The following is a 67,319-nucleotide window of genomic DNA, read 5'->3' as shown; positions in this document are numbered from 1 at the left end:
TCCCCCCCCCCCCCCCCCCCCCCCTTTCCTCCTTTTCACTGTTTGAGGTTCAAGTCCTTGTATTATTTTACCCCATGCCCTAAAATATAATGATTTATTTGAAAAACTAATTTTAAAATTTGAACTTAGGGATCCATTTGACAAGAGCTATCCTTGGTCGACTTTCAAATCGTTTCCAAAAAATATTTCGAACAAGTTTTAAATTTTCAAAATCATTGTCAAGCAAGTCTTTAGATAGATCGAATTACTTATTTAAGCCTTTTAAATTTGATACCATATCGAAATGACGTCAAATTAGTCAATTCAAGTAACGAAAATGCAACCAACCCCAAACAAATAACAAAATCAATCCATGAAAATCGACAATAATATAGTATTATGCGATAAAAAGGAAACCAACAGACACCACAAACATCCATTCAACGAGAATAGCAATAGAGATTAAAAGAATATATTCTAGGAACTATAGGCTGAAAGGAAAGGGAAATATTCTCTTCAATCTTAATAACACAGATTAATCAGTTAGACACTTAACTAATAGTGAAGCCAAGTTGGCCTTTAATCAATACAAGTAAACTAATATTAGATTAATTAATATTATATTTAATAATTAATTAAAGCTCAATTTGAAGTTGGATATTGAGGAGCCAATCCCAGCCATTCTTCAGTTTTAATTGGCTTTGGAGGTGCCATTGCCTGGTAAGGCGCCTTTGATGTGATCCTGAAACATCAGAACAAATCTTAGCCATCAAAATGATAAATTAAATTTTATTTTTTAATAAATTGAGTCCACTCTATGAATTTTCGACTACTTACCTATCTTTTCTCTTCTCGAGAAACCGGGCTAGCGAATTTTTCCTTGCAATTGGTAAATCTGCAAATAGAAAAAAATTAGAGGTAAATTAGACAAATTCAAGATTCAAGAACATAAAATGAACAAAATATCGAGAAATTAAAGCAAGATTTTAAGCAGCTTAATTACCAGAAGCAAGGGATGGCTGAGGAGGGTTATGGACGAAAGTGGAAACAGGTGTAGCAACTGGGATGTTGGTGGCGGATTCAGCTGGACTTTGGACCATACTTGGCGGAGCTAAGGCGGCAGCGGCGGCGGTAGTGGAATGGTTTTGTGAACTTGACTTGCTAGCCAAAAGCATGATTTCTTTTGCCTTTTCAGCCGGAAAATCTTCGAAAACCATCACTTGGCCGCAGTAGAATATGGTCATTTGTGCAGTTTCTGGCTCAGATTTTGTCCCACTGCCACATAAAATGATATCAAAAAGTTGTAAGCTAAAAAATTAACATAATCAAGCCATAAATTCAAGGCTGATAAAAGACAACAAATTAAACCTGAGATCAGTTTTCTTCTGAGGGATAATGGACATGTTGAGTTTTTCATGGGTCGGAGTTTCAGAGTTCCCAATGACTGGGAATAAGTTCATGGTTTCAGTTGCCGTTGGAGCTCCTTTTTTGAAAAAAAGAAAAAGAAAAAGAAGAATAAGAAAATTTTAGGAAATTCATTCAATCGATCAAAAAAACCAGAAAAAGAAAGAAATAAAAACAGATCCAGCCATCTGAGAGAGATTTATTCAAACCTTTGGGTTCAAAATTCTGAGTGAGACCAAGAGTAAGATCTCCAAAGCTACCCTTCTCTTTCAAGTACTGGCTCAACAAACTACAGGTCTGTGAAAAATTGGACCTCTGGCCGGAAAACTTGCCGGAATCCATAATTTCCGATGAACCCATCTGAAAAAATAAAGACCGCAACTTGTACTTTGAAACACAATTAATGAATTCAATGGTTATTGGACACCATATGTGCGAACAAGCAGTAGAATTTAAATGAAACGAAAATGAAGGATTTAAAGATTAAAAAAAGGAAGAAAAAAAAAAGCGCACGAGGAACATATGTGGCTCTTACAAAGAATTTAGAGGCGCTACTGTTCTTTGCAATTTCCAAGGGTTGTTCTTTATTTTTGTATAGTCTTCTGTTTTTTCTTGTTGGTGGCCTCGTTTTCTCTGCAAATTTACGCCGTTTGCCCCCTTGACGTGCCGTTAACGACTTGTTTCCTGCTATTAAGTTGATAGAAATTAATTTTAATACTCTCTTAATCCCATTTATGTAGGTTAATTTTGTTTTTTTTTTGTTTTTACACAAATTAAGAAATCTTATTTAACCCCCTTTCAGTTCTGTTTTTTCAAACCAAAAAATTAAAATTTTGACCATTACTTAACATAGTCGGTCGCTATTTTTTACCGCTTCACTTATCGATGAGACTCATTTTTCTTTCTAACGGCTAAAAAAATAATTCTCATAATCAGCACCAAACAGACCCTTGATGTTATTGAAAAAATAATTTTTACCAAAAACATTTCTACTTTACCTTTATTTATATTTGTATAACTTCAAGATTAGGTGAGAAAAATTGGTTACAACTAAGCAAATTAAGTAAATGTATATTAGTAAATGAACAAAACAAAACATTTTCAATAAAAAAATATTTTTATATAGTTGGGACAAAAAAATAAGGAGAGTAAGCCTATATAAATAGGACGGATGGAGTAATATATTTTATGAGATTCGTAACTTTTATCAACTTTTCTATGATACAATTCATGATTTTTTTATAAAAATCTATTAAAATTTAATTTTTAACTACATCAACCACCTCACTTGATGTCAAACTTGATACAAATATAGCACAATTGGAAACTTTTTTTTTATTGTGAAAATTCCATTTTTAATGGATTTTTTATATATCAGTTCAATATAAAGAAAAAAAAATCGGCCCTTGTGACCCTCCCCCTTGCTCGTATAGTTAAGCTCTAAAGAAAAATCGAGCAGCATGATATTTCTCACGAAACAAGATCATAAGAGACTACCTCTTTACGTTGTTTTTATTGTGTAGGGATGGTCTCCAAAATTAGTCCCAAATCTTCTAATTTTTCTGATTTTGGAACTTTCGATTCAGGTGTACATTAATCACTTTTTTACGTAATTATTCAAATTTGTGTTAAATAATCATATACAACCATGTCCTTTTTAGATCAGGGTATTCTTGTCTACACATTATATTTCTTTTAAGAAATAAATAAATAAAAGTAAAATAGAAAAGGAAAAGTGAAAGGAAAAAAAAGGAAATTTTAAAGTAACAAAGTGAAACCATAAATATCATGTGAACATTACATGACGAAGAGTACACTTTTTGAAACGGTCATAAAAATTTTTTTGTAAATAATAATAATAATAATCAGATTGAAAATTCTGCCATAAACTTATTTGAAGTCCAATTGCTTTGATTTCTAAAGTAAAAGCTAAACATGATTAAGGGCTGTTTGCGTTGATTTTTAAAAAGTCAATAATTATTTATCAGACTAATAAGTTGCTCTTAATAATAATAGTTTGAATAATTTTCTGAGAGTATTTTATACGATTAGAAGAATTTCTTTAAAAAACTTATTTTGGTGAGCTTCCTAATAATTAAGAAAAATTCTTGCACAATAAGAAAATGCAAATATAAAAATCATGTCAAACAGACTCTCGTTATATAATTTATAATAGTCCAATCAACACCTTACACTAATATAACTATAGACGTGTCTTTGTCTTCATTAATCACTGACTTGATTCTTTTATAATTCAATTAATTAGTCAATGAACAAAATAATCTATAATCTATAATATGTTAAATAGCACATCAAGTGGGAAAAAAAATTGGGATAATTTTAACCGTATTACAATTCAATTATTTTAATGATACCTTACTTTTCGTTTTTCAATATGTAAAAAATACTACAAAATCCTTGTTGTATATAAATTTTGTATTATTAATTATCAATTAATCAGTATTTACATTAATCTATATTCAATGAATTTTGACTTAATAAATTATAATCTTTATGAATCTAGAGTTATTATAAATGAACTTATTTATATTCATGTATTTAGAAATCTTAATGGGTGTTTAAATTTATGTATTAGCAATTAATTATTATGTACCAAATGTAGTATAAAAAGTTGCCCATTTTTAGTATTTCATTCTTACAACAAATTTGAATTATAGAAATTGAATTTTAAGAGTACAATTTTCTTCTCTTGAATTTCTATCCTAAATTTTATTTTCTTTGATTCGTTTCAAACTTATCAAATCCTTTCAACAAATTGATATCAAATATTATTTTTACAGTGCTCATAAAGTATTTTAAAATAATGTGCAATATATATTTCGACCAGATGAATAATATATAGGACCCACCCAATTTATTTCATGGTTGATTACTCCACACACACAACCTTATCAATTACTAAAATGAAGAGATTCCTCACATAAATCAATAATATGTAGGTCAATATTGTGTAGCCATATTATCATTAATATATTTTGTCACTTATCCTATTCCAAACGTGTTAAATTTTGGGTGGAGATTTATATTTAGAATCCGGTTTGAACTAACCTATTAGGTTAAGTTCAAAATAAATTTTAACAAGTTTTATTTTTTAATATCAAGAATTGGATAGTTCCAACCTAGTTGTTGATTATCATTATAGAATCGAATTTTAATTTTTTTCCTTACAATCTCGATATTAGGCCCCGTTTGTTAGCTATTTTTTTCAAAATACATTTTTCTCTCTCTTCTTTTCAACCACACATTTTTTATTAAAATAATATTACACGCAAATAAAAAAAATTTCCTTATTTTTCAACCACACATTTCACATCAATTTACTATTTTAAAATACATTTTTTTTATAAAAATGACTATCAAACACCCCCTTAATATCAAGATCTTTTAATTCTTATAAATAATACATAATTTTTTTTTTTTTAATAATCAAAGTAATAATAGTATAATGGCCTAATATGTCATTTTCAGCTTTTGGGGGGCAAGCGAGAGGATTTAACGGCGTTAGAATTAACGCCACATCTTGCGCAATACTAATGCAAGTCAACAGTAGGGTCAAAGTGGGACACACGACCACTGTTTATTATAAACTTCCCGATGAAGCAAACGGCAATTGCTCGTTCCATTAGCCAATCACAAATTAACACGTGGTACAGCGCTTACAGTGCAGTTGGTGGCAGTTGGGACGCACATGGTCTTGGAACAGCAGATAACTCGTACCTAAACGTGGCTGAATATTATTGGCTCGGTCGTAATGGCATTTCCCTCGTGATGTTTTTTTAGTTATGTAAGACTAATTTATTAGGGCTAAATTTTCGTGTTATTTATTAATTACGAAAATAATATGATTTTTTTGAAAAAAAAAAGAAAAAAAAGAGAGAAAGCAGAGGGACGGCAATGGCATGTTGACAAAATAATAAACTAGCAAATAATCACGTGCAAATAATATAAACATTAATACAATTACTTATATTATTAATTGTAGCCAATAATTTAATAGTAATTATGTGTCTAGAAATTTCATAGGTCACATGCCTTTGAATTAGTCAAGCTTTTGTACTAACTTTCTTAGGCATGTATCACGTTTCATAAGCTTGATCCCTAGCTCCAGAGTAGGTTAAGAAAAGTTAATAAGAGGACAACAAACTTTATTTGTAGCATGATAGAAGATTAACGAAATTTTCGGGATCTTCTTGACTTTAGTTGAAAAGAAGATCGAGTCTTTAAATTTGGAAAGTCTAAAACCTTTCAAATGTTATTGGTTAAATATATGTAAATTACATGGAAGTACGTTGGCGGATTCACGTGAACCCACATGAACCCACAAATTTTATTTATTTATTTATTTTCAATCAATGATAGAAATGAGCAAATATTTGGTGTTTCTGAATTCCAAAAAATCGTGTTCTTTGCTCTTATTCATAATATCCAACGTACACTCTAAAACCAAAAATCACATCAACAAACCAGAATGTAGCAACCTCCTCCAATTTTCTGGCCTTCAGATTGTTTTTCTTCAGAGTTTCATCCCAGACATCCGTTCTATTAAGCTCACATACGACTAATTTTCATCGAATTCTACATATTCCAGTCCAAATTGTTCAACCAATATCTTCTCACATATGCTTCCACCGGAAAAGGTCACCATTGCTACACTTAAAATCTTCGTTTTTTAGATGAAAGTGAATTTTGAAATAGTGATTTTTCGGATAACGTGTGGTTAAAAAATAAAAAGTTTTGGATTTAGGTATAAAATTATTTTATAAGAGAATGTATCTTTTTATCGCATGTTTAATGAATAGTGGTTCTAAACAATCAGTTTAGGACTTTTAGGCTATCACACTTAATAGGTATAATTAAACGAATCATATGATTTTTTTTAAGTAAATCTATTATTCAATATTATGCAATTGTCATCTAAATAGACGCTGACACCACTGTTGCTAAATAACATTACTTATAATTAACATATTTGGCCATTTTTATCCAACTATTCCAATAANGTGTCTAGAAATTTCATAGGTCACATGCCTTTGAATTAGTCAAGCTTTTGTACTAACTTTCTTAGGCATGTATCACGTTTCATGAGCTTGATCCCTAGCTCCAGAGTAGGTTAAGAAAAGTTAATAAGAGGACAACGAACTTTATTTGTAGCATGATAGAAGATTATCGAAATTTTCGGGATCTTCTTGACTTTAGTTGAAAAGAAGATCGAGTCTTTATATTTAGAAAGTCTAAAACCTTTCAAATGTTATTGGTTAAATATATGTAAATTACATGGAGGTACGTTGGCGGATTCACGTGAACCCACATGAACCCACAAATTTTATTTATTTATTTATTTTCAATCAATGATAGAAATGAGCAAATATTTGGTGTTTTTGAATTCCAAAAAATCGTGTTCTTTGCTCTTATTCATAATATCCAACGTACACTCTAAAACCAAAAATCACATCAACAAACCAGAATGTAGCAACCTCCTCCAATTTTCTAGCCTTGAGATTGTTTTTCTTCACAGTTTCATCCCAGACATCCGTTCTATTAAGCTCACATACGACTAATTTTCATCGAATTCTACATATTCCAGTCCAAATTGTTCAACCAATATCTTCTCACATATGCTTCCACCGGAAAAGGTCACCATTGCTACACTTAAAATCTTCGTTTTTTAGATGAAAGTGAATTTTGAAATAGTGATTTTTCGGATAACGTGTGGTTAAAAAATAAAAAGTTTTGGATTTAGGTATAAAATTATTTTATAAGAGAATGTATCTTTTTTATCGCATGTTTAATGAATAGTGGTTCTAAACAATCAGTTTAGGACTTTTAGGCTATCACACTTAATAGGTATAATTAAACGAATCATATGATTTTTTTTAAGTAAATCTATTATTCAATATTATGCAATTGTCATCGAAATAGACGCTGACACCACTGTTGCTAAATAACATTACTTATAATTAACATATTTGGCCATTTTTATCCAACTATTCCAATAAGAGCGAGTAAAAAGATTAATTTTTTCCTCGATTTTAATTAAGCAAAAAATAATATCAAAAAAATTACAACTAACTATTTATCCTTTAAGCGTTAATGAATTATTATTATTATTATTATTATTTTATATGAAAACTATCACCAAGAACACGATTTGCTAGCTGCAAGGGAAAGTTGAAAATATAACGGCGGCACAAATAACGCCGTCGTCTGTATGCAGGTCAACAGACGACATTACGGCCGAATGGTGGGCCAAATTAACATACTCGGTAATTTTTTAACTTTCAAATTAAGCAAAACCACAAGTGCACGCTTCTTCGCGAACGATGACTTTACACGTGGCACCAATAAGGTGTGTGGTCCAGTTATTAGATGCACATGGCTTTGAAACGTGGCGGAATATTATTGATTCGTGAGTGATGATATTCCACCGATCCTAGGGTCCTAGACTCATGGGCTTCAAAGGACAATTAGGCCCATGGTCCACCTCGTATATGGGCCAAGCCTTTTATCCGCACGACTAGCCCAACTTTGTTGAAAGATGCTTTTGTAGCTTTTAACAGGCTGCCAAGTGCCAGCTGCGGCTGCTTATTTTCGTATTATAGTATTTAATTTTGACGAGAGTATTTTACTATATTAATCCTTCTTTTTCTAGAAATGTACACATAATAGTTTATTTTAGTACAATTTTAACTCTGGTTACGTTAATGGCCGATCTCAAGCTGGTTAAACACAAAATATTAATTACCGCGTCACTATATTTTATGGATCTAGAAAAAAAGTTACCTGATCGAAACAAAATTAGAAATTGAACTATGCAATCGTAATAGAATGAGGCTCAACAAACCATTCTTTGCCGCATCACTATTTTTAATGGATTTAGAAAAAAAATTATTTGATTGAAACAAAATTATAAATTGAACTTTGCAATCTTAACAAAATGAGGTTCAACAAATCATTAGAAAATTGTAAGCTAAATTGTTCTATAAATTATCATATTAATATAGCATTAAAATAACTGAAAGAGTAGAACTGCCGGTTGAGAGGTGTATTGGCCGAGGCCGAAGCCTTGCCCGAACCACAGAAAATGAGGGATGAGTCGCCTTGTGGCAGTTGGCTGCCCCGATTGACAAACCTAGGCATTGCAAACAAATTTCTTAGAGTGCAAGTTCATTGGATCTTCGTGTCAATACAATTTTGAGATAATTATAAAGACACCTCGAGATAACTAACTATAACAAGACATTCTATTATCTAGAAGCAATATTGGGATGATGGAGGAGTATTTTGTCCTCGTATTTGTTAAATCACCTCAACCGCAATCTTCCACCGTTAGAGAATGAAAGAATACGCACCATGCTCGAACGTAAGTTTCAATTCAAGAATTTCTTACTTAAAAAATATGAATTTTCAAAATTTTCATGGTTTAAAAACCTTACTTTTTGATGCTTCAGAACTTCATTTTATTGCACTTTCACGTTCTCGATCTCGATCACAATTAAAGGACATCAATATATCACAATTAAAGCACATCAATATCCACAAAGTATGTGTGTTCTCTAGCAAAAAATATGGTTCTAAGACCTTTCTATTTTTATATGCAGTTTCCTATATAGGTTTCTCCATTTCAGGCCATTCATTTCTCTTCTATCTCAATACAACACATGTAGAGAGGCTATAGGAAGTTGAGGGTTTGAATATGAGTTCAAACTATTGCCTCCAAACCATCTTTAGTATCTTGCTGGTCGGGTCAATCCACATGGACGACCAATGGCATATATTTTAAATAAGTTAAAAGATCAACCATATATATATTTTATCTTTATTTGATATAAGATTTATCTCTTAAACAATCAGGATTTTTAGAGGTGATGAAAATCTAAAGTCGAGTCCTTTATGTTGTTCACTTTTAATCAATGATCAACTCCCAACAACTTTCAGCGACGATACTAAATGCAGGAAATTGGAAGAGATCAAGGAAGATAAGATGGCAAACTAGGACCGTAGACTTGTTTAATTGAGGGCCCTCAAAATCATAGGTAATAATCCTCAACGGAGGTTTTTGAAATTTATCCTTATTTTTAAGTTGCTTATTTTGTTAAACATGATTTCTGAAATTATTCTTTTAACTACGATATTTACTTTTAAAAAGTAATTTCTAAATAGAATCAAACAAGTCAGTTGTTGTAATACAAAATTGAGGATTTGTTTGATACGTTTTAGGTGTTCTTGGTCTCATTGAAGACTTTCCTTTATATCGTCATTATCTTTTGTTCTGATATCTTCTCCTCAATTTCTTGATGTCCATCGTCAATAAATTAATGATCTCATTATAGTCAAGAATGCGATAAATAAAGTATAGTTTATTCCAAACTAATTGAAAAAATTCACGTTTTGTAGTCGCCAAAATTTTCCGACACGAAGTGATATGTGGACATCATTAGACATTGATGGTGAGGACAAATGTCAATGTGCAGTCATTGTTACATTTTTTTTCTTCTAAGGAGGGCTTATCGTTTGGGTCGTTCCAGTTGTCATTCACATTGATGTTACACGAACCATTTGGGATTGCAATAATGTAGGAAAAGGAAAGGTCCGAATTAATAATTTACATTTATTTTGAGAGGAAGAGATTTGAATTTTACAAAATTTAAATCTATGCATTTATTGATTATGTCTTTTTAATTAAAAAAGAACTTTTGATTAAATTGTTATGTTTCCCGTTTTAAAAGTTGCTCCCTTTCTTCACATTTTCATGAAATAACTCGGACATTTTTCTTAAAAATTTCAATCTTTATGAAAGGCCTTGACTTTGGATGAAAGGTCACGTTCCATAAAGTATTTTTTCGAACAATATGATTCCCCCCATCCCTCAACCCCCCTATTTTTATTAGTAAAATTTTTTTCCAAAGTTTGTGTCAAAGTTCGATGATAAAACTAGAAGTTTTATTCACTATTTTCTGTGTGATTGAGATGCCCCTCCCGTAGGAATGAAATTCCCACTATTATGGAAAAAAATTGCTTGAGAGAGAGAGAGAGAGAGAGAGAGAGATTATTTTGAGGAGAAATAGTGAATTCAATTGGCTCCAATTATTTTCACTTTACTTATCGATAACGTATAAAACTTAAAATCTTTCAATTGATCAGTTCAATGATTATGCTTGAATATATATTATATGATTATTTATATAGTGAAACAATAATAATAATAATAAAAAAAAAGTCGAACTACCTGTTAAGAGGTGTGTTGACCGTGGCTGAAGCCCTACTCGAACCACCGGAAAATGAGGGATGTGATTACCGCAAAAGGAATGAAAATTCATACAAACAAAACTAATAGATATAACTATAAAGATATCTCTTGAGATGACTAACTTTTAAAAAGACATTCTATTCTTCCCTAGAAGCAATATTGGGGTGAAGGACGATGTTTCGTTCTTGTATTTGTTACATTACCTCATTCTAAAGCTTCCACAGTTAGAATGTAAGAATATACGTCGTGTCGGATGTTGACCTCAACTTCCGTAGGGATAATGTGGCCAGCAGGTATATATTCTACGTAGATAACTTCCTGCTCATGGGAGCAAACCATTAGTCACTCGTGGCCTTTTCCGGTGGTGGTTGAGGTGATTGCAAGTACTTTTCGACGGTCAAGTTAGTTTGTATTGGAGAAGAAAGGAAACAACATACTTTAACTTCAAGATAATAAAATAAAGCATATGTTTTAAAGTGTATAGGATTGCATTAACCATGAAATAGAAATAAGTGTGAGTATTTATTGGGGAAGAGGCAGATTTGAGTGTGTGAATGGAGGGACACGTGGCTGCATCCGCTAGTCGAGGCATCCCCTCCTAGGTTCATTCAATCAGTCCTTAGGTGAGCGGGCATTTAATGCTCCCTGATGAGTGGATTTTGTGACTTATCCTTTTGAAGTCTGCTGCACAAACATTATATCAATCAATCGTGTGGATCATATTTTTACTAGATCTTTGTATAAAAGATCCCCCTTTTAATATACAGGAGGCGACCTGATATTTCTCTAGCAACACTATTCCACCTTTTACTACTTCGACGTATATCATTCCGAGGTGTATCACTTCGGGGCCTCAATCTAGCCCACAGATGTGCAAGTAGTCTATCTCACCTCGACACTTCGATGGTGCGAGGTGACATGGATTGCTGACTTGCTCAGTTAGCTGCATGTTAGTAACAATCTGAAGGCTCTTCATAAGAGGTGTAACACTAAACATAAGATTCAAATCAAGAATTCTTACATGACAAATAATAAATTTTCAAAATTTTCATGTTGAATCACCATACTTTTTCATGCTCCAAAATGTACATTTTATTGCACTCAAGTACTTTTCGACGGTCAAGTTAGTTTGTATTGGAGAAGAAAGGAAACAACATACTTTAACTTCAAGATAATAAAATAAAGCGTATGTTTTAAGTGTATAGGATTGCATTAACCATGAAATAGAAATAAGTGTGAGTATTTATTGGGGAAGAGGCAGATTTGAGTGTGTGAATGGAGGGACACGTGGCTGCATCCGCTAGTCGAGGCATCCCCTCCTAGGTTCATTCAATCAGTTCTTAGGTGAGCGGGCATTTAATGCTCCCTGATGAGTGGATTTTGTGACTTATCCTTTTGACGTCTGCTGCACAAACATTATATCAATCAATCGTGTGGATCATATTTTTACTAGATCTTTGTATAAAAGATCCCCCTTTTAATATACATGAGGCGACCTGATATTTCTCTAGCAACACTATTCCACCTTTTACTACTTCTACGTATATCATTCCGAGGTGTATCACTTCGGGGCCTCAATCTAGCCCACAGATGTGCAAGTAGTCTATCTCACCTCGACACTTCGGTGGTGCGAGGTGACATGGATTGCTGACTTGCTCAGTTAGCTGCATGTTAGTAACAATCTGAAGGCTCTTCATAAGAGGTGTAACACTAAACATAAGATTCAAATCAAGAATTCTTACATGAAAAATAATAAATTTTCAAAATTTTCATGTTGAATCACCATACTTTTTCATGCTCCAAAATGTACATTTTATTGCACTATTACGTTCTCAATCTCGATAACAATTTAAGGAGATCATTATCCACAATATAAGTTCCAAGATTTGTGAGTTTTCCAGCAAAAAATATGGCTTCAAGCGCTTTCTAGTTTAGATTCAGTTTCTTATACAAGTTTCCCCATTTCGGGACATTCATATCTATCCTATCTCAATAGAGTCAATACTACATTTTTAGTATCTTGCCGGGTCAGTCCACATGAATGATCCACGACATGTTTTTAAGATAAGTTAAACGATCAACCATGTATTTATTATCATACTTATATCTTCTATTCATCGAACCTGTCTTGATTTGGGAGGATTCGAATTCTCTGGGGTACAACATGAACATAGTCATGTTACATGGCCTCACATAACTAAAGCTTCTTTGCAAAATTTGGTAACACAAATGTTAAAATGTTGTTTTAATTTGCATATTCATCAAGTACAGAAGTCATAAAATAGAACGTGAATGAGATACAGACTATAATTTAGGGACCTTCCACTAGTTTCCCCCTTTTCTCATTTCTAATCACCTAACTGGAGAAAAATAGCCTATGTTTTAGTATCAAAAATTTTATTCTATGAAGTATTTTTGAGTTTGGAACGCAATTTCTATCACGTAATCTATCACCTGAATATTTCATTGAACGGGGTCGGAAATGTTTCATATCAGTCGTTAGCTTTGCTTAACTATAGTTGGGCGAACAGAATCTCATTCCAGGTATCAGGTAAACCTGGTAAACACCAATGCAAGCAATCCTGCACTCCAGGTGTGGCTTTAATGCTGTAACGAGATATGTGACCCTCGTCCCTAAGCTCAGATAACGCTGTTACGTCCAACAGCTTAACACCCGTTCCATTCACTGCCCCTGAAGCAAGATGATCGGTAGACTCGTCTTGTAAAACTTCCTTCCCACCAGATAGAGGGGTAGTATTGTCACAAGTACCTCCCGTGTTCCAATCTCCATGGAAGAAATGCCTTGGTGATATTGACCTGAAAAACGCTTTCAGACCTGGATATTTTGGAAGCTGTGAGTTCACCCATCTTACAATACTGTAAACTGTAAAATTTTTTGCACCCGCAATACTTGCAATCTTCCTATTGGTATTAGGCAAACCCCCAACGTACATGACCCACCGGTTGGCATTAAGTTTCCCTCTATTCCAGTGGTGTCCCGTGTTCAGAACAAGAACATCAAATTTGTGAAGGAAACGGTGTAAAAATGCTGGAGGACGATCCAAGTGCATAGCGAAATTAGTGGCAGGATTAGAGGGGTCGATGGGCTCCAAGTCACAGAGACTTGCAGACCAGTAGTAAAGGATGGTAGTGTTGGAACTTGGGAATCGATAAGCCCATCCATCAGGCCGTACAGAACCATGGGCTTTGACAAGGCCATACTCCTTTCCCACGTCAAGAACATCATGTCTCTCTTTACCGCCTGTTACCATACACATCAGTGACTGGAACTGCTGTCTGCCCAATGAATCGCCAATAAATGCCAGAGTTTTGTCCTGCATCCTGCAATTGTTATTTAAAAATAAATAAAAAATCAATATTCTAAGGAATGGGCATGAAAAAAATATTCAGTTACAGGGAATAAACATGGTTGGTGCCACAACAATGCAAACTCTCCAGATATTTTAAGTTCCCCAAAACAAATATTGTACATTGTAAGAAAATCTAATATATACCTCTTCAGGAACTTAGATCCCATGAATTCTTCCATTCTACATTCTTTGGGTTGCCAACGTAGTTTCTCGTATTCAAAATCTGTACGTTGTGTCAGGCGGCAAGCCCACATTGAAGACAACCATTGCTTACAACCAAGGCCAGAATATAGGGGTCGACTATCATCTATGACCCATTTACCTTTGGCATAATTACACCCTGAAAGACTCGTCTTGTAAAACTTCCTTCCCACCAGATAGAGGGGTAGTATTGTCACAAGTACCTCCCGTGTTCCAATCTCCATGGAAGAAATGCCTTGGTGATATTGACCTGAAAAACGCTTTCAGACCTGGATATTTTGGAAGCTGTGAGTTCACCCATCTTACAATACTGTAAACTGTAAAATTTTTTGCACCCGCAATACTTGCAATCTTCCTATTGGTATTAGGCAAACCCCCAACGTACATGACCCACCGGTTGGCATTAAGTTTCCCTCTATTCCAGTGGTGTCCCGTGTTCAGAACAAGAACATCAAATTTGTGAAGGAAACGGTGTAAAAATGCTGGAGGACGATCCAAGTGCATAGCGAAATTAGTGGCAGGATTAGAGGGGTCGATGGGCTCCAAGTCACAGAGACTTGCAGACCAGTAGTAAAGGATGGTAGTGTTGGAACTTGGGAATCGATAAGCCCATCCATCAGGCCTTACAGAACCTCGAGATTTGACAAGGCCATACTCCTTTCCCACGTCAAGAACATCATGTCTCTCTTTACCGCCTGTTACCATACACATCAGTGACTGGAACTGCTGTCTGCCCAATGAATCGCCAATAAATGCCAGAGTTTTGTCCTGCATCCTGCAATTGTTATTTAAAAATAAATAAAAAATCAATATTCTAAGGAATGGGCATGAAAAAAATATTCAGTTACAGGGAATAAACATGGTTGGTGCCACAACAATGCAAACTCTCCAGATATTTTAAGTTCCCCAAAACAAATATTGTACATTGTAAGAAAATCTAATATATACCTCTTCAGGAACTTAGATCCCATGAATTCTTCCATTCTACATTCTTTGGGTTGCCAACGTAGTTTCTCGTATTCAAAATCTGTACGTTGTGTCAGGCGGCAAGCCCACATTGAAGACAACCATTGCTTACAACCAAGGCCAGAATATAGGGGTCGACTATCATCTATGACCCATTTACCTTTGGCATAATTACACCCTGAAAAATGTAATGATGACAATAAAATATGAAAATATAAGTTCTATTATACAATATGTGCACAACATCAAGTGAAATGTATCCATTACAAATCATAGATCCATATCGAAGAGTATATATGAGAATAATTGCAGATAAGAAAACCAAATGATAGGCTATCAAGGATAATACCAACCAAAGACAATTTTCCAAATGGCGTATTCTCCTTTCCAACAGCTTTCTTCCCTTTTGTGAATAGAAAATCTATCTCAATATTATTTTGACTTCTTAGATTTTTCATATGGCATAAATTACTTAAGGCTACAAGTCCATGAAATTAAGTTGGCTCCATTACAGATCCCGTTTACCAGTGCTTGTTTCATAAGAAAGAATAGACAATCTATTACAAATCCATTTCCTAGTGGTTTATCCATAAGAAAGGAGAAAATGGACAATCCAGAGGCAACTGAATCCTCTTCATTGAGCATTTCAATTTTAGTTATGACAACAATTTTTTAACAAAGCAAACAGACTAAAATTTTGTATCCAACCTTTCTCTTCAGTCCAAGTTGACGAACTTTTACTTTGCTCTGAACTTCTCGTTGCAACTACACCCTTTTCTGCTGGTTTTGAATTATTTTTTGCTTCTGACAACTTGTCTGATTCGGATCCTATCATACTTGGAGGAATTTCTGCACAAGCATTACAATATTAAAATCTGAAGCCTTATAAATGAGATAATCTTTTAAACAGGATTTCCAGTGAAATTAGGAGCTTGTTTGGGAGTGATTTTTCACCCCAAAAAATTAATTTTTTGACCGTTATTTCATTATTTAAGCCGTAAAATTTGACTTCTTCTCTCACAGGTGGTTCCCACTTTTCTCCTAACGGTCACAAAATTAATTCTCAAAATCACTCTCAAACGGGGCCATTCAAACTGCAAAAACAATGACTCTAAAGGAAAATTATACGACGTCAAGCAAAATTGATGCTGATATTATGAATATAAATAACTTAATATGGACACGAGAACAAACAAAGACACCATAACTTATGATTCCTAAATAGACAATATAACCAATTTAATATAGTAGAAGGGGGAAAAGCCATAATCTATCAAAAAGATCACTTTTTAACAAAGCAGTACTGGTAAAAGTTGCATAATGTACAAATGAAAAACAATAAACATCACAACAGCCTTTCAAAGGCCTGAGGCAACTAAACTCATTGAGCATTCCAATTGAATGATGAGATCATTTAGATCATAAATCTCAAGATGAACATTCTACCTTTCTTTTTGTTGGGCGTTGCCAAATTTCTACCGGGTTCTTCCTTAATAGTAGACTCTGTTCTTGACAATATTACTGGTTCTTCTTTGTCCCTGTCAGATTCGTTTGAAATTTTTTTTCCTCCAAAAGCTTTTTCTGAAATTTCACTTGTAATATCCGGAGGGATTTCAGCGCCATCACCTGTCACCAAAACTTTACTGTGTTCTCCCTTAATAGTAGACTCATTGCTTGACAAACCTACTGCTGCGACTTTGTCCCTTTCCGCTTCTTTTGAACTGTTTTTTCCTTCTAAAACCTTTTCTGAAACTGCTCCATCCATAAGATAAGGAGGGATTTCTGCACCATCACCAAATATATCACAATCTGAAATTCTAATTTCAGATGTTATGAAGAGGCAAGTCACAACAATTCGATTTGCCACAATAGGATCAATAGTAGAAACCCCACTTCAAAATTTATGCTTCAGCAGGCACAACACATTCTTACAAAGATAATTATTTGATAAATGAAGAGTGATAATAAAAAATATACTGGAATAAGTAGCATCAAGCAAAAGAATTTAGAAAAGTGATCATGAAAGACAATAATTCCAACTAAACTTTTCCTAAGCTCACTACCTCTAAAACTGATGGAAATGCAAGATAAAAGGGACTTTAGAAAAGTAAAGCACCGCTCAGCTTCAGAAGGAGAAAAATCAAAGTGTGCCAGATATCTGATTAATGTTTGAAGCAGATAAAGAAATTCATGATACTCCCAAGAATCCAGGGCCAATGCAGGGTTGGGAATTCTGGTGGTAGGCAAGGAAAAACCTAACCTTGTATTCTGCCCTGACAAGGAAAAACCTAATCTTGTATTCTGCCCTGAAGAAAACTTATTCCCTCCCAAACGAGCTTGAGTGCACAGCAATTATTTGTTCTAACAAATTTAACTTGACTGTCGTAGGACAAAGTACACAAGTAAGAGCAGGCAAGGATCCCACTACAATTTTTTATTTACTCCGCAACACAATGCCATCAGAAAAATCAAGCGTGTAATAAAGCTTAAGCACACTAAAGATGTCAATGCACATTTGCCAGCCAAAATATAGCATCTTAAACACTTTTAAAAAGGCAATCTTGAGGTCTATATGCGCCAGTCAGATCCAAAAAAAAAAAAAAAAAAAAAAAAATTGAAAAATGAATGACTTAACCAGCAAGGTAAATATCATAAGTAAAGGCAAACCTGGGTTCAACCGCATAATACTACTCTGAGATGGGATTAAAGAAGTGAGGAATGTAGTTTTCGTCCATGCCAGTATAAGCACCGTTGCACAAACAAAACTGATGAGGATGAGAGAGACCTGTGTAAGCTTCAGCCCATAGAAGGCTCCTTTCATCCTTGATACCGCAAATTACACAGAACTCAAAATCATTTGAATGTCATATTCGTGGTATTTCCATCAAATTAACATATCTAAACCATCACACAAGAAAGGAGCAGGGGAAACATAACACATCAGTAATCACTATTTTCAATTTAAAAGTTCAGTCAGCAATGAAAAAAAAAAATACAAAAGTTCAAAGTTACATACAAGGCCAGAAATATAAGCACATATTTAGATATATCATCCAAACAAATTCAAGGCACGTTAAACAAATTTTAGAAGATACAACGTTATTTTCTTGAAAATAATCAAATTCAAACCTTTGATGTGGATGATAGAAGCGATAAAAAAAAAAATATTTTTGCTATTTTCAAACTTGTGACCAAGTTAAAAGAATACCAATTGAAATGAGAAACAGCTAGCCTCAAACTAATTGCAGACATGAACCAATCATTGCTGTCATACGATCAAAATTCAACCACTACTTCATTTAACCGTGTCTTTCTTTAGCCTCAACACTTTTTACCCAATTTTTGACTAAACGAAGTATTACTTCATTACTTAACCTAACTTCTTGTCCCATTTGCACAAAAAATAAGTTTGTTATACACACCACAAGAACATATTCCTCCACCATCTCATAGTTCATACAAAAAATCACATTCAAAGCAACACAAACACACAAATCACATTTCCCAAACAGATCGCAGATCTCATCACATTTTCATGGAATGACAAAATAAATTATTTTTTAGAATATAGGGGTCGACTATCATCTATGACCCATTTACCTTTGGCATAATTACACCCTGAAAAATGTAATGATGACAATAAAATATGAAAATATAAGTTCTATTATACAATATGTGCACAACATCAAGTGAAATGTATCCATTACAAATCATAGATCCATATCGAAGAGTATATATGAGAATAATTGCAGATAAGAAAACCAAATGATAGGCTATCAAGGATAATACCAACCAAAGACAATTTTCCAAATGGCGTATTCTCCTTTCCAACAGCTTTCTTCCCTTTTGTGAATAGAAAATCTATCTCAATATTATTTTGACTTCTTAGATTTTTCATATGGCATAAATTACTTAAGGCTACAAGTCCATGAAATTAAGTTGGCTCCATTACAGATCCCGTTTACCAGTGCTTGTTTCATAAGAAAGAATAGACAATCTATTACAAATCCATTTCCTAGTGGTTTATCCATAAGAAAGGAGAAAATGGACAATCCAGAGGCAACTGAATCCTCTTCATTGAGCATTTCAATTTTAGTTATGACAACAATTTTTTAACAAAGCAAACAGACTAAAATTTTGTATCCAACCTTTCTCTTCAGTCCAAGTTGACGAACTTTTACTTTGCTCTGAACTTCTCGTTGCAACTACACCCTTTTCTGCTGGTTTTGAATTATTTTTTGCTTCTGACAACTTGTCTGATTCGGATCCTATCATACTTGGAGGAATTTCTGCACAAGCATTACAATATTAAAATCTGAAGCCTTATAAATGAGATAATCTTTTAAACAGGATTTCCAGTGAAATTAGGAGCTTGTTTGGGAGTGATTTTTCACCCCAAAAAATTGATTTTTTGACCGTTATTTCATTATTTAAACCGTAAAATTTGACTTCTTCTCTCACACGTAGTTCCCATTTTTCTCCTAACGGTCACAAAATCAATTCTCAAAATCACTCCCAAACGGGGCCATTCAAACTGCAAAAACAATGACTCTAAAGGAAAATTATACGACGTCAAGCAAAATTGATGCTGATATTATGAATATAAATAACTTAATATGGACACGAGAACAAATAAAGACACCATAACTTATGATTCCTAAATAGACAATATAACCAATTTAATATAGTAGAAGGGGGAAAAGCCATAATCTATCAAAAAGATCACTTTTTAACAAAGCAGTACTGGTAAAAGTTGCATCATGTACAAATGAAAAACAATAAACATCACAACAGCCTTTCAAAGGCCTGAGGCAACTAAACTCATTGAGCATTCCAATTGAATGATGAGATCATTTAGATCATAAATCTCAAGATGAACATTCTACCTTTCTTTTTGTTGGGCGTTGCCAAATTTCTACCGGGTTCTTCCTTAATAGTAGACTCTGTTCTTGACAATATTACTGGTTCTTCTTTGTCCCTGTCAGATTCGTTTGAAATTTTTTTTCCTCCAAAAGCTTTTTCTGAAATTTCACTTGTAATATCCGGAGGGATTTCAGCGCCATCACCTGTCACCAAAACTTTACTGTGTTCTCCCTTAATAGTAGACTCATTGCTTGACAAACCTACTGCTGCGACTTTGTCCCTTTCCGCTTCTTTTGAACTGTTTTTTCCTTCTAAAACCTTTTCTGGAACTGCTCCATCCATAAGATCAGGAGGGATTTCTGCACCATCACCAAATATATCACAATCTGAAATTCTAATTTCAGATGTTATGAAGAGGCAAGTCACAACAATTCGATTTGCCACAATAGGATCAATAGTAAAAACCCCACTTCAAAATTTATGCTTCAGCAGGCACAACACATTCTTACAAAGATAATTATTTGATAAATGAAGAGTGATAATAAAAAATATACTGGAATGAGTAGCATCAAGCAAAAGAATTTAGAAAAGTGATCATGAAAGACAATAATTCCAACTAAACTTTTCCTAAGCTCACTAACTCTAAAACTGATGGAAATGCAAGATAAAAGGGACTTTAGAAAAGTAAAGCACCGCTCAGCTTCAGAAGGAGAAAAATCAAAGTGTGCCAGATATCTGATTAATGTTTGAAGCAGATAAAGAAATTCATGATACTCCCAAGAATCCAGGGCCAATGCAGGGTTGGGAATTCTGGTGGTAGGCAAGGAAAAACCTAATCTTGTATTCTGCCCTGAAGAAAACTTATTCCCTCCCAAACGAGCTTGAGTGCACAGCAATTATTTGTTCTAACAAATTTAACTTGACTGTCGTAGGACAAAGTACACAAGTAAGAGCAGGCAAGGATCCCACTACAATTTTTTATTTACTCCGCAACACAATGCCATCAGAAAAATCAAGCGTGTAATAAAGCTTAAGCACACTAAAGATGTCAATGCACATTTGCCAGCCAAAATATAGCATCTTAAACACTTTTAAAAAGGCAATCTTGAGGTCTATATGCGCCAGTCAGATCCAAAAAAAAAAAAAAAAAAAAAAAAATTGAAAAATGAATGACTTAACCAGCAAGGTAAATATCATAAGTAAAGGCAAACCTGGGTTCAACCGCATAATACTACTCTGAGATGGGATTAAAGAAGTGAGGAATGTAGTTTTCGTCCATGCCAGTATAAGCACCGTTGCACAAACAAAACTGATGAGGATGAGAGAGACCTGTGTAAGCTTCAGCCCATAGAAGGCTCCTTTCATCCTTGATACCGCAAATTACACCGAACTCAAAATCATTTGAATGTCATATTCGTGGTATTTCCATCAAATTACCATATCTAAACCATCACACAAGAAAGGAGCAGGGGAAACATAACACATCAGTAATCACTATTTTCAATTTAAAAGTTCAATCAGCAATGAAAAAAAAAAATACAAAAGTTCAAAGTTACATACAAGGCCAGAAATATAAGCACATATTTAGATATATCATCCAAACAAATTCAAGGCACGTTAAACAAATTTTAGAAGATACAACATTATTTTCTTGAAAATAATCAAATTCAAACCTTTGATGTGGATGATAGAAGCGATAAAAAAAAATATTTTTGCTATTTTCAAACTTGTGACCAAGTTAAAAGAATACCAATTGAAATGGGAAACAGCTAGCCTCAAACTAATTGCAGCCATGAACCAATCATTGCTGTCATACGATCAAAATTCAACCACTACTTCATTTAACCGTGTCTTTCTTTAGCCTCAACACTTTTTACCCAATTTTTGACTAAACGAAGTATTACTTCATTACTTAACCTAACTTCTTGTCCCATTTGCACAAAAAATAAGTTTGTTATACACACCACAAGAACATATTCCTCCACCATCTCATAGTTCATACAAAAAATCACATTCAAAGCAACACAAACACACAAATCACATTTCCCAAACAGATCGCAGATCTCATCACATTTTCATGGAATGACAAAATAAATTATTTTTTTTCATACAGCAAGTGTGAAACGTTTCAGTATATGGGGGGGAGGGATGCTTTTTGATTGCCCAACATCAAATTGAGGGGGGGGGGGGGGGGGGGTATTTTATATCGTGAAGAACTGAATAAAATGCAAAAATAAAAAGTGTAAAGGCTAGAATCTGTTACAATGAATCATCAATTGTACAGAATTATCAATGAATTCTAAAATTGGATCGATCGGAACGGAAAGAGAATAATATATTGTTCACACAAAAATCACAACTGAATCGTAGAGAGTGTCGAAAGCAAACAACGTCACGTAAAACTTATACCTTTTTACAAAAACGTCCCAATTTAAAACCTCCAAAATCCCTGAATCTCCAACCAAGTACTTCGAAATTAACTACAACTTTCACCTATGCAAACTGCAATAATTTTTCTTCTTCTTTTGCTACCTGTTATACAGTAACTGGTAATAATTACAAAGCAATGAACAAGACAGAGAGAGATGAAAAAGGCAGAGTCTAATGCCAACGCGGCGGCATTAAATATGACGGAATCTGTACAGGTGGCGGTAGCGGTGGGGATTGTGGCGGAGAAAAAATGAATCGTAAATAAATTTATAGTGGTGCCTAATAGGGTCGGGGAATCATATTATTTTGACTCATAATGTGACTGGCCTTACATAATCAAGTTATATGGGAGCCGTTTGAGCCTCGTTATTTCTAGATTATAATGAGATGAATAGTATTTTTTTGAAAAATGAGTGGATGAAAAGTTTTTGATTTACGTGTAATATTATTTTATTAAAAATTGTGTAGTTAAAAGTAAGAAAGTAAGAAATTTAATTTAATGTAATGAGAAATAATGGGCTCAAACGGAGGCATAATTGGTTATTAATTCTGGCAAGAACGCGTTTCATATCAAGAATTGGGTTAGCCCTAGTACTAAGGCTTTCATTTAAATTAAAGTCAACAATTAATTTTAATCGCTTATTTTATGTTATTCACAATTTTTAAATTTTTATCAAAATTTACTAAAAATTCAATTTTAATATCGACCAAGCAGGAGCTTAATTTATTCAAATCAGTTTAGATTTTACTATTATAAGTCGTAATTTTCATTATTGATTATGTATTACCTATGAATAGTAAAAGCTACTTATAAAATGGGTAAATATATTCTCATTTTAATTTCTAAAATTTTATTAATTAATATAATTCGTCCAAAAAGTTCATTGGAATCAAGTAAAAGGCTTATTTTTGAATCACAAAAATAATATGAATTATTCCATACGTACCGAATGATGTCCCCTCTCTCACAATGCATGCGAGCCCCGCATGAATTTTAAAATGCCAACATGTGGTTTCCATCCTTATTGTGAGTAGTAGGTAAAATATTCGATAAAACAATTCAGTACGTATAGTATTGTCCAAATAATATATATAAAAGCACGACAAAATATTTTCATGGGAAGGAGACATTTTGACAAAAACCATCAAATTTTGTAAATAAAAAGTTCGACCAGTAAATGAAAAATAAAAATTAAGAACATAAGAGATGCAATAAGTAAGTTAGTGAACATTTAGTGCAATTAAAACATCAGTATTGGATTATTTTTGAAACTCTCAAGCAAAATAAGTGACAAAAGAATCATGACGATAAGGTAGTCAACTTGAAAGGGAAGAAAGTGGGTAGGTTTGAAAGTGACTGTGAAATAGGAAATGAATTGCAAAATAGGCAAAAACAAGGACGAGAAAATGGTGAGAACAAAGGCTTTAGAAGACCATTTTAGAGAATTTGATAAATGTTAATAAAAAATATATTTTTTTTTTATTTTTTAACCACACATTTCACATCAATACATTATTCAAAAATTCATTTTTTTCCCTCAAAATGGGGCTAAAACAAGGGTTTAATTTTTTCTTTTTGTATTTTTTAAATAGGTTGCAAGGACAAGTTCTGCTATATTTTCAAAAGGTTGAGAATGTCTAGTGGAAAAAAAAGGTTGACAGTAGGTCAGTGAAAGTTGAAATGTTGGCAGAGAGGGACATTATTTTCATGGATCATGCTAATGAACAATTTTTTTTTTTTGCAAACTCCCTTATTTACTATTCGTAATGGGGGTGGGGGGTCACAAGTAGACTTTTTAAAATTCACGTGGAGTTCGCTAATTTTGTAAGAGTGAATACACCTTGTCAACAAGATTTTATTCAAATATCTTTATCCTATTTTCATTAGTAGAGTGACTAACATTAATTAAATTTAGTGACTAAATGAATCATAAAAATAATTTAAAAATCAATTTGAAGACTGACATAAACTTCAGTGACCATATGTGAAAATAACTATAAGGGGCATTGCCCCCCAGGACACATCCAAGTTGGTGGAACAATCACATTGGGGGGCTTTGGAACCAAGCGTGCGGAATTCGATTCCTAGTTGGAGCAGCCAAGTGATGTAATAACCAGAGGAAGGGTTGGAGCAGTTTGGTGATGTAATAATCATGGAGGAGGCTCCCTTTGGGGAAGGAGTAAAAGCCACGTGGGAACCTAAGAACCAACAAGGGCACAACCTGCGATTTACCTCCCTGAGCAGCTGAGGGGCCGGAGGTTCAGGGACGAGGATATAGTCTGGCGCAAGATGGGACACTTCGTTAAAAAAATAATATGAAAAAAAATATGAAAAAAAAATAAAAATAAAACTATAAGGGGCATTTACGAACTTGTAACTCTCTCTTCTTCCACCTCTCCCACTAGTCAGATTCACTGTCTTGGACAAAAAGCTACCTGGTTTCTCCTCAATTTAAACCCCAATCTGTACAATCTGCCTCTTACACTTCAAAATCACAAATAAAACTAAACCATCAAAACTCCACACGCTCAAAATCCTTAATCGAATCTGAAAAATGAGTCGGGGAAGCGGAGGCGGCTACGATCGTCACATAACGATCTTCTCTCCCGAAGGTCGTCTCTTCCAAGTTGGTAAGAACTTCTAGCCTGTATATCTTTCGTTTCGTTTCGTTTTTATTTTATTTATTTTGATTTGTTAGGGTTTTACATCTATGTATAATTTAAATGTGCAGAGTACGCTTTCAAAGCCGTTAAGGCTAGTGGAATCACCTCCATTGGTGTGCGCGGAAAGGACTCCGTTTGTGTAGTTACTCAGAAGAAAGTTCCGGTCGGTACATTTAACAAATTCTTATATATATATATATAGTCCACCTAGAACGAAGTTTTCCAGGGTGCTTGTGGAGTCTAGAATCATACAGGTATACTTTTTGATTTGGTTCAAAAGTTTTTCTCAAAATGTTTTTATCATTATTTTTTTTTTTTTTTTTTTTTTTTTTTTTTTAACATCTTTAAATGGGGGAAGTGAGATGATTACATTAAATAGCTTGTTTGGCATTATATTTACCATTTTGTGAAATGTTGGAGCAGGACAAGCTTTTGGATCAGGCAAGTGTGACACATTTGTTTCCCATTACTAGTTATCTTGGTCTATTGGCTACCGGAATGACAGGTACATCTACCATGACCTAGTGTTTTTTTGTATGTATACGCTGGAGTATTGTTTAATCTCAAATAAGTGCAAATTATTGGCTAAAACATTTTTTAGTCAAGGTATGGGATTTTGGTTAATTAACTATTTGCCTTTCTTTTGGCTTGTGGAGCTAGTTCATTAGTAATTGGAAGAAGATTTGAAAACAAAAAAATGTTGATTGTGCTATTTGATTACTAACTATTGGGTGATATGCTAGATCGTTATTACCAATTACTAGAGAAAAACCATATAGATTGTATTCCAATTCATCTTTCGCTGAGATCTCTATATAAGAATGTATCAAGAAAAATGTAGACATGAGAGTGCAGAGATTCATTGCATGAATCCTAGAGGTGCATAATGCATTTTTAGCTTACATGGAATGTTCTCTTTATCTTGAATGCAATTTTGCTATAAGAAATCCTATTTAGACGTGGAGTTTGGTTTAGATGCTCCGTTGTGACTTGCTTGCTTCGAAGATTAGGATCTGATGTCTGTTTTGTTTTAATTGTCCTTGTCACTTTCAAGCTGATGCAAGGACCTTGGTCCAACAAGCCAGGAATGAAGCTGCTGAGTTCCACTTTAAATATGGATATGAAATGCCTGTTGACATATTGGCCAAATGGTACGATAACTTTATTTCATGTTGCTGTTGGCAACTTTGTGCAAGGAAAGGCCTGACATTTTGGCTTTGCTTTGATCTTTACTTGTAATTTGTGCCAATTGCTTCTGTTTTTCAGCGATCTGACTGTTATAATGATCAGAAGTCCAGAACTTCAAACAGCGGAGTCCTAGGATTCTGCTGTAAGCCCCCATTTGGGCCCCATTATTTCAAATTATAATGTGTGGAATGGTTTTATTTTTTTCGGAGAATGTGTGGTTGAAAAAGAAGTAAAAGTTTTTTATTTAAGTGTAATATTATTTTATGAAAGACTGTGGTTAAAAATAGGAGAGAGAAAAGTAAAATTTAATTTAACACTCGTCAATCAGAAAAATGAGTTAATTGGGCTTTGCCTTTGCGGATCCAAACGCGCTCACAAGGTGCACAATAAGAATAAGACCAATTGAGACTTCATAAGGGACCATTTGAGCTGCAGATCGTAATGCTTCTAGAGAGGCATATTTCGAATATAGAGGAGTCAAAGGGCCAAACGGAGGCAAATAAATTGCTTATACGATACCATTCCAGATTCTGCAGTACATAATAATCTCCTATACTTTTCAACTTCTTCAGTCTTCTAAGAAACCCATTCTTGGTTTGTGAAGTAAGCAATTGGGAAATTTCATTTGGACATTTTAACATGATATGTATACTTTCTCTTGGATGTTGATACATACATACATACATACATACATACATACATACATACATACATACATACATACATACATACATACATATGTATGTATGTATGTATGTATGTATGTATGTATATTAATATTTTTGGCCACTGACGATAAGCTTGCCCAATTAATTACAGGATTGCAGACAAGTCTCAGGTTTATACACAGCATGCGTATATGAGACCCCTTGGAATAGGTGTGTTGCTAGTCATTTGTGAACTTAATGAAAGGGTTCAATATTATTTTCACATAATTTGTTAGTAATTGTTTCTTGTTTTCATTGTAAAGTTGCAATGATATTGGGTATTGATGAGGAGAAAGGACCTCAGCTCTTTAAATGTGATCCTGCTGGCCATTTTTATGGTCATAAGGTAATTACAATTTTTATTTGTAAGGAATTTCATAATTGTTGCTTCTGATGCATGATGTAACATTCCTGAAACATCATTTCCATTGTCTGTAGAAGCTATTTGCTATAGGCGCTTGTGATCATCCAAAATGATAAATTGAATATTGATTACTGACCAAGGCCACTTCTCGCAATAGGGGTTGGTAGCTTGCTACCAAGCCTTGATTACTTGGAAAGATTATATTAAAAAACTACACTAATGAATTTTCTCTTTCAATGTCATCAAAGTTGGTTGTCCTAGCAGTCCGACCAGTTTTAACGTAGCTGGTAACTTCTTGTGATCTAGAACTCACAAATTCTAGATTCCTTTTTGTAAGCATTGTCTGTTGTAGTGTCAAGGAGGCTTTGTCATTGTATTTGAGCTCGAGGGAAATTGGGAAGTGGTTCCAAGTAATAATAGCAAATCCTTAGCTAATGATCCTTAATCATAGATCCATAGCATCAATATCTAGGTATATTTTTCTACCTTGTTCCCTTTGAGACTGAAAGCAATTTGTAGTTTTGTTAAATGCAAGAATCAGGTTGCAGTGTGTTCTTAGATGGGCTTGGCTTAGGCGCCTTATGGTAGATAGAATCTGATGAATTTGGCTTTGTTTTAAGTCGTATGTTCATTTCCAAGCAACTAAAATATCGCTAGTTTCTTTGAATTCTTGAACTCCAACATCATATGTTCTAACTAATTGTATCGTGGCCTAAGAGCTACTACTCAAAATCCTTTTGCTAGTTATGTAACTAGTTCTTGTTTGGTAATACTTTGAAGTGCTTATGAGCAGTGGGTCATATGGAATGTGTGGATAATAAGTAGTAGTAAGTTTTGGATTGCACCAAATGTTTTAAGAAAAAGAAGTATGTTTGACATGTTTAAATTATAATTTACGCTTTGTCAACATTCTCCTAGTATCAAACAAACAAGATGGGATTTAACTGATATAAGCCCCTGTTTGACTCTCTTTATTTCTCAACTCTTTATTTCTCACACTCATTTTTAACGACATATTCACACAATAAAATATTTTGAACGTAAATCCGAAACCTTTTCTAATTCTTAACCACATATTCTCCAAAAAAAATTATTATTCAAAACATCATTTTCCCCCAACTTCTCTTTATAATTAATGGCCATCAAACAGGGGCTAATAATACTCTGATGTTCAAATATCTCAAAATAAAAAAGACAAATGCAATTGAAACGAGTACATGGTATCCTCTTTGATTCCACAGTCATGAGTGTAGTTGTTTGAGTACAAAACTAAAAGTATGTTTGGGAAGTGTTTATAAATGGCTTAAATTATAATAAGTAGATAGTACTTGTGGGTCCTTCAAATTGTGTAGATAAAAAGTTACTTGTTTATAAACAGTTATAAGTATGAGCCAAACATAGGCTAAGATATTTTGTTTAGCATTATGCTGATATTTTTCCGGGTTGAGATTTTTTTTTTTCCTGCCGAATAAATGTTTTATCACCTCCAGTTGGAGTCAGTTATGTTAGCAATGAATTTTTATTTTCCCCCTTCTGTCTGTACCTTTTTACTGAAGAATTACGCTTTAATGTGGCATCATTTGGTGGTGGAGTGACCATTTACTTTCATCTTGAATTTTTAGGCAACAAGTGCCGGATCAAAAGAGCAAGAGGCAATTAACTTTTTGGAAAAGAAGATGAAAAATGACATTTCATTTTCCTATGAGGAAACTGTACAGGTAAAGGAAAGTCACATCATGAATATGTTTTGTATTGAAGTTTTGCATTTTAGATATATAGCCCTTGTATGAGCCCCCTTTTTTTTCCATCAAAATGCATTATTGAACAGTGATTTAACCTCATTTTAATCTCACATTTTCAACAAAATAATATTACACACAAACCCAAAACTTTTCCTTATTTCTTAACCACACATTCTCCATCATAACACTATTACGAAATACATTTTTTGAAAAAAAAAATAGGGCTCAAACAAGTAATAGTCTTTGATTTTTAACCTGGTGAATAAAAGGAGTGATGTTTTGAAACCTAATATGATACTACTATGTTGAATAAATTTGGCTGAGGTCCTGTACTTCTTTGTAGAATGACCAGGCTTACGAAGCATGGAAAAGTTATCCTTGAATTGCTCTTATTTACATTTTTAACCCATGAAAACTGACGAATCTCAGAAAGTAAACTTTAGTTTGAATTGAATAAAATTCTGCTAATATTGAGTTGAGAATCGTAGAACGTGTTACCAAAAAAGTGAGGAGTGCAATATTATTTGTTTATAGAAAGCCCAGTTGGAAAGCAAGTAAAAAAAATGATACTGCTCTTGATTTATTAAAGGACGTTGCTTGGAATGCCATGTGGAATTTTTATACCTTACCAAGCTGAGGGAGATGATATTTTCTTCAGTCTTGAAAATTCTTCCAATCAGAGTAATTTATACTTGAGTTTGTTTCGTATTAGCACGTCTATACAAACGCTTTTGATTCTTATATTACAGTTAATGTTTTGAGTTCTAATTTTGTAATATTGCTTCTTTTATAGACTGCAATTTCTGCTCTGCAATCTGTTCTACAGGAGGATTTCAAAGCCAGCGAGATTGAGGTAGTTAACATAGCTGATAATAGCACTTCCTTGTTCCTGTTAATTATTTGTTTTCCGTATTTTTATTTTTTATAATGTATGGTTGCTCTGCTGTTATCTCTTCGACTCTATGTCACACATTACCTTCAAGATATTGTTCTCCACTCCATTTTCAGAGGTTTTTTTGGGCGTCTAGTCAAGTCTTTTGGCTTGCACAAATTTTATCTACCAAATGAGAGAATGCAAAAGACGACCTAATAACTACTTTGAATGAGATTACTTATGTTTCCAATGTCTGATCTTGGACATCTGACATCAATTTTGTATTCCTTTTTAATGATGCAACATTTTGCCCATTGTGTGCAAAAAGAAATCTTTTTTAGGGGGAAATCTCAAGTTTGATATTAGCACAAATGGATTACTTTTTTGAGTGGTTGAGCATGTTTAACTGTGAATTAAATCTTCTTTACCAGGTGGGTGTCGTGAGGAAAGAAGATCCAGTCTTCAAAGTTTTATCAACTGAGGAAATCGATGAGCACCTGACTGCCATTAGTGAGCGTGACTGATTTCCAAAACATTCTGCTATAAAAAATTTCTGCATCTCTTCCTGTCTTCGTATGTAGGATAGACAAATGAGTTTGCTTTTGCATATGGATTACTACATCGAATTCTGGTTCGGTGTCTCGCTTTATCGCACTCAATGATTATTGTCAATTGACTCCAGATTTTCATCTGAGCCTTGTGTTGTTCAAGGACACACTAATCTCGTTCACCACACTAACTTTCTAATATTATTTGACAATGTTGTTATTACGAGATATCATCTGAGCCTTGCCTTTTACTGTGGTTTTGTTCAAATGCAGCGGATTTCACTGATTTAATAAACAAATATTATTACTGGCAGTCTGGGGATGACAATTCACTCTCTTGCCATTTCTGTTGTAAACAAGAATGAAAAGGAATCACAGTATTTTAATTACGAGTATTATTTGTCTTGGAAGTTGAGGCTTACTCAAATGAGCTTTCCTTTTTGAAAATGCAAATGTATCGCAGGGATTGTTAGGCATTTTAGGAACATTGATTATCAATTCAAATACATAATTGTCAATTACGGGAATTTGAGAAGAGTCATGTTACTGTGATATAATGTCACGTGGCGTTATGTCATTGGACTCTTTAAAAAACAGTCATGTTTTTCATTCAATTACAAAATGTCACACGCTCTTTTGTCAAACAATTTGTCCGAATTTTTCTGTTAATGCAGTTTTTTCCGTTTGATGATAAAAGTGGAAAAACATAGGTGGAGTCGCAGTCCGAGTGCTTTTTCATATCTAAGTTTTTCTCCAGATTCTCATTCATTTTCGGTAGAATGGATTAACACATCCCAACATAAAAGTTTGTTCATTGCACTTCTAGTCTCGTCTAATACTACACATAAAAGTTCTCTTAGTACTTTCCCTTATCCGTATGCAAAACCTGGATTTCATCAATTTGATAAACAAAATATAACCAGCACCAAGGAAACAAAACTAGATTATGATTTACGACTCGTTTTTACAATATTATTGATGCGTGCAATCCCAAATCAAATAGTGCTATTCTCATGGATTTGTCAGTGGCAGTTTCCCTATGAAGTCACAATTAAGAGTTCCCAAATACAAATGATTTTCATACTCCAGTGCAGATGTTACAAATGACATAATCTTTCCCGTTGGATCGTCAAAGCTCCTAATAATCTTACCATCACTTGCTACATTGACAACCATTGCTTTGTTGTTGAAACCAATTACCCATTTGCTTAATTTAGAGGAACGCCCTATAATGTGTTTTATCACTCTTGATCTGTGCACGAATGCCAACCTTTTAGGAACCACCTGCAGCACCAGAGAAAGTCTTCAGTTATGAATATGATGAGTTTAGATCTATTTTCTCATCGAGATCTTAAAAATCATAGTAGATCTCATCTCAAGTATGAAGAAAGTCTCCTTCTATAAATATTGCAAACATTATGTTGTGAATTTCAGTGACCTATCACTTGAGTAAGAAGCTAGTCTACAACTACATCTTCATTAACTTGTCCCTGGCACTAACCTAAGTTGCAAACCAAAAAATTGGCTTCATAAAGTCGGATAGGTGGGGGTTACATGACGCTTAATAGGGGATTTAGACAGTTTTTGTTACTAAGGACCTACTATTTCAAGTTTAACAAAATGTTTGGGGGCAAGTTTGCCCTATTTTAAGGTTAGGGATCAATTTGTTGCTCGAATAATAAAATAGAGAAAGGAATACATGGAAAGTAAAAAGAAGAATAATGTTATGTAGCTAATTTGACATTAAATGATAAGTCAAACTAAATAAATAATTTAATTTCACATTTCATTTAGTGTGCACCCAAATTGATGTTGCAATTTCAGTAGGGTTAAATAGCATTATTCTAAAAAGAAAGCTTAGTTCGACAAGTTTTTAGCTTTCTCATCTTGAATTTCATTAAACCTTTGGATAAACACAGGAAGTTTATATGGTTATTGACTACAAAATTTGCAGCTTTTCTTGAAATAATTCCTCGTGCTTGTCGATGGATCAAATTTCAATTTTAACCATTTATATCATGAAGTCACAATTTTATCAACTTTTATCTAAATTTGCTAAAAACTTTTATGAAATGATTTGTTAAACAATCCCATGATAAGCTTCACAGTGAGTTTTACCTCTAACACAGCAATCCAAAAAGAGCCATCTGGAGCAAGATTTATGTTGTCAGGGCCACCAGGAAGATTATCAATAAATACTTCAGTTTGTCCCCTCTTTTCCTCTTTTAGCCAATATTTTAAGCATCTATATCTGCCATCAAAATCTCAAATGGTGAGTCCATTAAATTCGGCAACTGCTGAAAGGGGTAAATCTACTTGTGTAAACTTTTAATGTAGAGATTAACATGCCCTCAATATGGTGCTTTGTTTGAGTACGTCAATCTTAAGATTCATGTGCTCACTTGAATCTTAATCGAATTAAATTATTCATTTATCCTTAAAGGCTCTAATACTGTAGTAAAACTAAATATTCTATATTAAAAAAGATCAAACTTATTAAGAGGAATAATTTAAATCCTCATATTTCGATATCTCAAGGTACAAGTCATAAAGAGGAAATGGTAGAATAAAATGATCTAATTGTCTAAGTTTTTAAATAAATATAACAATGAGTAGAATTGACTAGAGAAAAAGGATTTATGTAATCTACGTCAAATTTATTAAGAATAAAATTCAACCACTATTTGTTCTAGAAAATTATATCTTTGAGTAGATCTTGATAAAAATTAATTAAATGTATTGTTGAAAATATATTTGACAAAAAAAAAAATAGGAATTTTAGAAAATCGGGATCAAATGTGAACTTAGTTTGTTATTCTTGATGCAAACACAACTAAATATGTTACCAGTTTCGTCCGAGTAAATTAAGAAAAATTAAGCATTTATTCTTGAAAAAATACTTACTTCCAAGTTTCACATACGACCAAGTAGTCTTGATCTGCCGAGAGGGCAACACCATTGGCAAAGGCAAGATTATCAAGCAAAATAGACGTCTCCTTCGATGAAGAATCATACTTTGCAAGTTGGCCATGCGACTTTGCCTCAAGCACTTCAAGGTGCCAATCATGCGGCTCAAATTTTGTAGTTGCTATGCTGAAGTACAAACTACCATCTGCTGATTCTATCACATCATCTGCAAACCTTTTAAATATTTGAAATAATATATAAATAAATATTCAAGAATAAAACTTCTTGTACATTATATAAATGACAATTTAGATGATATTGTATGCAAATTCAAAAATGCTTTGACGGGAAAGTGTGTTGAGTTTAAAAAATATCCAATCATGTGTCGACACGTGGCACAATCTCAACAATGATATCAAATAAAATGTACAAGTAACATGATTGAATATTCAAACTTTATAGCATAGCCCCTTTTGTATTATTATTTCAAACTTTTTTTCTCAAACTCATTTTCCACCACGTACTTTCATAATAAAATATTTTCCACGTAAATTTAATTTTTTATTTTTTAATCACACATTCTACAAAAATATATTATTCCAAAACTTATTTTCATTGAATAATAGTAGGCTAATAGGGACATAATTAATTAATCCAAATACATAATACAATCTGGTGTAAAATGTGTAAGTATTATGCCCTAGGTCCAATCAATTTTGGACATAAATACTTTTATATATAATTAATGCAATTAAATGAAAAATTTATTATTTAACTAATAGACAATTAAATAAATAATAGAGTCCGTAAATTCAAATTTTCGTAATTTGTTAATTACAAGGAGTTGTGATTGTGAGATACAAATTACATCTGATTGAATCTTAAATCATCCATGGTCGTAAGTAATAACGAGATACGGATATCGTTATTACGGATAGACCATCACGTGTGACATTTCTTACTTGTGAAGTAAGTAGCTGATCTCACAAGTTAAAGTGTGGTGACACTTAAATGAACACGTGGATGTTTTGTTATAGAACAGAACATTGGAGACCCGTCGAGAGATTCCACATGGATAACTATCTGAGTGTCAGTGGTTAATCTCTAACGTTCGATAGTGGAATTGATCCTTTGACTTGAGGTCGTCATGGTATCTTATATGAGGATAGTCATACTTTGGTGGTGTTGAATGTTGCTCTGAAAAGGGCTGCTAATACGACATCGTTCGGGTACGTCAAGAATCGTATGAAGGTTGTGATTGATCAATAAAGGATTCGTCACTCTTAAATAGTAGGAGATTATGATCTGCGTTTCATTCAATTAAGTCAATGATGAAATCCTTGGCCAAGGTGTACTCATAAGTCGAAAAGGAATTTTCGACTTATATTGACTTAATAGTGGAGTGAAAGATATGATCGATGATCGAGATTGACACAGCTCCATATCTCGTAATTGATCGGATCATATTGATGAAGGGATTATAGTTTCACGGTAAACGAACGAATTTGATTTTGTCATACCACGTGACATTTCCCGTCATATGTATTGCCTTGACACATTGCTAGATGTCAATCAGGGACGGTGAACGTGAATTGACGATAAATTAAAAGGGTGTTTTAATTTATCAATTTTGATTAGATCGAAATAATATTTCACGTCGTTAGGCATCGTGGTCGGGAACCTAATGGGTCACACACAAAAGAGAATTGGAACATTGCAAATTGCCAATTGGTTAATTTAACAATCGTTGGATAAATTAATTAATTGGATTTGTTATTTATATTTTCGAATTAATTAATTGGATTAATTAATTCACGGACCGAGTTTAATTAATTGGATTAATTAATTATTGGACCGGACCGAACCGAGCCTGTTTGGGTTTATATAAATACATAACTAGGGTTTGAGGTCCATAAGGTTTTCATTATTCTTGCTGGCACAAGAGAAAACCCTAGAGGCTGCAATCATATTCTCTGTGTGAAGCACCGTTGGAGGCTGAACAATTGGACAGCTGTGGTGGCGAATCAAGGTTGTGGAACGAAAGAGAAAAGCAAAAGGATTGCAGATCTGAAAAAGGTACAATCTTATCACAATTTCTATCTAAACACAAAGGCGATTCTTGGTGGGAATCGAAAATTATTTTAAATTTCGCTGTGCATGTATAAGTAGATTCCCAACAAAATGGACAGTTTTTTTTTTTGTAATTTTAGAAAATAAAGTTTAAATATAAAAAATTTATTAGGGCCGTAAAAGCCCTTTTTTCCTTAAAAAAAAAGAGAGGATTAAGGTAAATAAATCTACTAATCAAACTAAATTAAATATTATATAATCGACATGAATTTTTTTGTGGCTTTCCAAGCTTCAACATTTACATCGTGATCGACTGGTTGCATTTTAATAATAGCATATCACTCTTCAATTATATCTCTCGTTAAAATTAGAGTGAGATGATAGAGACAACTATAAATAATTCTTATTGCGTATTCAAATAGACATCAATTAGCTAGAGACTTCGATAAATTGCCAAAGAATCATTCTATTTGTACACTTTTTTTTACGTTAATTATCACAGTACACACACATACAAGTGGATGGGGTCCACGATTAAAATAATCGTGGACCCCACCTTTGTGAGAGGAGTGTGAAAATTGATGTGAAAAAAATGATGTACAAATAGGATAATTGCAAAGTAAATGGTCCAAAGAGGATTTGAAAAAAGGAAAAAAAAAAAAAAAAAATATTCCTACCTAACATTGAAGTTTCTAGACAAGCTTGTTTAACAAAAGTTGCAGATCAATTTTTTCATATTCATTATGAAAATTATGTACTTGATATTGAATTTACAAGGGATCTTACAAAATTTTGGCACCATTAACATGGGATGCAAGAACGGTGACACCATCTTCTCCAACCTTGAGCAAACCCTGTGCCATCACGATAATTACGAGTGTAAATACTTGAAAACATGAACAAAATTCTTGAGAAGTATTAAGGCATGATGAACCCTTTATCTAAAAACCTTATTTATTAACAAGGGATTGTATTTACTTATTTAAAAATTTAGTTTTACAACATAGTAGTCAGATTTATTTTCATTAAAGGTGCACAATTTTTCCAAATGACGAGAAGTGAAACTTGAACTGCGATTTACATCGAATGACAAATAGTTAAGAAAGTCCTAAATGTTTAGAGACGAGACTTGAATTGATTTCACTTGATGTTGTGTCTAATTACCTCATCGAAAAGCTAAAATTATTAGAAAAAAAAAGTACACAATTTTCATGAATGGTTAGAGGCGAGACTTGAGCTGCTTTCACCAGATGTGTCCAACAAACTCATCGAAAAGCTGAAATTGTTAAGAAATGTTACTCTTCAATACGATTTACCTTCTCTGCGTCGCAGACGACAAGATCACCAGCTGCTGTTGCAGTTACTCCAAGTAAATTATCACTGTCAATATGCCTCCATTTCTCCAAGGATCCATTTCTGTGCGATCTTGCGATCCAACCATCTCTTGTAGCCGTATAAAGCACGCCAGATTTGTCGACGGCAATGGCTTCTGGTTTCTTTAAAAGCCCTTCTCCAAGTTTACTCACTTCCTATTTATTAGGCCAAAAAGAAACTAGTAGCATAAACCGTTTGTTATACACACACACGAATTACGAGTAAGGTATATATTTACCTGTAACTTGCTGTTTGATGGGATTGAAGAGGTTGGAAGAAGAAGTATATCGGGTGATATTGGAGATAAAACAAAGACTTGGAATGCAATTGCCAGTGCAGAAGCTAAGATAATGGCTGAACATGTTCTCTTGTCCATACCTTGACACTAGTACTTCCAATGGAGGCTGTGATGAACGGCTTTTTAATTTAAAGACAAATTTGCTGACAAAAGCCATGACTCCAAAAATTGGATAAGTCTCTTCTTGGATAGTGGTGTGATGCAGATGGATACATGATTAGGGGTTCTCGGTTGAAATTTTAACGAATTTTAAAAATTATTCAAGATTCAGGTGTTTTCAATTGGGTTTTAATGTATTTCAATTAAATCCTTTAAAATTTACAAATTCTATTAAAATTATGGGATTATGAGGAAATATATTCAAATTCATGTAATTTATTAGAATTTATAATTATTTAAAATTCATTAAAATATCAATTGACGACACCCAGAATCAGGAGGACCCTTTTATAGAAATATAGAAACGTAATATTAGTATTTTGAAAAGCAAATTTTGCATATGCGTAAAAAAAAAGTGTAAAGCGTGATTAGACTATAAGGCCATGCTTCAAGCAAGACAAAACTTATGGGAGCTTTTTAGAACAATGCCCAATACTAATCATAATGAAAATTGCAATTTTAGTCCCTATATTCCAACAATTATTTAAGACGCATACTAATTATTATTATTAATAAAAAAGATAAAAATAAAATAGATAGAAATTAGTAGTCAGTCCACCCACGTTAACATGTGCGTGCTACGTGTTGTTGTGAGAAGTAAAGAAGCACATTAAACTCACCTTTGAAAATTGTACGATCCATTCAAACCAATGGCTCAAACTTTTTAATCAACCATTCTTTAACTAATAAAATGTAAACAAATTTCCCTTTGATTCTTGTTAACCCATTCCAACTCAAAACATATGAATAAGAAAAGATTAACTAAGAAAAGCAAGATTAAGGGCAAATTATGTATTAAAACTATGCTTATCACTAAGTTAGACGAAGTCATGTTGAAGAGTCACCTATATAAAATGTACTAGTTGATTGTCACGACTTTTTTATGTTCCCTAAGAGTATATAATCGAATCCCTCTGCTATATGTACAAGCTCACAAGTATGGCCTGTTAGGAATATTTTAAGGGCTACAGCATTCTTGATCAATAATGCATACCAATTCAGATTCAGATTCAGATTCATATTCAGATCTAGATCAAGGATTTTTGCGCAAATTTTGAGTATAACATTGTGGTGCATTTGGACCAAAAAATTGGTAAAACGTCGACCTGTTTGATGAATTCCTCAATCGGTCATTGTTACTCAAGAACATATTCTTCCCCAGTGCCTTTTTTTGACGATCCTATAGTATTAAGATATATTTTTGTATATCAAAGTTTTCAAAATCGACCCCAAAAAAATAAAAGGATCAATGGTCAAAAGGCCGAAATGGGTTGAACCAATATTTTTTTGTACTTGGCTACATTTAATTTTCATTATGTCCACTTCTAATATAAGTAGAAAATGAGACAATAAATATATGGAGCTGCTACACATATATCGAGTCTTACAGCTCAATGTACAACCCCCTCACATGGGGGCGGGGCTTGCGCATTAATTGGGCGTGAACCCCTCCCTCCATGTGAGGGGAGTGTAAAACTCGGTGTATAAGAGGCTTTACTCATAAATATATAGAAATCTTCAACAAATGATGCTTATATATTTTAGTGTGATATAAAAATAAAATTAAATAAGAAAAATAGAAATGAAATGAAAAAAGAAGCAAATTATTGAAATTCAAGAATTAGTTTATTTTTCACTTTAAATATTTTATAGAATTTTTCAAATAAAAATAGCACATTGTTCTAAAGTAACCACAAATAAAACTTAGAAGGCGTGAACTTGAGGGTGGATAAACAATCCAAAATCGAAAAATGAGTAAAAGAAAAGATTAGAAAGCAAATATAAAAATGATTAATAGCAAAAAACTCTCCAAAAAACTTGTCAATGTACGGTATACTCCCTACTGGAAATCATAGAAAACCATCTATTTGTATTCTTTTATTTGAAAATTTTCCTTACAATCAATATCCTTTAGTTTAATAGTTAAAAATAGTAAAAATTGAACAAAATTAAAAAAGAATAATTGCTAAATTTTTTTATTTTTTTACAAATTACATCCAAAATTTTTATATGTACCATCCACGATCCCAAACCTTTAAACTTTATATTTTCCCTCCTATCCCATCCCACTACACTTCATCTTCTTCCCCATCCTTCAACCATACCAATGCCACCACCTTCAACCATGTGACCATCAGCAAACCCTTTGAGAAAAAGCGTTCAATTTCTGACAACTCTAGTGGAGTTCATAATAAAATGAAACGTGTCCAATGTCAGAGAAAAACCTATATAAACAATTCAAATCCATATATACAAAACCTTAGGGTGTTTTCTCTTCGTGTTTTAGTTTTATATTTTTGAATTCATTTTGAATTTTGTGTTCTGAGTGTACATTTTGAAATTGTTGAAAATACGTTCTGTTTGACATTTTGAGAAACGTTTCTGAAAACAGAAAAATGGAAAATGTATCCACTATGAAATTCTTTGAAATTTTGGAAAATGTGTTTTCCTCTTAGCCCACCACCATCAACCACCGCCAACAGAGACAACCACCACCACTACCATAGACCAAAATCAACACCACTGCCACCACCATCAACCATCAACACCATTGCCACCACCAACCATCAACCACTGCCACCACCCTGAACCACTCACCACTTCCAAAATCAATACCACACACCACCACCATCAACCACTGCCACCACAAACAAACCATTACAACCACCATCAACACCTATCGCCTTCCAAATCCAAAAAACAAAAGAAAAAACTCCCAAAAAATAGAGAAAGCAGATTCTGGACAGATTTGCGGTGTCGATCACCCATCGCGATGAATTGCAACTTTTCTCTCTTCGACTGCTGGTAGAGACGGCCCCAAACCACAGTAACGTCCCCTTCCCTGGGTTACGATGAATGGGTTGCGACGCTGCGTTCATAACAGCACGCGTCCCCATGCTGGTGTCGATACTACCACATCTCCTTCGTCATTGGTTGAAATGTGCGACCATCCATAGCTGGTGTCGATCACCCACAGACGGTGTCCAAGAGAAAGATAAGGCAGAGAATGGATTTGAAGAAAGTGGATGAAGATTTGGTTTTGTCTTTCAAAAGGCATTTCCTGTGTTTTGCAATTTTTTGGAGTTTTATATAGAAAATAGCCAAAACGATATTTTGGTCGTTTTTCGTTTTCTTCACAATTTTTTTGTGTGTTTTCGGAAACGTGTTTTCTAAAACGGGTAAGAGAACAAGTTTTCATCGTTTTGAAAAATCGAAAACGAGAAAGAGAACGAGTCAAAAACGAGAAAGAGAACACACCCTTAGTTTCCTAGATCCTATGAATTAGAATACACAAAACACCCATCCAGTAAACCATGTTCAATCTAATTCCCGTATTCCTCACTTTGATTCTTTCACTTTGCGCAAATCATTGCTGGCAGCCCCATCTCATCAACGGAAGGTCGCATCTCTACGCGGTGTCCTTCACATGGGACCAAATGTTGGAGCGCCTCATTGTCGGGTCCCTCCGTCATAAACAAATCATCTCAATATTCAACAATGAATAGAATTGACTAGAGAAAAATGATTTATGTAGTCTACATCAAATTTATTAAAAATAAAATTTAGCCTCGATTTGTTCTAGAAAATCAAATTTTTAATAGATTTTGATAAAAATTAATTAATTGTGTGATTGAAAACAATTTTACAAAAAAATAAATTATAGAAAATCAGGGTAAAATATGGACTTAATTTATTATTGTTGATGCAGACACAACTAAATAAGTTGTTTTGTCAAGTAAAATGAGAAAAATTAAGCATTTATTGTTGAAAAAAACTTACTTCCAAGTTTCACATATGACCAAGTAATCTTGATCGGCTGAGAGGGCAACACCGTTTGCAGAGGCAAGATTATCAAGCAAAATAGACATCTCCTTTCAAGAAGAATCATCTCTTGCAAGTTGCCATTTATCCAAACTTTATAACATAGCCATGTTCATCTACCATTATTTCAATTTTTTTCTCAAACTCATATTCAATCGCATATTCTCTCAATAAATTATTTTGTAAGTACATTTAAAACTTTTTCCTACTTTTATTCACACATTCTTCGAAAATTCATTATTTTAAAACTCGTTTTAATTGAATACACAATTAATTAATCCAAATTAATTGAATACATAGCATGTTTGCCTTTTATTATTTTTATTTTTACCAAATACATAATACAATCTAGATGTGTAAAATCGACTGGGCCAATTTCTTTTTTAATTGTAATTTTAGAAAATAAACTTTAAATATAAAAAAATTATTAGGGCCTTAAAAGCTTTTATATTTTTTAAAGAGGATAAGGTAAATAAATCTACAAATCAAACTAGATTAAAATAGTATATCATCAACATGAAATTTTTTTGTAGCTTTCCAAGCTTCAAGATTTAAATGGATGCAGGATTGACTAAATGGTTGCATTTTCTTGGTGGCACTCAATAGAAGATTGATATCCGTATAATAAATAATATAATAGAGGAAATTACTTGAAATTTTCACTTTCACATGTTCATTTGCAAAAATATCCACTTTCACAAATCTTTGCAAAAATGTCCATTTTGAAATATTTTTAACCAAAATATCCCCGTGAACAATTTATAATTCCTCACAAAGATAAGAAATGGACATTTTTTCAAAAATTTTATTAGCCAATAAATTTTTGACACATAACCTGTCATATTTATTTCAAAAGTGCACATATCAAATCACAATTAATGCTATTTTTCTTATTGACACAGAAACGTCGAGAACTACATTTCAAGTGTAGAGAAATATCATATTCGGAATGAAATTTCATTCTAGATATTTAAAATGTCGAGAACATTTAATATTGTGATTTGACATGTGTACTTTAAAATATAAACGAAATTCAAATATCGAGAATGACATGTAAAATGTCGATAACATCATTTTAATATAACTTCTCATAAAAGTTACTTCTCGAAATCGGCAACAAATTGAAAAAATAAATAAATTGCTTTTTTTTTTTTTTTTCATTAAGGGCATATTAGATAATTTAATGCTAAATTTAAAAAGTGGACATTTTTCAATTGATACCCATGAAATTAGACATTTTTTAAAATACCCCTAAATAATATTTGAACTTTATTATTATAATAATAGCGTCTCACTCTTCAATTATTGTATCATTGAATAAGAGTGAGATGATAGAGACAACTAAATGATTCTCATCACGTATTCATATAGACATCAATTAGCTACAGACTTATTTCGTTTGATAGCAATTTTTCACTTTAAAAAAATTAATTTTTAATTGTTATTTTATTACTCTAATAGTCATTTTTGACTTTTATCACTTACAGGTGACCCACTTTTCTCTCTAACGATCAAAAAATCAATTTTCATAATCATTATCGAATAAGCACTTAATGCGGTAGTCACAATCACTTTTATAAATTAAAGTGATTGTTAGAATTTTTTTGTTAATGCGGTATTTTCCATTTGAGAAATAAAGTGGAAAAACACAGGTGGAGTTGCGGTCCAAGTGCTTTTTCATATCTGAGGTTTTTCTCCAGATTCTCATTCATTTTGGGTAGAATGGATTAACACATCCCAACATAAAAGTTCGTTCATTGCACTTCTAGTCTCGTCTAATACTACACATAAAAGTTCTCTTAGTACAAAATATAACCAGCACCAAGGGAACAAAACTATTTACCACTCTTTTTTACAATATTATTGATGCGTGCAATCCCCAGTCAAATAGTGCTATTTTCATGGAGTTGTCAACGGCAGTTTCCCTATGAAGTCACAATTAAGAGTTCCCAAATACAAATGATTTTCGAACTCCAGTGCAGATGTTACAAAGGACATAACCTTTCCCGTTGGATCGTCGAAGCTCCGTATAATCTTGCCATCACTTGCTACATTGACAACCATTGCTTTGTTGTAGAAACCAGTTACCAATTTGCTTAATTTAGAGGAACGCCCTATAATGTGTTTTATCGCTCTTGATTTATGTACAAATGCCAGCCTTTTAGGAACCACCTGCAGCAGCAGAGAAAGTCTTCATATGATGAGTTGGAATCTATTGTGTCATCGAGATCTTAAAAATAATATCTCAACGCATATTTTAGACATGAACTCACTCATGCTGCATTTTGCGGGGGAGGGGGGGGGGGTGTAAAGGTGACAATATATCTCATCTCGAGTATGAAGAAAGTTTTCTTCTATAAATATTGTGAACATTATGTTGTGAATTTCAGTGACCTATCACTTGAGTAACAGTTGGTCTACAACTACATCTTCATTAACTTGTCCCTGGCACAAGCCTAGGTTGCAAAGCAAAATTTGGCTTCATAAAGTCGGATAGGTGAGGGTCACATGACGCTTATTGAGGACCTATTATTTCAAGTTTAAAAAAATGTTTGGGGGCAAGTTTGCCCCCTTTTAAGGTTAGAGATCAATTTGTTACTCGAATAATAAAATAGGGAAAGGAATACATGGAAAATAAAAAGAAGAATAATATTATGTAGTTAATGTGACATTAAATGATATGTCAAACTAAATGAATAATTTGATTCCACCTTTCATTTAATCTATCATTTAGCGCCACCTAAATTTGAGTTACAGTCCCGATGGGATTAAATAGCATTACTCTAAAAAGAAAGTTTAGTTCGACAAGATTTTAGCTTTCTCATCTTGAATTTCTTTAAACCTTCAGAGAAACACAAGAAATTTATGTGGTTATTTGACTTCAAATTTTGCAGCTTTTCTTGAAATAATTCCTCGTGCTTGTCAATGGATCAGTTTTCGATTTTAACCATTTATATTGAGAAGTCACAATTTTTATCAATTTTTAATTGCATATTGTATCAATTTTTATCAAAATTTGTTGAAAACTTTTATGAAATGATTTGTTAAACAATCCCGCGATAAGCTTCATAGTGAGTTTTACCTCTAACACAGCAATCCAAAAAGAGCCATCTGGAGCAAGATTTATGTTGTCAGGCCCACCAGGAAGATTATCAATAAATACCTCAGTTTGTCCCCTCTTTTCCTGTTTTAGCCAATATTTTAAGCATCTATATCTGCCCACAAAATCACAAATAGGAAGCCATTAAATTTCGCAACAGCTGAAAGGGGTAAATCTACTTGTGTAAACTTCTAATGTAGCTATTAACATGCCCTCGACAAGGAGCTTCGTCTGAGTACGTCAATATTAAGATTCATGTGCTTGCTTGAATCTTAATCGAATTAAATTATTTATTTGACTTTAAAAGCTCTAATACTGTAGTAAAATTAAATATTTCATCTTAAAAAGATCAACCTTATTAAGAGAAATAATTCAAATCCTCATATTTTGATATCTCAAGGCACAAGTCATAAAGAGGAAGTGGTAGGATAAAATAATCTAATAGCAACGAGTAGAATTGACTAGAAAAATAGGATTTATGTAACCATTGTCAATTTTATTAAGAATAAAATTTAGCCCCTGTTTGTTCTAGAGAAATATATTTTTGAGTAGATCTTGATAAAAATTAATTAATTGTATTGTTGAAAATAAATTTGACGAAAAATGAATTTTAGAAAATGAAGATCAAATATGGACTTAATTTGTTATTGTTGAAGCTAACACAACTAAATATGTTACCAGTTTTGTCCGAGGAAACTGAGAAAAATTAAGCATTTATTGTTGGAAAAATACTTACTTCCAAGTTTCACAAACGACCAAGTAATCTTGATCTGCTGAGAGGGCAACACCGTTTGCAAAGGCAAGATTATCAAGCAAAATAGATGTCTCCTTTGATGAAGAATCGTACTTTGCAAGTTGGCCATGCGACTTTGCCTCGAGCACCTCAAGGTGCCAATTATGGGGCTCAAATTTCGTAGTTGCCATGCTGAAGTACAAAGTACCATCTGCTGATTCTATCACATCATCTGCAGAACTTTTAAATATTTGAAATAATGTATAAGTAAATATTCAAACTTTATAGCATAGCCCTTTTTGTCTATTATTATTTCAATTTTTTTTTTTTCAAACTCATTTTCAACCACGTATTTTCATAATAAAATACAAATTCAAAATTTAAAAATTCAAAACAACTAATGCTCAAATTAACATCAATATTCAAAGAAACACTCGAAAAAATTTAATATTCACGGGGCGGGGCGAGCTCACCCCATCAACCCATCGGGGCGAGTTTTTCTGCCCCATTTGGGGCGTGACCCCGTTGAGGCGGGACGGGGCAAATTGTCATCTCTATGTAAAATCGACAATTTTTTTTTCTAATTTTAGAAAATAAATTTTAAATATAAAACATGTATTAGGGCCATAAAAGCTTTTTTTTTTTTTTTTAAAGAGGATTAAGGTAAATAAATCTACTAATCAAACTAAATTAAATAGTATATGATCGACATGAATTTTTTTGAGGCTTTCCAAGCTTCAACACTTGTATCGATGCAGGATTGACTTGTTGCATTTTCTTGATGGTACCAACAACAGAAGATTAATATCCATATAATAAATAATATTTTAACTTTTTTGTTGTTTTTAATAATAGCTTCTCACTCTTCAATTATATCTCTCGTTGGAATAAGAGAGAGAGATAGAGACAACTATAAAATGAGTCTCATTGCGTATTCAAATAGACATCAATTAGCTAGAGACTATAAATTGTCAAAGTAAATGGTCCCAAAGATGATTTGATAAAAAAAATAAAAAATTAAGAGGGAGAGAGTAAAGCATTCCTACCTAACATTGAAGTTTCTAGACAAGCTTGTTTAACACAAGTTGCAGATCAATTTTTTTGCAATTCATTATGAAAATTGACATCGAATTTACAAGGGATCTTACAAAATTTTGGAATCATTAACATGGGATGCAAGAACGGTGACACTATCTTCTCTGACCTTGAGCAAACCCTGTGCCATCACGATAATTACGAGAGTAAAATACTTGAGAATCTCAACAAAATTCTTGAGAAGTATAAGGCATAATGAACCCATCTAAGAACTTTATTTATTAACAAGGGATTGTATTTGCTTATTTAAAAATTTGGTTTTACAATGTCTTGTCACATGCACATCATATTTATTTTCATAAAGGTGCACAAATTTATTTATTTATTTTAAATGATGACAAGCGGAACTTGAATTGTGATTTCACCTAATATTGTGTCTAACCACCACATCGAAAGACAAATAGTTTTAGAGGGTGTTTGGGAGACATTTTTACGTAAAAATACATTTTTGAATAGTAAATTGGTGGAAAATGTGTGGTTGAAAAATAATGAAATTTTTTTCATTTACATATAATATTATTTTAATAAAAAATATGTGGTTGAAAAGAAAAGAGATAAAAATATATTTTGAAAAAAAATAAGTATCAAACGGAGCCTTAATAAAGTCCTAAATGGTTAGAGTCTTAGAGATGAGACTTGAAATGCTTTCATTTGATGTTGTGTCTAATCACCTCATCAAATAGCTAAAATTGTTAAGAAAAAAGTGCACAATTTCCATAAATGGTTAAAGATGAGACCTGAACTGCTTTCACCAGATGTGTCCAACAACCTCATCGGAAAGCTAAAATTGTTAAGAAAATGTTACTCTTCAACACGATTTACCTTCTCTGCGTCGCAGACGACAAGATCACCAGCTGCTGTTGCAGTTACTCCAAGTAAATGATGGCTGTCTATGTGCCTCCATTTCTCCAAGGATCCATTTCTGTGCAATCTTGTGATCCAACCATCTCTTGTAGCCGTATAAAGCACGCCCGTTTTGTCGACAGCAATGGCTTCTGGTTTCTTTAAAAGCCCTTCTCCAAGTTTACTCGCTTCCTAGTTATTAGGCCAAAAAGAAACTAGTAGCATCAACCGTTGGTTATACACATACACGAATTACGAGTAAGTTATATATTCACCTGTAACTTGCTGTTTGATGGGATTGAAGAGGTTGGAAGAAGGAGCATATCAGGTGATATTGGAGATAAAACAAAGACTTGGAATGCAATTGCCAGTGCAGAAGCTAAGAGAATGGCTGAACACGTTCTCTTGTCCATACCTTCACACTAGTACTTCCAGTGGAGGCTATGATGCAAGGGTTTTTAATTTAAAGATTTGCTGACAGAAGCCATGACTCCAAAAATTGGATAAGTCTCTTCTTGCATGGTGGTGTGAAGATGGACACATGATTGAAGATGAGGGACTCCAGATTAAGATTTTAATCAATTTTAGGGATTCTTTTAGATTCGAGTGTTTTCAATTGAGATTTTAATGTATTTCAATTAAATCCTTTAAAATTCACGAAGTCTACTAGAATTATGGGATTATGAGGAAATTTATTCAAATTCATGTAATTTGTTAGAATTTATAATTATTTAAAATTCATTAAAATATCAATTGAGGGCCCACAGAATTGGGAGGACCCTTTTATGGAAATAGAGAAACGTAATATTAGTATTTTAAAAAGCAAATTTCAATTTTTTTAAGAGTTTAAGCACGGCTAGCAAAGCATATACCTAAAAAAAGTGTAAAGCGTGATTAGACAATAAGGTCATGCTTCAAACGAGACGCAACTTATGCGAGTTTTTTGGAACAATGCCTAATACTTCTCATAATGAAAATTGCACTTTTAGTCCCTATATTCCAACAATTATTTAAGACACCAACTAATAATTAATAAAAAAGGATAAAAATAAAATAGATAGAAATTAGTAGACAGTCCATCCACTTTAACATAACTAATTGCCGTGCGTGCTACGTTGCTATGAGCAGTAAAGAAGCATATTAAACTCACCTTTGACAAATTAATCATACATAAAATTATTACTCGACAATTACGACCCATTCAAACCAGAAAATAATGTGCCTTAAAGTATAAGCTTCCTTACTATAAAATAGCGACGTCCTCATCTCGTCAAGAGGCATCCTCAACGTGCTTTATTTCTATTTGTTAAGCTGGCAAACATTTGTTAATACTTGCGTGGTCCAATATGTCAAACTTAATCAACCATTCTTTAACTAATAAAATGTTAACAAATTTCTCTTTAATTCTTCTTAACCCATTCCAACTCAAAGCATACGAGTAAGATAAGATTAACTAAGAAAAACAAGATAGGGCAAATTATGTATTAAAACTATGCTTATCACTAAGTTGGACAAAGTTTAAGTCATGTTGGAGACTGTTGGAAACAATGGAGTGATGGAGAAGAAACCAAAAGAACATACAACAGGATATGAATCAAAACCAAAAACTTTTAATAATAAAATTGAAAGCCCAAACATGATATCGTTGTCTTCAAACGATATTTGCACCCTCTTCTAATGTAATGAGAGAATCAAGGATATTCCGACAAACGGTTTAAAGGATTATAACAAACCTTGTAAATAATTTTTCACCAAAACACAAAGTGAAATCCTCCAAAACTTGAAGAACACAGTAAGAGAAATTTAATATGAATGAAAACCAAGGTTTGATCTTTGATTGCGGAATAAGGAATGAATCTCAAGTGTTTTCAACAAATCAATGGCTTGAATATTGATCCCATATATATAGGCCTCGACCATATGCTCGAAATAGTACCAAAAGATGTATGAAATGTCACAAAATTGGAATTACAGTGAAAAATAGTCTCGTAACAATAATGTATCATGCGACTGCATGGTACAACTCCATGTTGTCATACGGTGTATTTATAGCTGAGCCTAAAATTCTCTACATATGGCCATGCGGCCACATGGACCATACTCATGGCTGTCGTTCCCTTTTTTCATTCCAACTCTTCCTTTATTGATTTGAACAACACTTCTTAACAATCCTCCACTAATTCAATTTCAATAAAGTCTCATAATCAAAGTATACGAAACAAATGCATAAGGATTAGATATTTTTCGATTTGAATCTAACTATAGTGTAATTCAAACAAGGTAAAGTCAAAATCAAAGGTATCATGAAGCTTTGAACTATTTATTCCTTGTGACAATACTGGTAAGAACACATACGAGTATCATGTGTTATCAAGTACTTCATAACTCGCTTAGCGCAATTATGACCTTGTGCTTATCCTTTTCGACAAACTTTTAGGAGAGAGACTCAAACTCTTAATTGAGGTGGCACCACCTCGAAGCTAGTCTAGGTGAAGTTCTTTCAGTACCTTTGTTACTTTTAAAGAAACTTGTGTTTCAGCACTGAACTTCATTAAGAGTTTTAAACTCAACCCTCATTTAAGTAACGACCAACATTATTTAATTAGGATGGCGTTATTGTGAATTTGAATAATGCTGCAACTATCCACATATCGAATGACTTGTTGTTACCCTTTGAACCCGTGGATTACCTTTTGAGTAATGATAGGTACGGTTGTCATCATTGGTGAACCTTTTTAGTTTAGGAATTTCAACCTCATCCTACTTGAAATAGACACCACTAAATCTCTATTTAGTAATTTAGTTAAAGGATCCGCTAAATTCTCAATTGACCTTACCTAATTTAGGAAAGTTATTTCATCCTTGATTAATTTTCTTATGTAGTCATGTATATAACTCATATGTCTAGACTTTTCGCTGTATATCTTTGCTAATATGGCTTGACTATCGTACATGATAGGTATTGAAGAGATGTTCTTCGATCCCAAAGGTATCTCATAAAAGAGATCATTAAGCCACTCAACCTCTTTCCCGATTTCCAATAGTGCTAAAAATTTGGATTTCATGGTCGAGTGTGTTATACATGTTTGTTTCTTTGATTTTCAAGAAACGGCACCTCCTCTTAGAATGAACACCCAACTCGAAGTGGACTTACTGTTGCCCGTGCTAGATATCCAACTAACATCGGTAAGTTCTTCCAATATAGTTAGAAATTTGGTATATTGTAGGTCTAAGTTCTTGATTTTCTTTAAGTATCCAAAAACTCTCCCAATGATCTTCCAATAATCATTGCTCGGACTGCTAGTAAACCTACTACGTATGGCATAGGTTATATTTGGTCTTGTGCATTGTACTGTGTAACACTCCATTGTAACGCCCCGAAAATATTAGAATAAATTTATTTTAAGGGTTAGGATTTTGTAACACCACGTGCTTTGTTCGCGAAATTATCATGTCTTTCTATATTAATCTCATCAATGTTGCATCTATTATTTATTCGATATAGTCAATTTCCCTGTGACTAATTATATATATTTTTTAACGTGAAATGCTTGTGACTTATTTAATATTTCTCGCATTTACGACTAGCTATATTTTTGGGTAGATTATATTTAGTCATGCCCATGAAAGTCTCTTTACATTAAGTAAATTTTTCATAATATACTAGATTAATGGTAAGGCACAATTTTGGGCCTTCGACAAAAGATTCAACATCCCAATTAAAGTTAGTTTCTCCTATGTGTACACGTGATTAGCAAGAGGTTGCATCTCTTAAGATAATTAGCATGATGTTATAATATTTTATTATATAATAATCACGTTTATAATTTGAAAATGATTGAATCATATCCACTTTTGCCTTTCAAATTTGACATCCACTATAGCAAAAAAAAAGAAAAAAGAAAAAAGAAAAAAGAAAAAAAAAGAGCTTTTCTTCTATTAGTGTAAACGTGCATTTTACATAACTTGGCAAAGTAGTTTTTTATTATATACAATGCAATTTATTTTTGTTTTAATCCTATCACTTTGCTAGCATGTCTCTTCCAATCCTCTTGCTGCAATTTTGGCTAGAAACAATTTATCTCAATACAATCCTTACCCTAATAAACTATTTTATGTTGCCTATAAATACTAATGACGTGCACCTACGTTTGGCAGGAACCCCACCTCTTTAGTTTGTGTTTCATTCTTTAAATTTAGCACAAACCTCTATTGTATTCATATTCTACCAAGCTCCCTTGCCCCTTTATTTTCATCTAATATATGTACATACAAGGCAAACAATTGTGTAGGCAGAAAATAAAAATTTGGAATATGATTCTTGGATCTCGTCTTTCAAAATTCATTTGATCAAATGAGGTAGGATACTTTGTGTAAGTTGAGTGTCCATGCGATATTATAAATTTTTTTACGTGATTTATTTTATGAAATGCTAATTGACCTACAAGTCCCAAAGAAATGAAATGAAATGAAATGAAATGTGAGATCTCCTTCGGGTCTTCTCAAATGTGTTAGAGTATTTGATTGATCACCAATTGCTCTTGATGAAATGATGGTATGAAATGTTATAATTTTTTTGCTTTTCTTTAATTTTATTTAAAGCTCTAAATTCTATGATACTGTTATTTTATTTTCAAATAAATTAAGTGTTTTCAGTCTCCAATTAAATATTTCTGCTTCAAGTATATTTATGAAATGATATGTGTAACACCCTAATATTTAAGTCGATAAAATTCGGGGCATTATATACTGCATACGTAAGACTCCCTATAGCACTTGCGTATTTCAATTGAGCAATTGTCCTTCCATCATTCTTTATTAACTTAAAACATGGATCAATTGGGGTACTACATTCTTTTAAGTTCAAATATTTGAACTTGTTTATCATATTCTCAATATAATGTGATTGACTTAAATGGTAACCCCTATTAGTCTTTGAGACTTTGATACCTAAAATGAAATCTACCTATTCAAGATCTTTCATCTTAAATGTAGAAGATTAAAACCTCTTCGTTTCTACTATTCCGTCCATGTGGTTACTCATAATCAACATGTTATCAACATACAAGCAAATAAATATTACATAATTATCACATACTTTAGAATATAAGCATTTATCTACATTATTATGCTTAAAACCAAATGATATGATTGCTAAGTTGAATTTCTTGTGCCATTTCTTAGGTGCCTGTTTCAAATCGTATAGCGATTTCACCAACTTGCGTACCTTATGCTCATTAACAGGTAGGGCAAATCTTTCGGGTTGTTCCATATATACCTCCCCATCAAGATCTACATTTAAGAATGGTCGTCTTGACATTCATTTGATGAACGCGCAAGTCATGTATTGAAGCTAATGAGAATAATATCCTAATTGATGTTATTCTAACTACCGGTGCATATATGTCAAAATAGTCGATTCCTTCATTTTGTCGATATCCTTTGGCTACTAATGTAAACTTAAAAGTATTTAGAGAGCTATCAACGTTATATTTTCTCCTAAATACCCATTTACATCCAATAGATTTGGATCCGAGTGGTAAACTGACAAGTTTCCATGTATTGTAGATATTATCGAATCCATCTCATTTTTAATTGCATATTTCCAAAAGATAATATCACAAGAAGCCATAGCCTCTACATAAGTTTTAGGATTGGCTTCCACTTGTTAAATAAAAGGAATTGTTATCACAACATTCAACTCATTTCCTTCTACTAAGTAAAATGATATAAGTTGAATATCAATTTCATCCGATCCCAAAGACTTCAAAACACGATTTCTCTTTCTTCTTTATGGCTCACTAGACTCATCTACATCTTTCTAAGATGTCTCGTCTTGTGTTCTACTTGAGCTAGGGATATCTTTATGATTTTCCCTCAATTTATTATTTGAAGATAACGAATCTTCAAATAACTCCACATTATTGGATTCGATGATCACATTGGTCTCCAAATTTGATAACCTATAAGATTTGCTATTGCTAGCATATCCAATGAATGTACATTTAATTTCTGTTGGACCCAATTTAGTCCTATTAGGGTTCATGTTCTTGCAACAAGCAAAAGACTCTTATACTTTGAGGTATCCAATGTTTGGTTTTCCATAATTCATAAGGAGGAACTTTTGTATGTTTTGAAGGAATCCTATTTAGTGTTCTACATGTACTTAATAATGCTTTACCCCACAAGTTAAATATCAACTTAGCATAGATAAGCATGGCATCATTTTAAATAAGGTTCTATTTTTCCTTTCAGCCAAACCATTTTGTTCTGGTGTCCTAAGTGCAGAATATTGATGAATTATGTCATGTTATTCACAAAACAAGTTGAATTCACTAGAAAAGTACTCACCACCTCTGTCACTTCTTAAGGTTTTAATTTTCATTCCTATATAATTTTCAGCTTCACTTTTATATTCCTTAAACATATCAAAGACGTCATTTTTATGTTTCATCAAGTAAACATACGTATATCTGATGCAATCATCAATGAAGATAATGAAGTACCTATTTCCGTCCCTAGTCAACATGTTGTTCATTTCACATATATCAGTATTAATTAATTCTAAGATACTAGAGATCTTTTCACACTTTGATAATGTTTTTTAATCATCTTAGATTCTACACATATCTTGCATTTATATTCATTAATCAAGTCACATTTTTCATATGTTTCATAGTACTTCTACCAATATGATTGAATCTAGCATGTCACAACGAAAATAAAACAGAATATGCAAAATCAATTTTATTAATTTCTCTGTCAACGGTACAAAGTTTGACCATTCTTTCACTAGAATAACATTTACCAACAAATTATTCATTAAGGGAGAGTACAAGTTTACTGGATTCATATACACATTTGATACCCGATTTTAAGAGATTACCACTCACTAAGTTCTTATTCATATCCGAAACATATAGTACATTTGTCAAAGTAACAGTTCTCCTGGAAGTGAAGATGATATTAACATTTTCCTTTCCAATCACTTTGAACCAAACCTTGTTATCCACATGTATCTATTGGTCTCCATCTGCCTCATGATATATTTTGAATAAGGATTTATCATATGATACATGTACAGTAGCACAAGTATCATACCACCACCCGAGAACCTTTCCCTTGATTGTATTTATTTCGCTTACGGCTGCCACAATTTTATTCTCTTGGATGGTATTCACTTTACCCTCGAAATTGTTTTGTTTTCGATGTCTATACTCCTTTGCATAGTGTCCAGGTTATCCAAACACAAAACATCCACCTTTGGTCATTTTCTTGGACTTATTGAAGTTCCTTAAAGGCTTTCTCTTTTTGGATTTCATAGGCGGTTCAGTTTTCTCCACTGCATTCGCTTTGAAATTTCCTTCAAGAGAGTTCTCACTCTTATCACACATTCTGGACTCTACCTCAATCTGAAGATACTTTTGCAGTTGTTTCAAAGAATAATTTTTGAAACTATATATGATCGTTTTCAGTATCCTTTCCAAGTCCTTGGGAGTTTAGCAATTATAGCCATCACTTAAAAGGTCTCTAGGATTTCAACCTTTACCACCTTTAGTTTGTTGACAATAATTAGAAGTTAATGCACTTGGAGAAGTAGGGGAACATTTTCAAGAAAATTAAAGTCGAAGTATTTAGAAATTAAAAATATGTTGGTACCTTCTCTTCCGCTTTATACTTACTCTCCAAAGCATTTCAGATTTCTTTTGCCAAAAAAGTATTGGTGTATAAATCATACAAGTGATTTGACATCGCGTTGATTATATGACCGCATCAAATTAATTCATCCTTTTGGCGGTTTTGTCTTTTGTCTTTAATTGCTTCACTCTCTCCATTCGTTGGTTCCAATAATGGCGCCAAACATGGATCAAGAATATGGAAGGTCTTCAAACTGTTAGGAGAAACTTTAATTTGTCTTGCCATTGAATGAAGTTAGTCCCATCGAATCGATCCAATTGCACCAAGTCTTGATTCATTAGTCTGATTGTCGCCATCATTGTTTTGCTCTCTATCATAGAAATATCATTTGAGATTGTTTTAAATAATAGAGTGATGGAGAAGAAATCAAAAGAAAATACATCAAGATATGAATCAAAACCAGAATCTTATAAGAATAAAATTAAAGGCCTGAATACAATATCGTTGTCCTCAAACGATATTTGCCCCCTCTTCTAATGTAATGAGAAGCTTAAGGGCATTCCGACAAATGACTTGAAGGATTATAACAAGCATTGTATATGATTTTTCACCAAAGTACAAAGTGAGATCCTCTAAAACTTAAAGAACACAGTAAGAAAAATTGAATATGCATGAAAACCAGGGTATGATCTTTGGCTATAGAATAAGGAATTAATCTCAAGTTTTTTCAATAAATCAATGGCTTGAATATTGATCTCATATATATAAGCCTCGACCATACGCTCGAAATGGTGCCAAAAGATGTACGAAAGGTCACCAAAATTGAATTCGCGACGACCACATAACGGTCAAAGTAATGCACCATGCGACGTCATGGTACAACTCCATGCGGTCGCGTCGACAACACTCACGGCTACCGTTCCCTTTTTTCATTCCAACTCTTCCTTTATTGATTTGAACAACACTTCTTAACAGAGACTCGCCTATTTGAAATGCACTTGTTGATTGTCATGACTTTTACATTCCTTAGGAGTATATAATTGAATCTCTCTACTTCATGTACAAGCCCACATGTATGGTTTGCTAGGATTATTTAAGGTTTACAGCCATTCCTGATCAATAATCCAGACCTAGATCAAGGATTTTTGTGCAAATTCTGTGAGTATAACATTACAGTGCATTTGGACCAAAAAATTGGTAAAACATCGACGTGTTTGATGCATTCTTCAACCAATCATCGTTTCTCAGGAACATATTCTTCCCCAATGCATTTTTTTTGACGATCCTATAATATTTTTGTATATCAATGTTTTCAAAATCGATCCCAAAAAAATAAAAGGATCAATGGTCAAAAGGCTGAAATGAGCTGAACCGATATATATTTAATTTTCATTATGTCCACTTCTAATATCAATAGAAAATGAAAAAATAAATATAGCAAAATCTTCAATAAATGATGCTTATATATTTTAGCGTGGTATGAAAATAAAACTAAATAAGAAAAATAGAAATAAAATGAAAAAGGAAACAAACTATTGAAATTCAAGAATTAATTTATTTTTTGCTTTAAAGTTTTTATACAATTTTTCAAATAAAAATAACACATTGTTCTAAAGTGACCACAACATAAAACTTAGGCTTCAACTTGAGGGTGGATCAACAATCCAAAATTGAAAAATGAGTAAAAGATAAGGTTAGAAAGCAAATATAAAAATGATTAATAGTAGAAAATCCCCCTAAAAACTTGTCCATGTACGATATACCCCATACCTTTTGGAAATCATAAAAAATCCCTATTTGAAACCTTTTATTCAAAAAATTTCCTTAGATCCATTAGTTTAATAGTTAAAAATGGTAAAAACTGCACAAATAAAAAAGAATAATTGCAGTTACAATCTCAAATTTTTTATTTTTTACAAATTATACCCATATTTTTTATATGTACCATCTACAATCACAAACCTTTAAACTTTATATTCCCATCATATCCCATCCCATCCCACTCCGCTTCATCTTCTTCCCCATCTTCAACCATACCCATGCCACCACCTTCAACCACCACCAATAACTCCATCATGTCGCCACTTAAGCCACCAAACTCGGTGGTCGGCATGTGACCATCAACAAACCCTCTGAGAAAAAGTGTTCAATTTCCGACAACTCTTATGGAGTTCAAAATGAAAATAAAAACTGTCCGATGTTTCACAGAAAAACCTATATAAAATCCATCTATACAAATCCTTAATTTCCTAGATCCTATGACTCAGAATACACAAAAACACCCATCCACAAAACCATGCTCAAACCAATTCTGGTATCAGATTTGTTGCAAGTAAAGAATTTTCAGAATTTACCCGCCAAAATTCCACCAGAAGACACTTGGCAGCAATCTGTTGGATAATGACCAAAAAAAAAAAAAAAAAAGACAGATAATTTCTCAAACTCATTTTAACTACACATTTAATAGGATTTACCAATTGTATCAACTTTGCAACCTTACATTTTATCAATTTCTATCAAAATCTACTAAAAAATTATTTATTTTTATCAAAACCAAACAGGGGCTAAATAAAGTGAAACTGATGGTTAGCCCTGTTTGACAACCATTCTTTTGAATTTAGGGGAAGAATGAGCTATGAAATAGTAATTTTTAAAAAAATGTTATGTTAAAAAGTAGGAAAAATTTGATAATGACAAAAAAAAAAAAAAAAAGAAAAAAAGATAGATGAACTAGATGCTGCCACAATTCTATGAACAATTCCTCTTGTTCTAGTATTCCTCACTTTGCCCAATTCATTGCCGGCAGCCCCATCTCATCAACTTTCCGTGGTCGGATCTCTACCCGGTGTCCTTCACGTGGGACTAGAATTCGAAGCACTTCATTGTTGGGTCCATAAGTAAAAAAACAGCTCATCTTAATATTCGACAATGAATAGAATTGACTAGAGAAAAAGGATCTATGTAGCCTACATCAAATTTATCAAAAATAAACTTTAGCCCGTATTTGTTCTAGAAAATCATATTTTTAGGAGATCTTGATAAGAATTAATTAATTGTGTGGTTGAAAATAAATTTGTGAAAAAAATAAATTATAGAAAATCAGGGTCAATTATGGACTAAATTTGTTATTGATGATGCAGTCCGAGTTAATTGAGAAAAAATTAAGCATTTATTGTTGAAAAATACTTACTTCCAAGTTTCACATACGACCAAGTAATCTTGATATGCTGAGAGGGCTATACCGTTTACAAAGGCAAGATTGTCAAGCAAAATAGACGTCTCCTTAGATGAAGAATCGTACCTTGCAAGTTGCCCAATGCCCATGTGACTTTGCCTCGAGCACTTCAAGGTGCCAATTATGGGGCTGAAGCACAAATTACCATCAGCTGATTCGATCACATCATCTACAAACCTTTTAAATATTTGAAATAAAATATACATATCCAAACTTCATAACATAGTCATGTTTGTCTATCATTATTTCAAAATTCTATTTTATCCCAAACTCATATTTAATCGCATATTCTCATAATAAAATATTTTCTAAGTAAATTTAAAACTTTTTCCTACTTTTATTCACACATTCTTCAAAAATTCATTATTTTAAAACTCGTTTGTCTATAAACACCGTATCACATGCACGTCGAATTTATTTTCGTTAAAGGTGCACAGTTTAGAGAAAAATTGTCTTAAAACACTGTATCACATGCATGTCGAATGTATTTTTATTAAAGGTGCACAGGTTTTCTAAATGGATAGAGATTAGACTTGAACTGCTTTCACCTGATGTTGTATCCAATCACCACATCGAAAAGCTAAAATTGTTAAGAAAGGTGCATTGATTTTTCTAAAAATGTGAAGAAAAGTGCACAATTTTCCTAAATGGTTAGAGATGAGACTTGAACTGCATTCACTTGATGTTGTATCTAACCACCTCATCGGAAAAGCTAAAACTTTTAAGAAAGGTGCACAGTTTTCATAAATGGTAAGAGGCGAGATTTGAACTGTTTTCACCTGATGTTGTGTCTTACCACCTCATCCTTGAACTGTTTTCACCAGATGTGTCCAACCACCTCATCGAAAAACTGAAATTGTTAAGAAATGTTACTCTTCAACACGATTTACCTTCTCTGCGTCGCAGATGACAAGGTCACCAGCTGTTGCAGTTTCTCCAAGTAAATTCTCACTGTCATCATGCCTCCATTTCTCCCAGGATCCATTTCTGTGCAATCTTGTGATCCAACCAATTCTTGTAGCCGTATAAAGCACGCCGATTTTGTCGACAGCATGGCTTCTGGTTTCTTTAGAAGCCCTTCTCCAAGTTTACTCACTTCCTATGTATTAGTCCAAAAAGGAAACTAGTAGCATCAACCATTGGTCATACACACACATGAATTAAGACTAAGCTATATATTCACCTGTAACTTGCTGTTTGATGGGATCGAGGAGGTTGGAAGGAGTATATCAGGTGATATTGGAGATAAAACAAAGACTTGTAATGCAACTGCCAGTAAAGAAGCTAATAGAAAGGCTGAACATGTTCTCTTGTCCATAATTCGACACCAGTTTCAGTGGAGGCTATGATGAAAGGCTTTTAATTTAAAAGATAAATTTGCTGACATCAACCATGAACCAAAAATTGGAAAAGTCTCTTCTTGGGTAGTGGTGTGGTGAAGATGGATACATGATTGAAGATGAGGGGTTATCGCCTAAGTTTTTAATAGATTTTAAAAGTTTTTCTAAATTCATGTGTTCCTGATTGATGCTTTTAATGAATTTCAATGAAATCTTTAAAATTCATGAAATCTATTAGAATTATGAAAAAAATCTATTCAAAATCATGTAATTCATTAGAATTTGTAATCATTTAAAATTCATTAAAATCTCACACCCCCCCCCCCGCCCCCCAAATTTTTTATTTTGCTATTTTAGTTATCTTTTTATTATTGATAATTATTGGGTGGTATGATTATTTATTTAGAGTATAGGGACCAAGAATGCGGATTTTTATTAAATTGGGAAATAGGTTTTGGTTTCAATTTAAGGCTTAATAGCACAAAACGTCTTTACGTTTCAATTTTTTGCATTTTCACGTCTATTTTCACGTTTCATTACGGAATACGGCATTTTCACCAAATTTTAATTTCAAATTATTAATATACCCTCATATTTAAATAAAACAAAAAAGAAAAGAAAAGAAAAATTAAAGAATAAATTGCAATTATACTGTCAAACTTTTTTAAAAAACTACAAATGAGTCCAAATGAATTATTAAAATGATAATTAGCAGAAAACGCATCTACTTTTTAATATTATTGTGCAAAACGTCTTTGTCTTTTAATTTTTGGAATAAGGTGGTTAGCACAAAACGTCCCTACATTTGACTTGTAGTGTGCAAAACGTCCATACTGTTCAATTTTTTTCATTTTCACTTGACTTAATAGCACAAAACGTCCATACATTTTAAAATTTTATATTTTCACCCTTATTTCCACGTTTCATTGCGGAAACGTCATTTTAACCCACTTTTAACATAAAATGATCAGTGTACCCTCCTATTTAAATAAAAGAAAAAAAGAAAAATAAATAACAAATTCGTATTTGCATACGCAAGTTGGGTCTGTATTTGCTAGTTGCATCCGTATTTGCACAAAACGTCCCTATTTGCATTCGCTAGTTAAGAAAAATATAGAACCATTATACCCTTCTATTAATTTTTCTTTTCTTTAGTTTTATTCAAATGGCAAAGTATATTTGTCATTTTATTTTTATTGAGAAATTGGATAAAAATGACATTTTCTGCAATATAAAAGTGAAAATATAGATGAAAATCCCAAAAAATGAAAAGTACAGACGTTTTGCACAATAGCATTGAAAGATAAGATATTTTGTGTTAATTACCTCATTCCCAAAAATAAAAAAGTATGGACGTTTTGCACAATAACATTGAAAGATAGGAGCATTTTTTGCTAATTACCATTTTAATAATTCATTTGGACTCATTTGCGATTTTTAAAAAAAAGTATAGGAGTATAATTACAATTTGTTCTTTAAATTTTTTTCTTTTTTTATTTTATTTAAATAGGAGGGTATATTGGTTATTTTATATTAAAATGGTGAAATTGACGTTTTCCGCAATGAAACGTGGAAATATGGGTAAAAATGCAAAAATTTGAAATATATGGACATTTTGCACACTACAGACCAAATATAAGGACTTTTTGTACTATTAAGCCTTCAATTTAGAGGGGGCCTTCGTCAATAACGTTTCTTGTTTTGTGGAATTTGATAAATATAAAAGAATTGTGATTTTTTTGGTCCAATTTTTTATTCAACTTCTCAGCATTTTGTAATACTTGACAAAATTCTCGAACCGAATCGAACCCGACATGACCCGAATCAAGTAGTTCCTTTTAAGTTAAACACCCGAACGAATATCTAAATCAAGAACCGACGTGTAGGCATTGGATGTAGTCGCTGAATTTCCGGGGCTTATGTCGAAAGAAGTCTCTTATGTTCATTAGTTAAATTCTGCACATTTTGCTTTCTGCAAGATCATTTATTTTGCTTATTGACACTAATATTGTGTGAACCTGACCTTACATTTATATATAAATAGGCTTCAAAAATAGTTTTACCATACCAAACCATAAAGAAATTTGACTTACTTTCACTTATTGAACCAAAATGAACAATTTAAAATTTTGTAGAACTTAACCACTTGAGACTCTAAAAGAAATGAGGACATGAAAAAAAAGAAAATCCAACACTTGAAGTGTATCTCGTCTCCAACACGTGATCGACAAGTGAAATGTTTCAAAAATCACTCAACTTATACTGTGGTCACAGATTGTTCATTGAATTTCAAAACATTTCAACTTACTCATTGAATTTTTCTCATTGGTACTCCATCCATCACCTAAAAGAATTCATTACCTTATTGCTGATGTGACAGACGAAATTTTAATTTGTCGTTTAACGGTCATTAATCAAATGATTTATCACTACTAATCAGCCTAACAAAAAGCATTTTATTTTTTTTAATGCTTCATAATAAAATAGACACTTCTTTTTCTAATTCGTCAAAACAAAATACACTTCTTTTTCTAATGCTTCAAAACAAAACAGACACCATTTCCCCCCAAACCGTCATTTTCTCCAACTCTGTGTGGCGATGAAGGTAGGAGATTTGAGAAACAAATGTTCATTTGTAAAAAATAAAAAAAATAAAAAAAAAATTGAGTGATTCGGAATTAGTGCTTTCACATGAGCCACGCTTCAAAACAAAACAGACCTTTTTTTTTTTGGTCTTATATTATCATTATTTTTTTAAGTTATACTAATTAGGACGTCAAATGTGCTTTGACATATGTTTAACGACCTTTATATACCACGTCAAAAATCTCTCCGTCCGTCATGTCAGCACTAAGGTAACGAATTTTCTGAAGGTGATGGATAAAGTGCAAAAGGAAAATGTTCAGTGAGTACGTTGAAGCAATTTGAAGTTCAGTTAGTAATACGTGACGATTGTATAAATTGAGAGATTTTTAAACTATGGACCGTGTTAGATGTACACACAAATTTGTACAAAATTTTTTACTTATACTCACAATGGGGGTGGAACCACAAGTCAACATTTTTTAAATTCATGTAGGGTCTGTTTCTTTTTTGAGAGTGAGTAATCCATTTTATAACAATGTATTTGTACATATATATTATCCTTAAAACATTTCACTCGTGATTGGCTGCTTCCTATTCCCCCGCACGCCCCGTCCCCCTCTCTTTTTTCGTGTCACTGTGTCTCCGTCTCTCTTTCTGCTGTCCCGAGCGAAATATTCCAAATTCAATTGACAAATCGATTTTTAATTCATGCAGTGGAGTACTAAAGTGAAAATTGCAAGATAAGTTCCTAATCTCCATATAACATATCTTTTAGCCCTTTATTTCTAATTATTGAAAATTAAATCCTTAGCTTCCTTTATTATATTATCTCTAGCCTTTTAGTACTTGTAATTGTAATTAGGCCCCATAATTTTATTTTATTTTTAACTTAAGTCCCTGTAAGATTTTGATTTTGACTTTGACTCTAAATAAGTGGAGTCTGTTCAACATGAAAATCAGGGCTGCATGATGCTACAAGTAGACATGTAATAAACCATCAAATTTCGAGCAAAACAGATCTTACATTAGCAACAACGGAAAAAGGTCGATGACTATTTGCAGTTCTTTCTACGCAAGATGTTGCATATTAAGTAGTAAACATATTGATTTTGAAGGGCTTGTACGTCTTGACCTCCTTGATAAGCCCTTGTATGGATCCAGCAGCAGCAGCTAGTGATACAAACAGACAAGCCCAGCTCAGTATTTGAAGCCATATCCATTTAAAGGAATACTTGGGAATTTTGGGCTGTTTAATGTGCATCTCTATGGGAAAATACACCGTTAATGGGTAAAATGAGATAGCGCCAATCAGACCTAAGAACTCGTTGAAGAATGGAAATATCATCGCTATCACTGCTGTTACTATGACGTAAGCTGTTCTCCATACCAGTCTGAACAAGTTAATGTTCCAAGTGCCACATACTGGAACGTTGATGCCATGTTCGGTCTTGATGAAATTGTTTTCCGGCCATTTCTGGCTGCAACGTTTCTCAACGTAACCAAATATTGGCTGGGCAAAGTGCTGTAGAGCAAAAAGCAATATGAAGATATGCAAACATAGTTATCACGGTTGAAGGCTTGAAGCTGTGGATCATAGAATTTATTTACCTGGTAAGCACAAATTAAGTGGATAGTAATGCAGACATAGGCAAAGTCAATCAACCAGAAGGGTTCGTAAAATCCGAATCCGGTGAGGAAATTTCCGGGAGCTTTATTCCCAAATGCAGCATAGCCTATGCAACCACAAAGGGCGTATATTGTGGTTGCGGTGGACAAACCTATCAATAAGGTCTTTTTCATTACCTTCTTCTCTGGGGGCGGGGACATAACCGTGTCCTGCATAATACACCAGCTAGTAAGATAAATTGTTCAGTATTAGATAAACGAATATTACTCTAGATCTCAGTAAGTACAGTAGAATAGGCATATGCAAAGGCTATATCCCCGATGGCTTGGAAGCATTTCCAGATCTTCTCCGAACTGGACACGTCCACCCCAATTGTTACACCAGTTAGGCTTGTCCGAGCATGCCCACCACCTTAATTAATCCAAACCACAATCTTAAATTAAATTAAGCTGAACAAAAACCATATTACTTAACAGTTAAGAGTCTAATACCTATAACCTGAGCCATGGAGAGGCCGATGCCAATAGAAGAATAACTGAAAGACATGACTGCTGCTGCAATAGATAGCCATGACAGCTCATGGAAATTTTGTATTTGGCTAAGAATTATCTGAATTACTGCAAATATTATCATACATGGATAGTAGGATATCGAACACTTGACAAGATGGCCATGTTTGTGGAAACAATTTGACCTCAAAACCGCCCTGACGACACATCATATGAATATTAGTTTGAAAAACACTAGAAATTGTCTCAAAATTAATATTAATACTCACACCATACTAATGGAAGCAGTTATAGTGTATCCAATTGTAATCCCGATGAGATTACCATACTGGGCTAATCCACAAAGCTGAGCTTTCCTACCTCCTACAAAGTACAAATTATTAGAAAATTACAAGTTTCTAAAATTTATCTTAACAATTATGCATCAAAGTTCCCAAGGAAGCTAGCGTTACCTAAACGAGACTTAACAACGTCCATGTAAGTGCAGTTTCCGTTGCCTTTGATGGGTTGATAGGTAGAGCGATAACTGTCGGCTAGTAGGGTGGACGTCGTGTAGGTTATGAAAGAAAACATGAGAAGAAATGCCACGCCAGCTACCCACCCGAGTTGTGCTATGGCCCAAGCCAGTGACAGCACGCCTGATCCAATAACCGCAGTTATGATATGTGCACTTGCAGTCACCAAAGTACCTTCAAAACCAAACAAGAGACATCAAACAAAAATATTGGATTAAATTTGCTCATGCATATAAGTTGGCTTCTGTGTGTCGTATACCAGTTCGTTTGACGCCGCCATCATCGTCCAACTTCATGCTAGGGCAATTCTCCAATGTTTCTGTTTCTGGGGTTTGATCTATATCCATGCTCTTCTTCTCCGACTCTCTTATCTCTTTCTTTCTCTGTCTCTCTTTCTGTATGTATCTATTGGTGAGTATATTGTTTACTTCAATAACGAGGAATATATATGTCTGTATGCATGTTGAGTTGGGAAAAAGTTAACGGTGAAAGAAAGTTTATTGACGAAAAGTGGCGCTGAAGCGGCTCAGGTCTGCTTGTTAACGGTGAAAGAAGGTATATTGACGAAAAAAAAAGTGGGGCCTCATGTCTGCTTGTTTGCATTTTGACTGCATGTTTGCATTTTCATTTATTCGATTTTCAATGTTTAAAGTAAAGTTGTAAAAGTGAATAGTGACATTATTTCAATTTTTCCCACCTCAATAGATTTTCTTTCACCGAACAATCTTTTGAGTGTTCTTTGTTTGTTTCTTTCCTCCAATAAAGTCCTAATTGATATAAATATAAATTTTAATTTTAATATAAATCAAAATTAATGAATAATTTTAATAAAATATTTCATGAGATTCATAAATTTTCAATTTTTATCAAAATTTACTAGAAATTTGATTTTAATCTCCATCAAACATGGACAAAATCACAATAGATTTAAACTTTTCCATTTTCTTACACTCTCGTCACTCTCTCAATCACGCATTTTATCAAAATCTTAATTCTTCTAATTTTTTAAAATTTGTTTATAGTTTCTCTACAAATTATAACATTTACTTCATTTTCCAATCATATCTTGAATCTAAATTTGCATTTTCTCCGATCAAATTGTGTATATTGAATGAGTCTTAAATGATTATACTCAATTTGACTTATATTTAACAAATTAATATTCACTACTAATCTCCGATCAAATTGTGTATATTGAATGAGTCTTAAATGATTATGCCCAATTTGACTTATATTTAACAAATTGTGTTTATTTGATTGAAGATTAGTAGTGAATATTGATTATATGTTTTTTCTTTTTATTACTTGAATTGATTGTTTGTATCAAATATACTATATTCTTTAAACGTAAATGTGCATTTTCTCGTAATGAGCAAAATATTAATAAATGGACTGTTCGAAATTAAATGGATAAAAATGATAACAAAATATTAATGAAATAATGTGTTTTTAAACTTAATTCTACGTTCTCTCGAATCAAGTATGAATTATTCAAAAATCAAGAACAAAATATTCGATTTATACAATGTTTGATAGTGCCCCCCTAACTCAAAAAGTTTACGTCCGCCCCTGAACTATCCCAAGAGATAATAGTAACTGTTATTAACTTTTTACCCATGGCGTAATTCTCTTACTTCAAAATCTGTACCAATGTTTGCGTTTTTCGATTTTCTATGTTTTGAGTAAAGTTGAAAAGTGAATATCACATTATTTTTCACTTTTTCCCACCGCAATAGATTTTCTTTCACCGCACGAACTTATTAAATTTGATTAAACATTTCACATCACTTTGGACTTCTTTTAAGGCTTCGACTGAGTAGTAACTTATTCCGAGTTTAACAATAATTTTGCATATTTTTTTTACTATACCAGCAATAAAATTAATACGTGATTAAAATTTAAATAATTTTAAATAGGTTTTCACAGTCAAAGCTAGAGATTTTAATAACTGAGTCAAACTTACTTCAATTTAATTTTTTAAATTTGTATTGAAAATGGTTTTTCATATGATTTTAGTTAGATACCATGGAGTAAATGGAAGGGATTCTCAAGAAAATTTTTAGTTTAGTGTTTGGAAAGGATTTGATGGGGGACTATAAGATGTGAAGTGAGATTTAGTCCTCGTTCGATTTTGAATTTTTGAAAAACGGCATTGCAAAAATGTGATTTTTCTGGAAGATTGTGATTAAAAATAGGAAAAAAATATGCATTCAAGTACATAATTATTTTATTGAGAGTCTATGAGCCTGAAAAGCATTTTGAGGATAAGTATTTTTTTAAAATCAAAATCAAACAAGAGCTTAGTCTTATTTGGGATTATTCATAATTATTTTGCTAAAATTTCGAATATAGTGCGGATATTGTGTATAAACAAGAAAGTAACATAAATTATGTAGTCGCTGTGCGATGCAAGAAAAGTCATCGACTCACCGAAGAGATGTAGCCGGAAAGTAAAACTACCCAATAAAATATTTTATTGTTGAGGCCAACATAATTACAATGTAGGGTCTAATGCGTTTTGTTTATGAGTCGTTTCCCTTTTCTTCCACATTCAATGGTAATTCTAGACCCACCAGACCCTCTACATACTCAAATTTGATCCAACCCTTAAACCGAGAAAATCAGATTATGGTTGAAAAGCAGTATGTGAGGAATATTCATATTATATTTAAAGATTGATAAAATTTAATCAATAATGTCGAGATGGTCGAGCCGGTCTAAGGCACCAATTTTAGGTACTGGTCCGAAAGGATATGAGTTTGAATCTCATTCGACAAAATATTCTCGGTTCATATAATTAATGTTTCCCCGATTTCGCCCGCTTCCTCCAATGAACGAATCGGTGCAAATTTATCGACTAGTGAGATACAACGCTAGAGAGCTAAGTCATCCTCTCATT

General features: G+C 33.0%; 8 protein-coding genes and 1 long non-coding RNA gene across 9 annotated transcripts in view; 1 reads left to right on the top strand and 8 right to left on the bottom strand.

Moving 5' to 3' along the window:
* Positions 1 to 435: 435 nt before the first annotated feature.
* LOC111366878 (protein TIFY 10B-like) lies at positions 436 to 1,967 on the bottom strand. Its single transcript, XM_022987565.1, has 5 exons — positions 1,593 to 1,967; positions 1,348 to 1,462; positions 983 to 1,254; positions 817 to 874; positions 436 to 721 (listed from the first exon to the last, which is right to left on the bottom strand). The coding sequence occupies exons 1-5, from the start codon at positions 1,741 to 1,743 to the stop codon at positions 622 to 624; spliced, it is 696 nt and encodes a 231-aa protein (XP_022843333.1). The 5' UTR covers positions 1,744 to 1,967; the 3' UTR covers positions 436 to 621.
* A 10,905-nt stretch (positions 1,968 to 12,872) lies between these two features.
* On the bottom strand, positions 12,873 to 22,791 carry LOC111366871 (protein trichome birefringence-like 14). Its single transcript, XM_022987561.1, has 7 exons — positions 22,462 to 22,791; positions 17,857 to 18,087; positions 16,636 to 16,971; positions 15,898 to 16,038; positions 15,172 to 15,367; positions 14,400 to 14,998; positions 12,873 to 13,394 (listed from the first exon to the last, which is right to left on the bottom strand). The coding sequence occupies exons 2-7, from the start codon at positions 18,008 to 18,010 to the stop codon at positions 13,165 to 13,167; spliced, it is 1,656 nt and encodes a 551-aa protein (XP_022843329.1). The 5' UTR covers positions 18,011 to 18,087; positions 22,462 to 22,791; the 3' UTR covers positions 12,873 to 13,164.
* LOC111373854 (protein trichome birefringence-like 16) lies at positions 18,743 to 21,745 on the bottom strand. The gene is made up of 5 exons (XM_022996442.1): positions 21,726 to 21,745; positions 21,264 to 21,494; positions 20,076 to 20,411; positions 19,338 to 19,478; positions 18,743 to 18,807 (listed from the first exon to the last, which is right to left on the bottom strand). Exons 2-5 carry the CDS (start codon positions 21,415 to 21,417, stop codon positions 18,743 to 18,745), a joined length of 696 nt encoding a protein of 231 aa, XP_022852210.1. The 5' UTR covers positions 21,418 to 21,494; positions 21,726 to 21,745.
* Positions 22,792 to 24,859: 2,068 nt separating the features above from the next.
* LOC111366864 (proteasome subunit alpha type-6-like) lies at positions 24,860 to 30,802 on the top strand. Its single transcript, XM_022987554.1, has 9 exons — positions 24,860 to 25,113; positions 25,215 to 25,309; positions 25,570 to 25,651; positions 26,201 to 26,297; positions 27,154 to 27,212; positions 27,305 to 27,387; positions 29,028 to 29,123; positions 29,941 to 30,000; positions 30,453 to 30,802. Exons 1-9 carry the CDS (start codon positions 25,038 to 25,040, stop codon positions 30,543 to 30,545), a joined length of 741 nt encoding a protein of 246 aa, XP_022843322.1. The 5' UTR covers positions 24,860 to 25,037; the 3' UTR covers positions 30,546 to 30,802.
* A 683-nt stretch (positions 30,803 to 31,485) lies between these two features.
* On the bottom strand, positions 31,486 to 37,427 carry LOC111366859 (protein STRICTOSIDINE SYNTHASE-LIKE 4-like). The gene is made up of 6 exons (XM_022987549.1): positions 37,159 to 37,427; positions 36,863 to 37,075; positions 36,333 to 36,400; positions 33,474 to 33,710; positions 32,688 to 32,820; positions 31,486 to 31,853 (listed from the first exon to the last, which is right to left on the bottom strand). The coding sequence occupies exons 1-6, from the start codon at positions 37,294 to 37,296 to the stop codon at positions 31,581 to 31,583; spliced, it is 1,062 nt and encodes a 353-aa protein (XP_022843317.1). The 5' UTR covers positions 37,297 to 37,427; the 3' UTR covers positions 31,486 to 31,580.
* A 3,187-nt stretch (positions 37,428 to 40,614) lies between these two features.
* LOC111376138 lies at positions 40,615 to 41,242 on the bottom strand. The gene is made up of 2 exons (XR_002699417.1): positions 41,158 to 41,242; positions 40,615 to 40,841 (listed from the first exon to the last, which is right to left on the bottom strand). It is a non-coding gene; the product is annotated as an uncharacterized LOC111376138 (long non-coding RNA).
* Positions 41,243 to 42,883: 1,641 nt separating this feature from the next.
* LOC111366852 (protein STRICTOSIDINE SYNTHASE-LIKE 5-like) lies at positions 42,884 to 47,552 on the bottom strand. Its single transcript, XM_022987545.1, has 6 exons — positions 47,246 to 47,552; positions 46,950 to 47,162; positions 46,181 to 46,248; positions 45,036 to 45,272; positions 44,282 to 44,414; positions 42,884 to 43,371 (listed from the first exon to the last, which is right to left on the bottom strand). The coding sequence occupies exons 1-6, from the start codon at positions 47,381 to 47,383 to the stop codon at positions 43,099 to 43,101; spliced, it is 1,062 nt and encodes a 353-aa protein (XP_022843313.1). The 5' UTR covers positions 47,384 to 47,552; the 3' UTR covers positions 42,884 to 43,098.
* A 10,634-nt stretch (positions 47,553 to 58,186) lies between these two features.
* Positions 58,187 to 59,310, bottom strand: LOC111366845. Its single transcript, XM_022987537.1, has 2 exons — positions 59,027 to 59,310; positions 58,187 to 58,942 (listed from the first exon to the last, which is right to left on the bottom strand). Exons 1-2 carry the CDS (start codon positions 59,159 to 59,161, stop codon positions 58,730 to 58,732), a joined length of 348 nt encoding a protein of 115 aa, XP_022843305.1. The 5' UTR covers positions 59,162 to 59,310; the 3' UTR covers positions 58,187 to 58,729.
* Positions 59,311 to 62,856: 3,546 nt separating this feature from the next.
* The window catches only part of LOC111373850 (amino acid permease 6-like), a 7,358-nt gene continuing 2,895 nt past the window's right edge, over positions 62,857 to 67,319 (bottom strand). The window contains exons 2-8 of the mRNA XM_022996435.1: positions 64,680 to 64,825; positions 64,358 to 64,594; positions 64,175 to 64,268; positions 63,888 to 64,102; positions 63,683 to 63,807; positions 63,378 to 63,605; positions 62,857 to 63,291 (exon numbers count right to left, since the gene is read on the bottom strand). Of these exons, the coding sequence (XP_022852203.1) occupies positions 62,857 to 63,291; positions 63,378 to 63,605; positions 63,683 to 63,807; positions 63,888 to 64,102; positions 64,175 to 64,268; positions 64,358 to 64,594; positions 64,680 to 64,825 (1,480 nt within the window). The remainder of the gene's footprint in view (positions 63,292 to 63,377; positions 63,606 to 63,682; positions 63,808 to 63,887; positions 64,103 to 64,174; positions 64,269 to 64,357; positions 64,595 to 64,679; positions 64,826 to 67,319) is intronic.

This window comes from Olea europaea, chromosome 2 (assembly GCF_002742605.1).
Source record: "Olea europaea var. sylvestris chromosome 2, O_europaea_v1, whole genome shotgun sequence".
NCBI lineage: Eukaryota > Viridiplantae > Streptophyta > Magnoliopsida > Lamiales > Oleaceae > Olea > Olea europaea.
The sequence above is the reverse complement of the archived record's forward strand: the minus strand, read 5'-3'. Positions and strand labels throughout refer to the sequence as shown.

Bases quoted from the DNA above. Each gene is read 5' to 3' on its own strand.
- LOC111366878 (XM_022987565.1), bottom strand. From the start codon at position 1,743: ATGGGTTCATCGGAAATTATGGATTCCGGCAAGTTTTCCGGCCAGAGG. The intron at 875-982 runs GTAATTAAGCTG...TTCTATTTGCAG, and splicing joins TCAGCCATCCCTTGCTTCTG to ATTTACCAATTGCAAGGAAA. The intron at 722-816 runs GTAAGTAGTCGA...CTGATGTTTCAG, and splicing joins CTCGAGAAGAGAAAAGATAG to GATCACATCAAAGGCGCCTT.
- LOC111366871 (XM_022987561.1), bottom strand. From the start codon at position 18,010: ATGAAAGGAGCCTTCTATGGGCTGAAGCTTACACAGGTCTCTCTCATC. The intron at 16,039-16,635 runs GTAGAATGTTCA...ATGCTTGTGCAG, and splicing joins AACGCCCAACAAAAAGAAAG to AAATTCCTCCAAGTATGATA. The intron at 15,368-15,897 runs GTTGGATACAAA...TACATTTTTCAG, and splicing joins AACTTGGACTGAAGAGAAAG to GGTGTAATTATGCCAAAGGT.
- LOC111373854 (XM_022996442.1), bottom strand. From the start codon at position 21,417: ATGAAAGGAGCCTTCTATGGGCTGAAGCTTACACAGGTCTCTCTCATC. The intron at 20,412-21,263 runs GTTTGCCTTTAC...GTGATGGTGCAG, and splicing joins TATTATGCGGTTGAACCCAG to AAATCCCTCCTGATCTTATG. The intron at 18,808-19,337 runs GTTGGATACAAA...TACATTTTTCAG, and splicing joins AACTTGGACTGAAGAGAAAG to GGTGTAATTATGCCAAAGGT.
- LOC111366864 (XM_022987554.1), top strand. From the start codon at position 25,038: ATGAGTCGGGGAAGCGGAGGCGGCTACGATCGTCACATAACGATCTTC. The intron at 27,388-29,027 runs GTAATTACAATT...TTGAATTTTTAG, and splicing joins GCCATTTTTATGGTCATAAG to GCAACAAGTGCCGGATCAAA. The intron at 29,124-29,940 runs GTAAAGGAAAGT...CTTCTTTTATAG, and splicing joins CCTATGAGGAAACTGTACAG to ACTGCAATTTCTGCTCTGCA.
- LOC111366859 (XM_022987549.1), bottom strand. From the start codon at position 37,296: ATGGACAAGAGAACATGTTCAGCCATTATCTTAGCTTCTGCACTGGCA. The intron at 33,711-36,332 runs GTAAGATCCCTT...AATATTTAAAAG, and splicing joins GTTAATGGTGCCAAAATTTT to GTTTGCAGATGATGTGATAG. The intron at 31,854-32,687 runs GTAAAACTCACT...CTGGTGCTGCAG, and splicing joins TTTGGATTGCTGTGTTAGAG to GTGGTTCCTAAAAGGTTGGC.
- LOC111366852 (XM_022987545.1), bottom strand. From the start codon at position 47,383: ATGGACAAGAGAACGTGTTCAGCCATTCTCTTAGCTTCTGCACTGGCA. The intron at 45,273-46,180 runs GTAAGATCCCTT...AATATTTAAAAG, and splicing joins GTTAATGATTCCAAAATTTT to TTCTGCAGATGATGTGATAG. The intron at 44,415-45,035 runs GTAAGTATTTTT...TTTTGTGGGCAG, and splicing joins GTCGTTTGTGAAACTTGGAA to ATATAGATGCTTAAAATATT.
- LOC111366845 (XM_022987537.1), bottom strand. From the start codon at position 59,161: ATGGACAAGAGAACATGTTCAGCCTTTCTATTAGCTTCTTTACTGGCA. The intron at 58,943-59,026 runs GTGAATATATAG...ACTAATACATAG, and splicing joins CATCAAACAGCAAGTTACAG to GAAGTGAGTAAACTTGGAGA.